The sequence below is a fragment of the Natrix helvetica genome (assembly GCF_964273705.1).
Source record: "Natrix helvetica genome assembly, chromosome: Z".
Lineage (NCBI taxonomy): Eukaryota > Metazoa > Chordata > Lepidosauria > Squamata > Natricidae > Natrix > Natrix helvetica.
In genome coordinates, this window is record NC_138554.1 from 39,309,213 (window position 1) to 39,370,160 (window position 60,948).

General features: G+C 41.8%; 1 protein-coding gene across 2 annotated transcripts; it reads left to right on the forward strand.

Moving 5' to 3' along the window:
- The first annotated feature begins 11,309 nt into the window (after positions 1-11,309).
- On the forward strand, positions 11,310-58,129 carry ETV4 (ETS variant transcription factor 4). Of its 2 annotated transcripts, XM_081933546.1 has the most exons (13): positions 11,313-11,560; positions 12,529-12,640; positions 12,760-12,856; positions 14,184-14,231; positions 31,453-31,506; positions 34,469-34,595; positions 38,434-38,508; positions 40,524-40,774; positions 46,344-46,418; positions 48,554-48,622; positions 49,528-49,691; positions 50,911-51,012; positions 56,149-58,129. In XM_081933546.1, the coding sequence occupies exons 2-13, from the start codon at positions 12,581-12,583 to the stop codon at positions 56,362-56,364; spliced, it is 1,338 nt and encodes a 445-aa protein (XP_081789672.1). In that variant the 5' UTR covers positions 11,313-11,560; positions 12,529-12,580; the 3' UTR covers positions 56,365-58,129. The 2 variants fall into 2 exon arrangements, with proteins under 2 accessions (XP_081789673.1, XP_081789672.1); XM_081933547.1 differs by lacking the exon at positions 38,434-38,508 and having other exon boundaries at positions 11,310-11,560.
- Positions 58,130-60,948: the final 2,819 nt, after the last annotated feature.

The window sequence follows — 60,948 nt, forward strand, 5'->3', positions numbered from 1 at the left end:
TTAATGAGGCTTCCTAGTCTAAATGGTGATGGTAGGAGAAGCAGTACTAGAGGGCAGGGCCTTCTTAAACTTGCCAGAGGTCTCTTTTCCAGTAGAAGGGCTCATATTTCATAGATGAAGATCCACTTTTCAAAACGTTTCTCTGCTGGTCTGCCCACTTTAAAGTTACAAAGCAAGGGAGAGTAGGAAGGCTTGGGAGCTGCTGGTTACTACTTGGGCAGCAGATTGATTGGGAATGCAGAACAACTGGTGAAAACCTTGCAATGACAGTGAGATCCAATTGCATTGCATGTGTGTCTGAATGATCTGTATTGGCAGCAGGACTCCACGTGACCCTTTGAAGGAATGTAGACCTGGTCTTGGTAATGTGGAAGGGATGAGGGAGCTATAAAAGGAGGACTTGCAGAAAATATTATTTAGTCCCAAGAAAGAGGCAAGTGTAAGAAAAAGAACCTTAAAATTACTCCACTGTGTTTTTGTTTGATATAAGATTTTATTTGGTATATGTTTGGTATAAGGGTAGACAGAAACTCTGGCAGGAATGACTTTGACATTCTATACCAGAGGTGTCAATCACAAGGGCATCCTGGAAAATGTAAGGGGCCGGCCCCATCGCTTCAGCTCAATCTACCCAAAGTGAAGAAAAAATATGCCAGCAGTTTGGGGAGTGGCGTCAAGCTGGCCACACCCACCCAGTTGGCCACGCCCAGCTGACTCCCAAGGTCAACCACAGCCCAGATGCAGCTCTCAATGAAATTGAGTTTGACACCCCTGTTCTATACAGACAACATTCCTACAGCAATAAAAAGCTTTTATTGAAATTCCTAGAGCGTCTGTACCTTGAAGGGGTGACAGTCCTCCATAAAGCATTGAGTACTTCCCCAGAATCTTCATAAAAGTGCATCTGAACAACTTATGATCAAAAGAGAACATTATTGCATCTGTGGGTTATAGTCATAACCTTAATGTGTTTAATATAATTCCACTTATTGTTTACACTCAAATTCAAATGAAACAATTTTAAATTTGTGTCTTGACCCTTGCTTCCATTTTATTTATGTATTTATTTTTTGGAGCAAAGCCCCAAATACAAAATTTGAATTGAATAATTTATTTATTTTATTTATTTATTTCTTAGATTTTTAGACCGCCCCCTCTCCCAAAAAGGGACTCGTGGACTAATGCTGGTATGATCTTGAACTCTATTTACATTATTTGCAAAAATCTACATAAATATCCATCTTTGACAGACTTGTGCATTGTATAAATGATAAGTACTGATCTGGATTTATAGAGGCAGGTTAGTAGGCAGAACCCATGCCAGATAAATCCTATTATATTTCAATCTATATATTATTTATAGTCAAAAGAGTTTAAAGAAGCAAGTTTGATGTAAATGAACTTTAGCATTTCATCTCTGCGGAAAATGTGCAATGTTTGACTATGTAAGAAATACTATTTTAAAAAATACTTGTTATTCAAATTAGTCATTTTTCTTAATGCAATTTAGTGTTTGGAGGAAGATGCAATTCGTGTATTATATACTGAATTGTGGTTTTTGAACCAATTTAATTATTTCTGCACTTAATACTATATGGAACATGTTTGAAAATATTGTATTGTAGATATACTTTTGACTGATTTAGCCGTTACAGTAAATTAGAATTTAGTTTTTAATTCTGGGAGAAACCTAGTTTAAAAACAGAATCTAAACATTGGTTTTGGGAAATACATCAGGCCTCTCGTATTATTTTAGATAAACTCAATTATAAAAAGGCCATTTCTGACACATTTGGAGAATCTAAACGAAGCACCAAAGATAAATTAGGTCTTGAAGTGACCTGGTTGCTGAGATTTTGATAACTAAATCTAAACTTTAGTTTGTAAAATCTAATTTCGCCTAAACTTTGACAAAGAAAATTCTGTTCAAATCTTGCTTTCTGTTTGATTGTGTACGAAGAGCCTGACGACAAAAAATCAATCAATATACATTTAGTACAAAAAACATGTCTTCTCTGTCCCAGTTTGCTGTTCCAGGAGTGGGTTCCTGTACCAGTTGACGTGCACTTTGTGTATTGCTCGTGCATGCAAAGTTCATTGTAAATTGTTCTGTACTTGTGCAGAAACATACTGGCAACAGCAGAAGAGACCAGGGAACCAGTTCGGGGGCCTGGCCAGCCTGGGTCATTGCCGGTTCTGTGACCCAGACCAGATTACCACTACCGATTCACCCGAACTGGTGCGAACTGACAGCAACCCACCTCTGGGCTGTTCCTAGGCCTTCGGGTCAGGATGTTAGATGAATTCTGTGGTTGATGATTGGGAGTTATTATTTATCTCAAGCATCATGGGGTGGGGTGGGGTGTATTGTTTGTAACTGTTGTTTTTATAACAACAAAAAGCAATAAATCAATATTAATAACAAGAACCCAAGATTTGCAGAAGTGGAACGCATTGTTAAAAATAATTCACATGTCCAGTTTAAAATAAATCATTAAAAACTCTTCAAAGTAGTGCCAAAACACATTTAAATACACTGCAGATGGGAGGAGAACTTGAGAGTACATTTGTGATGTACTGGATTTTTAAAATACATATATAGAGACTTTGGCATTACTTCATATGAACCACATATGGGGGAAAGGTTTGAATGTTACTTATTTGGATGTAAGTCTTTTAAAGATAAAGGAATTTGCTAAGGGAAGTTTTGACTTGTTTCTGCCTTGATCTACTTGAGATCACATGTTTTACTTTTTAAAGGTGTTCCAGCTCATCTGAAGCTGTAAATTATATTCTGAGCACTCTTTCCTACTGCAAGGATTCTGCACTTCCCTGTTTTAGTGCTTCCTGAGCTACTGCCCTTTAGTGCCCCCCAGCCAAAGCCCGCAGTTCTATCTTACAAGATAGCATCAATTAACAGCCTGATCTATCACAATAAAACTATCGCCCACCCTTAGATAAGTCTTTTTAATTGCTTTCCTGCGTTCTAACATTTTGCAGAGACTTCAGCCCTGTAAAGTTATGGCATTTAATTTCTCAAAGTGGTTGTGTTTAATGGCTTCCTTCCTGCATGCAAAGTGCCATTTGTATGATGTCACAATGATACTGCTGCACTACTAAGCAAGTAGACTGTTGGCTAAAATAATATTGAAAAAGTAGTCCAGCCCACAACTGCCAAAATTTCCAGGAGAAGGCAGGTACACTCGGGAAAACCCTTTGCCAGAATAGCTATTAGGACATTTTGAAACTGTATATTTTGAGATGGAAAAATAGGGTAACTTGCAGATGGATCTATGGGTTAATCTGAAAATGGATTTATGGGTTACCTGGATGGATGGATGGGTCTATGGATATAGTGATCTTAAGGGACAAGGTGAGAGATGCTGCCTAGATAAAAGATAAAATGGGGGAGAAGCCCACAATCACTTAAATTTCAGAGAAAAAAAAATTAGGAAGGATTCATCCAAAATTGACCAGATTGTAAAAAGAGATGATGTTTTCACACTTGCAATATTTTGTTAATGTAGTCTTATAACAAAGTAGAATTAACTCATCTAATCATCTGTCTACTTTACCTGAAAGAGCTGACAGTGGAGAAGACATGTTGCTCTGTTTATTAATAATCTACACCCTCTTTCCCAAATACGTGTCTTCCAGATATCCATGTTGTTTTAGGTCTGATGCAGGTTAAAGCTGAATTCACCTGGAGCAATTGTGAGAAGCACCTTGGAGCGTTAGTGGACAATCACTTCAATAGGAGCTAGCAGTGTGTGGCAGCCGCCAAAAAAAAACTAAGACAATCCTTGGTTGTCTTTGGTTGCATAAACAGAGGCATAGAATCAAAATCCCATGAAGTATTAGTACCACTTTATAAAGCCTTAGTAAGGCCACACCTGGAATACTGCACCCAGTTTGGGTCACCACATTACAAAAAAGGCGTTGTGACTTTAGAAAAAGTGCAGAGAAGAGCAACTAGCATGATTAAAGGCCTGAAGATTAAAACATAAAACACCAGTTGCAGGAACTGGGTATGACTACTAGCCTAGAGAAAAAACAAAAGGTCTTGGAGTTACATGATAGCAATATTCCCGTATTTGAGGGGCTGTCATAAAGAAGGGGTGGTGGTGGTGGTGTCAACTTATTTTTCAAAGCACTAGAAGGCAAGACAAGAAACAACGGATGGAAACTAATCAAGGAGAGAAGCAACATGGAATTAAAGAAAAACTTCCTAACAGTGAGGACAATTAAGAGGAACAGCTTGCCTTCGGAAGGTGTGGACCCTTCATCACTGGAGGTTTTTAAGAGGAGACTGGATAGCCAAGTTGAAAGCTATAGTCTCCTGCTTGAGCAGGGGGCTGGACTAGAAGACCTCCAAGGTCCCTCCCAGCTCTATTCTGATTGAAATTGATTGATACCAAGTTGGGAAAGATTGTGGGAATAAGCATTAGTGCTTGATGATTGCTGCAGAGTCACAACTGCCGCTGAATTAGCAGAGATTCTGATGGGAAGAGGCAGAAAATAGATGATCTTAGCAGTGACTCTATAATATGAACCATCTCCCATAGAGAGGTTGCTTAATCTCTGCCTCTGCTTTTTTTTTAAAAAAAAAGATGAATCCCTTGATTATTTCCTTGATTAAATAATGTTTTCCTTATTTTTAATGCCATTTTTGAGTAATACTCTTTTTTTCCCCTTGGGGTATAACCCTTTATTTGTGCATTTGGCATTTTGAACAAAATAAGTGGTCTTGCTACACTTCCTCCATTCCATACTAAAAAAGGTAAAGCAGCTTCTAAGTTGGACTGACTTCCTGATCCCTGAAGCTAACTTGGCAGCACTATAGAAGTGGTTTGCAATTGCCTTTATATGCACTTTTCTTTTCTTCCGGGGTCAGGCTACTCCACTGTCCTGGAATTCACAGGCAATCCTCCTTCTGGTCCTGAAACCAGGATCCATCTGGAATTTCTTTCTGAGATCAGCTACAGCCAAGGAGATTTTGCCACTCGCTGAGCCAATTCCACATCAAATTGGGGTGGGGTTGGGTGGGATGAGAGAAAGCTGTGATTTTACTCCTGTTTAAGAAAAAGGCTAGGGGCTTTTTTCTGCGCCATGAAGCCTGCCTATGATACCAAATATATTTTCTGAGTCATAATCATTTTTGTGGTCAGGAGGGCCCCACCATGCAGGGGAGGAGGTTCCGTGGGCATGAATGTTTACAAGATTCCCTCTAGCAAGGACTCCCGATTAGTATTTCACTTGGCAAGTTTCTTTCCTGCTGAGATCTGCTTCCAGATTAGAAAGCAGGAGAGCCCACTAGAGTCATCAGCAACTTCTACGCTAAGGCAAAACATGCCCTACAGGGAGTCCAGCTCTGGAATCCGCAGGAGTGGAAAGTTTTGGACAAACAAGCAGAACTCGTATTGTAGCACTGCGATGCTGCCTGCATCCCTCCGATTCCTCCTCTTCAACCCACCCCCTCAAAAACCTCCTGCATCTCATCTGCCCTGGGCGGCTAGAACAAAACAAAGCAAACCAGGGCACGAAAAACTACACCAACCAGTTAGATGACCGGATGCACTTAGTCAGGCTTAAAACTATCCCACCTAAATCAGCACAGTGAGAAAGTTAAGACCAATGTAATAAATTTAAAGAGTTTCTTTGAATGGCTAAGTATCTGAATCCAGGTAATTGGTCGTGTTATACCAGTGGTGAAATTCAATTTTTTTTACTACCGGTTCTGTGGGCGTGGCTTGATGGGCGTGGCAGGGGAAGGATTCTGCAAAATCTCCATCCCTACCTCACTCTGGGGCCAATACCAGAGGTGGTATTTGCCGGTTCTACGAACTACTCAGAATTTCTGCTACTGGTTCTCCAGAACCTGTCAGAACCTGCTGAATTTCACCCCTGTGTTATACCCTTACTTACCTTATACTTAATAAGCCATAATAACCATAACATAAAATAAGCAGTACAGTCTGGTTTTGCTCAAGTCCTACTATTTCTACTAATTTCCCCCCTACTACTAGGTATTGTAGGCCCTGGAGAGGGGTGGGAATAGAGATTTTGCAATATCTTTCCCCCAGGAGTGGGGAGGGAATGGGGATTTTGCAGTATCCTTCTCCCGCCACACCCACCAAGCCACGCCCACAGAACCAGTATTAGAAAAAAAGAATTTCACTACTGCTCCTATCTCCTATTATGTGTCCTGCCAAGGAAAACAAATGATCATCTGATGTACATGATCATCCCCTCTGCTGGTAAGATTACACCCCACTCCCAGAGTGACATGGGTAGCTTTAGTGCCAAATTCCATAGTGGCCCACTATGTGTTCAAAGCATTGCCATCCTTGCCAGTTTCACCATAGGGCTACTGGCGGTAGCTCTTCTGTGAGCAGCCGTGCTTCCTTGCAGTATGATGAGGTATGTTGGGGGAAAGTGGGTGGATAAATGTAGCTGAGGAGCTCAGGTTGAAATGGTCTTGGAAGGCAGCAACTAGTGATCAGAACAAGGGGAGACATCATTGCCTCTTCATCTATTAGTTAATTGCAGGAAAACACTGGCCTAAAATTAAATAGCAGAACAACAGACTTGGAAGGCATCTTGGAGCTCTTCTTGTCCAACCCCATCATAAGCAGGAGACTCTATACCAGGGGTGTCAAACTCAAGGCCCGGGGCCCAGATCTGGCTGATAGGGTGCTTAGATCTGGCCCATGGGGCTGCCCTGGAAACAGTGACTGGCCTGCGGTGCCTCTGGCAGCAAAAATGGAGCCTGGGAGGACTACATGCGGCCCTCCAGAGCTTCATCTTTGTTGGAAGAGGGTTGCAGGAGGTCGTCACAGCTGAAAACGGAGCTTGGGAGCCTGTTTTTGCTGGCAGAGTGCTCAGGCCGCCACAGGTGACCCGACATGAGTGATGTCGAGCTGACCACACTCACCCTGGCCACACCTACCCCAGCCCTCCGAAGTCAAACACAACCCTGATGCGGCCCTCAATGAAATCGAGTTTGACGCCCCTGCTCTATATCATTCTGGACAAATGACTGTCTAGCCCCAGGATAGCGAACCTACAGCACTTGTGCCACAGGTGGCATGCGGAGCCATTTGTAAGGGCGCACAAGGCATTGCCCTGTCAGCTGGCCAGCGCACATGTGGGTGCTGGGCAGCTGAGTTCAGCTTTTTTTAAAGCCATCTTTCTCCCTCTCCAGGCTCCAGAGGCTTTATAGGAGCCTGGGGATGGCAGCCCCCCACCCCACCCCCGAGGCCCTCCGGAAGCTTCAGGAGCTTCTCTGAAGCCTCTGGGGTGCAAAAAACGGCCCTATTGGCAAACCGGAAGTTCAAGAACAGACTTCTGGTTTGCTCGTAGGGTTGGTTTAAACCCTCCGGAGGCTTCAGGGAAACCTCCTGAAGGTCCCTAAAGCCTCCGGAGGGCCTCCAGGGGGGCGGGGGAGGCTGTTTTCGCCCTCCCCAGGCTCCTATAAAGCCTCTGCATGACACTCCCCCCTGCACTCCCCCCCTTATGGCACACGAGCCAAAAAAGGTTTGCCATCGCCGGTCTAGCCTCTTCTTAAAAACCTCCAATCATGGAGCATCTACAACTTCTAAAGGCAAGCTGTTCCACTGGTTAATTGTTCCCATTGACCGAACATTTATTAGTTCTAGGTTGCTTCACTTCTTGATAATTTTCCAAGCACTGCTTCTTCTCGTGCCTTCTGGTGCTTTGGGAAATAGGTGTACTATGACTACAACATTTCGCTTGTTAAATTTAGTCACTTTGTCAAAGAATGAAATAAAATTTGCTTTGTATCATCTGTTTTTGACAAATCTATGTTGGCTTCTGGTTATAACTTTTCTTGCTTTCTAGGTATTCACAGATCTGTTGTTTGATTATCTTTTCCAGGCTATTCCCAGGTGTTGATGTCAGGCTGATTGATCTATAGCTGTTGTGGCCCAACAGGATCCGGTTGAGCTGCTGATGGACTCGGATAGTGAGGGATCATTTGAGTCTGCCCTGGATGATGTGGAGGACCCTGTGCAGGGTTCAGATTCAGAGCAGGGACCAGAGGGGCTGGTTGGCCACCAGGAGGCACCTGAGGCATGGAGCAGTGGGGAGGATCAAAGGCAGTTTGTCCATGATGCTAGATTAAGAAGGGCTGAGAAACGGAAGCAGCAACTACGTAGGCAGACTCACAGAAAATGATTCAGCACAGATGGTTGTGGATTGGCCCCTCCCAAGAGAGCTTATAGGTGAGGCGTTGGGAGGGGACATGTGCAGGAAACAACCATTTGAATTAGCAATGAAGAAAATCCATGTATTCTAGCCGTGTCTGCTCTTGGGACTATCTGGGTTGTTTTTCTTGAACGTGAGTTGTCTGGGCCCTCAGCCAAAGGATTTGTTATCTCAGTAAATTAAATAGTGGCAAACAGCCAAGCCTGTGTTCTGGTCTATTCACAGGTGTGGAGAGGGGGTCAGAACAATAGCCATGATGGCGAAACTATGGCACGCATATCAGAGGTGGCACACAGTGCCCTCTCTGTGGGCATGTGAGCCATCACCCAAGTTCAGTTCTACTGCGCATGCATGTGTGCCTCCTGTCTGCCAGCTGGTTTTTGGGTCTCTGCTGCGCATGCAGAGGAGGCAGGGGGAGTGTGGGTGACTGTGTGCACATGTACAGGGGCCAGGGGCATGTGGGGAGGTGCACCCACCTGGGGGGGGCAGGGCACGTGTGCATGGATGGGGGTTTGGCGCATGCATGGAGGCCACATGCACATTGCATTTGGGGGGTTTGTGTGCAGGTGCGCACATTCAAGCACAGGAAAAGTTTAGCCATCACTGGTCTATAGTTTTCCACCATTTCTTTTTCTTTTTTGAAAATGGGAACCACCTCAGCTCTTTTCCCGTCCTCTGGCAGTTTCCTGGTGCTCCAGGATGTTTGAAAAATATGGTTCAATGGTTCTGGGATCACGCTTACCAGCTTCTTTGGAATTCTGGGTTGTAATCCCTCTGCTCCTGGTGATTTGGGTCAAGAGCAGTTGGATCTAAGGAGTGGGGTGGGGGAGGAAGGAGAAGAGGTCATGCTTGTGAGATATTGTCACAAGACGTAGGTAGTCCTCAACCATTCATTTAGCAACTGTTTGAAGTTCAACAGTACTGAAAAAAGTGACTTATGACTGGTCCTTGTTTGCATTTAAAACCATCACAGCATCCCCATTCAAAATTTGGATGCTTGGCAACCAGTATGCATCTACAACAGTTGCAGCATTTTGGGGTCATGTGATTGATGTTTGTGAGCTTTCCAGCTGCTTCTGAAAAACAGAGTCAATGGGAGAAGCTGGATTCACTAACAACTGAAGTGATTTGCCTAACAGCCGTGGCAAAAACAGTCAAAGTATTTCTAGCAGGAATACCAGATTCTGTAACAGCTTTGTCCCTATTCCATCCATCTGGTAAACTCACAAGGTTCTTGACATATATCGCTATATATCCGAACCAGACTGTATTGCTTTTCCGTGTCATATAATATTCTATATGCATAATTCTGTATTTATTTATTTGGTCATGTTTATGTAGTGTATATTGGAGGTGGGGACCCTTTGAGAGTTGTATGCATCAAAATTTCATTTTAATGTATGCCGGTTACTGTACATGAAAAGTGACAATAAATGTATTCTAAGTCATAAAATCAGATGTGATTTACTTAACATCTGTCTTGCTTAGCAACAGATATTCTGGTCCCAACTGTAGTCGTAAGTTGAAGATTACTTGTACCCCCTAGGTCTTATTAGATGCATTGTTCCAGGGAAGGGACCTAAAGATGCCCACTTGGTTGCAGTGTATGGGATAGGCAGAAATACCCAGCAGGAAAAGCTGGGTGGAAATTGTCTTTCTGGTGAGCTGGGCAGTTGATGATGTTGGAAGAAATGTCCTTCTGGGTTCGGCTCCAAGTGGGGAAAAAGACACTGGAGACATGGAGGCTGCTTGGAAAGATGGTTTTAATGGTGGACAGGACCGCATGGCTTGAGTCCTGAACAGAAAAGGTGATCACATGCTTCAGTGTTGGTGGAGAAGAAGAGAAGGCAAAGGAAAAAAAGGGAAAGGGAAGAGGCTTGCAGGGCTTTTTATAATCTGTTCTGTCCCACCTATGTTTCCTGTTCCTGTGTAATAAATGTATTCTGATTGGTTGCCAGACTCCCATGGGCCCATGCAAGGGCAACCCTCTAGGGTGAGTTTGAATCCAGGTTTGATTGAGTTCAGATGCCATGTGGTCAGTTGAGTAAAGGTTTATTATGCCTTAATCCCATCACTCTGGAGTTGAAGAGGAGAACTCTTTATTATGTAAAGTGGACTAGCTAGGCCTTCTTAATGGCCCATTGATAAAGTGAGGATGGACAGGAAGCTGCAGGAATTTACTTAGTTTTTAAAATGTGTTTCTCCCGTTTTCACATCCAGGAAAATATAATATTCTGCCTTTTCAATATTTCCTAGGATATTTCATTTTTCTGGGAGAGGGCTAGGTGATAACTTCCTACAATGACTTTGCCTGTTCTTACCCTCCAGAAAAACTGCATGGCCAAAAACAAGCACTCGGCCAAGTCTATGATGGATTCACTCCTTGGATTAAACTAATAAAATGCAGCTGAAGTACTGATAAGTCAATCACATCTGGAGTCAACCTAATATTTATGGCTCGGAATATGTAAGATAGACAGCTGTATCTTTTAAGCAAATAGGTGATTTCTTTTTTCCATGTTCATAAAATAAATAATGTTCTTTTTAATACATCTTTTAAAAAGCATAAATCCCTTTGAACCTATTACAAAAACTTATTTTCCACTTCTTCCATTTAGAAATTGAGTTCTAAATTCGGAGGGAGAAGGGAGAAACCCCCCCCCCCCAATTTATTGATATGTTCAAGCAAACTCAGTACAGAATGGTATATTGGTATATATGGAAATTAGCAACTTTAATTTTCTCTGGAGAGACCTTCCGTGCCCCCAGCGCCGATGGCGGCCTTAAAAACGGATGGTAAACAACTATACTTACACCCTTACTTACGTAACTCCATAACCAGTTTCAGGCCAATTAGAAAACGGATTCGATTTAAGCCAAGCCTTCGAATCTACAACCCGTGACACATTCCCTCCCTCGGCAGCCTTTTATGAATGAACTTTGGGCGCTCTTGTTTTTTTTTATGAATGAGAGTTCCAACACTGAATGAATCTTGGAATATCTCGAGCTGATTGGCTCAAAGCATTCAAACCACGCCTTATTCCAATCGGGTTGAGGGCCACGCTGAGCCTTGATTGGCTGGGCGTGTCCCAGCGAGCCTAGGGAATCCCCCCCTCCTTTCTTTCATTCACAAAGTCAATGAAACAAAGAGAAACAGAAAAGAGTCTGTTTCTGTGAAAGAGGAAACGACTGCGGGCTAGAGGCGGGAGCAACTCCACACGGCTCTGTTTTTTCGCGAAGCAGTATATTCTTCTTGCTTGAAATCAGCTGCCTTGAGGCGGGGGCCAGCAGGAAAGACCTGAACTGACCCTCCGCGTTTCCACTCTGAAGTGAGGTGAGGAAAAGATAGGTTTTTATAGAAACTCCTTTATTTCACATACTTTTTAAAAAGTTGGGGAGGGGGCGACGGATGAGGATTTTTTTTAAGAGCCATGGGGCCTAGTGGGTGCTGGCGAAGCAGGGCTGCTTTTGTAGAGAGAATCATATCGCAAACACGGGCAAATAAGAAGATCTAAAGGTCGAAGCCTTGGGGAAAAGGGCAGCCGAAACAAACAGAGGGGTATCTGAAGCTGGAGAGATTTAAACCTAATCTTATTCCATATTGCAACGAAGTCTCACTGAGGTCAATGGGGTTTATTCCCCAATACAAGATACATAGGGAGGTGAATAATGAAGATTGGCTTCTTGAACTTGCGAAGAGGAAAAAAAACTGGGCAGGAGTTGGTGGTAGGATTTAAACTCCTGTCCAGTGAGATGGGCAAAGCAGAGGCTGAGGGCGGGGTGGAGGAAATTATAGGGCTAAAGATGCAAAAAATAATAATAATATCCAAGCACCCAAAAAAGGAGGACGTGGAAGGACACTGCAGGAACACAGAAGGGTGAGAAAGTTTGCAGAGGATCTGAGTTTTGAAAGTAGACTTTCGGTTAAGGATTGCATCCATCCTTCACTAGGCATTTCGTTACGCCATCCCCTGCTGTGCATTGGATCCATCTTCAAGATAGCACATGGCTCATAAAGGCTGGAAATGTGGGGAGTTGTAATCCCAACAGATCTGAAAGCGTCAGATTAAAGGACTTTTCTTCTGAGGAGGGGAGCACCTTTTCAGTTTTGGCATTCCAGCAAGCAAGAGTAACGGGAGGGTCAGGGAAAAGGACCCGAGCCTTGGTAATCCACTTAAGAGACCCTTCTTTCAGATGCTGCTACAAATTGCATGCAATAAGGAACTTATCACAAGTAGCATTTTAAAAACTTCAATCTATTGATGCATTTATTTATTTATTTATTTATTTATTTCTTTACAGCTACCTGGTTGATCTTTCATTTGCCCTCCATGCCTTTGAGAAAGTTGCATCCATGACTGATGGGAGGATGAAAGGATATTTGGACCAACAAGTGCCTTACACTTCTGCACAGGTGAATGAGGGGCGGGAGTTTGCCCTTTAAGGCTTCTGTTTTTTTTCTGAGCAGTAGTTTGAGCGCCTGGTACAGTAGTCTGTCTTATATTAACTTTAGTGCTGTTTGTCTACTTACAGAAGCCAACAGGGAATGGAACTATGGACAGCAGAGCTCTGATGGCTTCACGGAGGAAATCTATGGACCCAGGCGTACCCCATGTCCCAGATTCAGAAGGTGTGTGTGTGGGGGGGCAGGGGCAGATATGGAGGGCATCAGAGGCGATCCTGTTCCAGAGGTATTCTAGCTTGAAGCTTCAACCTGATTTGGGAATGTAATGATATCCCAGTGCAATCATGCTTCCTTTTTTGCAAACAGGGAATAACACGGTTTTATCATGGACCCAGATTCCTTAAAGATTAATGTCCAGTACATGATCCGCTAAAGACCATTTTTGGTTCTTTGATTTTGGATAACTGAAACTGACTTGAATAATCAAAAATGATGTTTCAGAAGATGTACCTTCCTTCTTTGCATAATCTTAGTCTGCAGCCTGGATGAGAGCACGTCATAATTGCTGCAATGCTTACCTAATGAACAGGATAAGGAATGTTTGGAGATCATCTCTTTGTCTTGGGAGAGCTACACCTTGAGGATACAGATTTTTTTTTTACAGAACCCTCTTGGTGGGAAGCAACCGTGTTCTGCTTCCATACTACAAAGTCCTTGGACCACAATCTAAGAGAATTCTCTTAAGAACCTCTATCTTCCTGACTGTTAGCCACCATATATAAAATATTTAAAAGGTTAACATTCTCTTTTTAGCTTGAATATTGATAATTGGGATTTTTTTTTAATCAATGGGGACAGAAATGCCTTTTCTTTTTTTTCTTTTAATTCTGGAAAAAGTTTATTCTTAACAGCTTTGAAATGAATCTTTCATAATTCTGCAGTGGCTAAGGCATTGGATGATTGCAGGCTGCATAGCTGCTTTCTATTTTAGTGAGACAGTTCTGAAAACATAGATTAGTTTAGAAAAATCAATTTTACCTGACCAGCCTTTTTTTCCTGTGGGACTAGTGTAATTGTGAAGAAACAGCTGCTAGAGTTGAGGAAAGAGCTCTTTTTATTACCATTTCGGAGAGGACTTAAACAACATTATTACTCAGGTTAGAGTTGGATGTTTTAGGATTGTGAGCTTGGAATAAACTGCCCTGAATTTAAGAATGTAGTCTCTTAAGGATTGTTCCTGGTAGGGCTATTTTGGTCAAAGGTTTGAAACAAAACTGTTTTGTTTCATGACATCCTTAGATTATATTGGGCTTCTATAATGGATTTGGGCCTCCTTGCTATGTCCCTTTAACCCAGTGTTTCTCAACTTTGGTAGCTTCGAGATGGATGGACCTCAACTCCAGCTTGCTTGCTGGAGACTTCTGAAACTTGAAGGCCACCAGCTTCAAGCTGCCAAGATTGAGAAGTGCTGCCTTAACTGTTTCTTTCAAACATTCTCCACTGCTCCAGAACTACTGTTCAGTGATATCATACTCTGCTCCTTTCCTTGCAGATCTCTTCCTTGATCTAAACCAGTTCCAGGAAACTTGGCTGACTGAAGGTAAGGCTATCTTACCGGATCTTCCTTTGTTTGCTGCCTCTTTCCTTGTCATGCCCATTATCATCTTTTAAGTATCTTTCCTTTTGCTTCCATCTGCTCTCAGTGTAACTGAGCCTGAGTAAATTCAAGAATATGAATGGCATCATTGTGTTGGTATTTGCTTATGAAAGGAACTTGGCAAAGGGCCTGCAAACTTTCCAGCCCTCTGGAGTGATGACTGTTGACCAGTGGAGCTTCCCCCACTTGCAAAAACCCATAGAGCCCCTCCCTGCTTTAAAGCTTTTGAAGCACGGTGGTTTGAAAATGGGACTTGCCTTAGAACCTTGTTGGTTTTCATTACTTTCTGCTCTTTCTTCCATTTTTGTCAACGTTAACCTGGGATGAGAAACCTCAAAACTGCTCATTCCCTAAGTGCCCAATTAAGATACATAGTAGCTAATTGCAGTTTGGAAATGGATTTTGTATTTTGTTCTTGAAAGTGTGGATCTGGGGACATGGCATTTTGAAAAGGTTACAGAGGCTATCTGTGTGTTACTTTACATATATTGTTCCTCTGCTTCTCCGAAATTGGTGGAGCTGTCTGAAACCAGTGCAAAAATGGAGTAAAAGTGAGCAGTTGATCAGCAGTCAGATTTTTTTTTGAAAAAAGTATATAATATGGAAGAAAGAATTCCATATTCATGTAGATGTTCCTGTATAATTCTTTTTTTTAAAAAAGTTAAGTAAATACTGTACTTGTCAGCCCAACACAGTTTGGTGATGGCTAATCTAGAGTGTTGCTAACAACTTTTCTTTTTGCAGCTCTGCTGCCTAAAAATTGAGAATTTGCTATTGTGACAGAGAAAATGAATATCCTAAAACATTGCATTTATTTTTGATAGTAAACTTCATGGTTTTAATGAAAAACTTGGAAGATCTCTATAACTCCAAATTGAGCCAACTTAAGCAAGAACATGTAATTATAGAATTTTATTTCCTAATCTTAGTATAAAATACTAAGACCATACTAATGCTATTGACGGCAAGAGGTAGGATATAGAATTGAAAACATGCACTGGTAGTCCTTAAAATCACAACCATAATTGAATCTGGAATTATGGTCATAGGTCATGTTGGTCATTAAGCAAATCACCATATGACCATCCCTAATTTTAAAACTTTTTTTTGGGTGGCCATTAAACAAACCCATTGTCCACAGTCTGCTTTTTTTTTTGCCAGAAACTGGAATAAATGGCACTTTCTAGTAAAAAAAGTAGTAAATCATGGTCACATGACTGCAGGACACTGCAAACAGCTGTACATTTTGGATGGTTTTCTGAAATTCAAATTCAGGCTGTAAGTCTTTCATAACTTCAAACAATTCCTAAGCAACTGGTTATAGGTTGAGGACTTCACACACATAACAGTGAAGACTAAATGCTTGCTTTCCTCTCTCTTTTCCTTAAAGGAGCAAACAAACAAACAAAAAAAAACCTGAACATGCTTAGAATTGGATTTGAATTCTGAGATCTTAAGATTTGCCGTTTGCAGCAAATAATTTAGAACAGACAGGAAAAATGAATTGTTTTTGTGGTTTTGTGGTTAAGTTACAATAACTTTAATAAAAAATAAAAGATTTTTTTTCCAAATCAAGATTTTTCTTACATTTCATGGTGCATATTATTAAAAGTGGGAACAGTTTACTCTTTATTTTGATACTTTGCATATTAAGATTTGTTTATTTAAGTGATTTATATGGTTAAACAATCTAAACTAAGGTTCCTAGAAATGCTACCCCCTCACCAATATTCATCTTTTATGTTAAAAGAATCGAAACAGAATAATGTAAATTCTGAAACTCAGATGTGTGAGATTTAAACACTCCTCATTCCCTTCCAACACAGTTGGTACTGGATTATCCCTCATCTAGAAGGAGCCAAATTGATAACCAAGTTCTTTTATATCCTTTAATGAGGATATTAACACTTTGGAACAGCTCAGCAGTTTTAAAAAATCAATAAAATAAAATAAAAACCTGGACTAATCTTCCGCAGACTAAAACAGAAGTTGCCCCAAGCCATTATCTTGTTCATCGAGGCTTGCTGGAGAATTATCTACAAGTCACATGGTTTACAAATGTAGATAATCATGTGAGTTATATAGCCATGCATATGCAAAGTTTAGAGCCAGTGAAATGAAACAAGATATGTTGATATATCCCTGGATTTCAGAGCTAGATAAGTAAAAACTATTGCAAGTAAACAAGCAATTGCATGCATGCATAATTGCATTTTGAATATCAATCTAAGATTCTAATTGGATCTAGTGGAAGAGAGAAATTGCTCAAATCCAGTGTTTTTCAATCTCAACAATTTTAAGCACGCTGGCTGGAAAATTCTTGAGAGAGTTGAAGTCCACAAGTTTTAACATTGTTGAGATGGACAAACATTGCTCTACCCGTCTCTCCAAGGCCATTTAATATAAATCTTTGTTAAAAACTAACCTGTGAAGAAATGTTTGTCTGCATTTCTAAGTTACTTTCAGAGGAAGAAAGGTTCTCTACAGTTAGCATTAAAATACAAGTTACCATTTGCTTCATTTAAAAAAAAACACCCTTTAATGAAATGGACTAGCAGAGAAAGGCATGAATAATTTTCCTTTTTCATTAACCTATTCATTTTATTTTATTTTTTAATTTATTAAATCAATAAATTGATTTATGAGCCTATCTCATTATGGGGCTACTCTAAGCAGCTTACAACAATAAAAAGAAAGAAATGAAAAGAGTGAAAACAAAAGTAAGATAATAGAACAATAAAATAGTGAAAAAACCCACATTGAGAATACATATAGTCTTCGACTTACAACAATTCATTTAGTGACCATTCAAAGTTACCACAGCACTGAAAAAAGTGACTTATGGCTGTTTTTCACTCTTACAACCATTGCAACATCCCCATAGTCATGTGATCAAAATTCAGATGCCTGGCAACTGACTCACATTTATGACAGTTGCAGTGTCCAGGGGTCATGTGATCAGCTTTTGCTACCTGACAAAGTCAATGGGGAAGCCAGCTTCACTTAACAACCATGTTACTGAGTTAACAACTGAAGTGATTCACTTAACAACAGTGGCAAGAAAAGTTGTAAAATGGGGCAAAACTCACTTAACAAGAGTTTCACACGGGTGGTGGTGGAGGTAGAGTCTGCATTCAACACTCAAAGCAAGGCTTGCAAGGGGGGTTGGTGATTCTCTGTAGTACTCAGTTAAGATTGCCTTACAATTTGAATAATCTTGCAGAAATTATATTCTTGATCTGTTGGGAAAGAGGATGCAAACCTATTTAGGAATGATATGCCAGGGAGGCTACTGTAAGAGTAGAGATATGTGTTTGATGGGAGTGGTGGCCACAAGCCAAACCCACAGGGAGCAATGTCTATGCTGTGACTGCTACCTTTTGTCTTTATTCAGCAAAGTTGGAAACAGGTGGGGGTTTTTTATCTGTTTTTTTTAATTCTGCTCTGACAACATCAAAGGAAGAGAAGGCTGAGAGCTACTTTAGGGATGCAGTGACTTGAATAAGGGGTGCCATCTAGCCACTTCTGAAATATGTCTTATCCTATTTGCTTCCCAAACTGAGTCAAGTATGTTACTGAAGTTGATTGTGTGGTCCAGGATGGGTGGTAGAATGTGCCGGAGTTTTATCTGAGAGTATAATTGTTTATCCTCATAAAAGGCATTCATAGCAGAGATGAGATTCTTTACTTGAATTTAGATGGGTATGCTAAAGACTCTTAAATTATCTCTGTATGAGTTTGAAGCTTTATTTTATCTTTAAAAAAAGAAGTGTAAAATTACATTAAAACTGGTTGGAATAAAGAATTATCTAGCAAGACTTATCTAGCAAGGGTCAAGTTCTCTGAAAATTTACAGGGAGGACATGATGGATAGAAAGATTCTCCACTGCTTACTTACAGTTATTGACCAAAATCTGTATTTTATAATTGTATTTTCTTTAGCCTTTGGTAAAAGGGCTGGAACCATTGATATTTTCCATGAATTATTTCCACAAATAAATTGAACAGATAAAACATTTATTTATATCCCACCTGTATTATATTTATAAACATCTCAAAGTGGCAGACATGTCTAATAATCCTCTTTCCTCCTATTTTCCCACAACAGCCCTGTGAGGTGGGTTGGGTTGAGAGAGAGAGTGGCCCAAAATCACCGGGCTGACTTACATGGCTAAGATGGGACTGAAATCGACAATCTCCCATTTTCTAGCCTCGTGCCATAATCACTAAACCAAACTGGCTGATATCATCCCATGGGGATGATTAGTCTCATCCCTGTGCCTCAAACATAAATGTGGATTTTTCTAATGTTTTACCAATAGTTTATGCAGCTGTGATCATCTCATCTCTGAAAAAAATGTGTTTTGTTAACAAACTATGCATTTCGCTTTGTGTGAAAGGGTCTTGGCAGCCTTTTATCCCTTGCATGATGGCATTAACAGGAAGAGGATAACTGTGCACTGGAAAATAATTGAAGAAAGGAGGGGATATTTATTCTATGCAGTTTTTCTTTTCTCTCTCTCCCCTCCCTGCTTTTATCCTGCTGGTGTTTCCTACCCATTTATCTTGCAAAAATCATCTTGGGGACCAATGGGAGTAAAAACAGCTGTGCATGAAAGAACTATTAGCAATTAGGAATGAATTAAACATTACTTCTTTTCCTTAGAAAATCCAGCTTTTCTGTGAAGACTATGGCTTCTTTAATTAATTCTCTACTTTACGGTAGATTTCCTTAAATCTTGCCTTTTAAAAGTATGACTCCCATCAGCCCCAGCCAAGTGATTAACGATCTAGGGTGATGGGAGTTCAACATTTTGGGAGGTACAGATTTCCCTACAGCGGGTCAAGTGATATGTTCATGAATAGTGCTATATAAATAAAAATAATTCCCCTTTCTGCCAGAATATAATGCAAAAGAAGACAGGCTGTCTGGGATTCACTATAATACAATGGTAATTTTGTCCCTGGATCAGAAAGGGCTTAATTTTGAGATCATTTTAAAACTTGTTCTGCCACTTCTTCAGTACTTAACATTATATTTTGCTGTCTAGTAAGTGTGTTTCAGCATTGCAGTTTTAATTGGCTCCAATCCAGAGTCTCATTGAGGTTAGTAAACGATTTAACAATAAATCATTCAGTAGAATACATAATAAATACAATATGTCATTCACCAGGCTGACCACATTTTATTTTTCTATTGTTTTTTGACATAGAAAATGAAACTTAATGGATTATATTCCATAGAAATTATGACAGCATTATGAGAATATGTGCAGCAATAATGTACTGAAAGATTGGCTGGAGTCATACGTTACCCTAAAAACATGGGTTGTTTAAGCATGGTTTAATTAGTAAATAATAATGGATGCGATCACAGCTTGCTAAATCCAAGCCAAATAAACTATATTACAGCTTAGAATAATATGTGAATGCAGCAATTGTTTTAAGTCAGCTTTGTTAATTGCAAGTAAGATTCAAAAGCAATTAATGTAAGCTGGAGAGAAACTAGAAATGTAATGAGGTGGATGATGAAACTTAATTGGGAAAAGATTCAATTTATAAAATCATTGTTAGTGATTCCTCTACTTTCTCAGGGTTTTGTAGAAGTGGCTAGGGAATTCTGGAATAGTAGTCCTGATTGGTTACCAATCAATGGGTACTAAGTCATGATTTATTTATCCATGTTAATTGAATACACTGCATTTGGCTACTTTCAAAAAACATACTGTATAAAGCATATATCATGGTTTACAACTGAAACTGGTTTTATATAATACGCTAAACTAGGGGTCACCAACCTTTTGAATCTCAGGGACCACTCAATTCATAATTTTAAATTTTAAATCACTAATATGATTTTTTAAAAAAGATAAAAAGTTTTTAGTGCAATATAAAAAATGCAAATAATTTTTATGCAGACCACCAAAATCTTCTCATGGACCACCAGTTGGTGACCGCTGCACTAAACACAAATCAAGCCAATCATTTTATGGCCTACATGTAAATCTATAAAATACCCGTTATAAGAAGATTTTTTTTTTCAAGGAAGATCCTATGAGTTTTTCTTAGCCTATGTTGGAATGTTTTCCCCTAACCTATTGCAACAAAGCATAAATGTATTTTTCAATCTCTGCTAGAGATATTTCTTCCCCAAAATAAGAGCTTTAGTTACATTCACTTACTGCCACAAGTCAGAATTTTTAGGGTTAGTGGCCCACCATAACTGAGTCTGGAATTAATACGTTGTATTGGTCATTTTATGATCTTTTTTGGGTGTGGGTGGGTTGATCATAAAATAAACAGGGTGGTTGTTAAGCAAGCACAATGGTCATTACATATAAAACAATGCCCATTATACCCACTTGGCATCTTTTTCCAGAAACCAGAAGCAAACATTGGTTTCTTGCAATAAATATGATACATTGCAATCATGTGAATGTAGAATGCTACAAATATCTACAAATGCAGACCGATTACCAAGCGCCCAAAACGTGATCATAGGGATCTAGGCTGGCTGTGGCAACTTCAAAACTGGGTCGTAAATAGCTTTGGGAAGGTCCATCATAACATTGACTGGCTGTAATTCCAGGACTACCTGTACATTAATCTACTATGAGTACACCATGCCAACCCCAAAACAAACAGTCTGTTGTAGCTCAGCCCTCAGCCACTCTGTCTGGGGAAAAGGCTGACATTTGAAACTGCTATGATAAAAAACAATACCATGGAAAGACCTGAATTAGAAGTTTGTGTAGGATTCGTAAGCAATCACAGAAATATGCTATTATGAATATCTTCATGTCTCTGCTCTTAATTTTGGTATCTAGAGCAGATTTTGTCCACTATTTTCCCCTCTGCTCAGGACTTCTTCCAAAAGTAGATTCTGCACAAAAAAGATTGCATCTGGAGAAAAGTTTGGATTTAGTAAATCTTTTTCCTTTATTAAGAATAATGTTTCATTACAAAGTGTTACTAAAGAATCTTTTGCTGAGAGGCCACATCTGAGTAACAATTGGATGGTGTAATTTCAAAAGAGAGATTATCATTTTCTGCTTTAAACATTTTCTTAAACTGTTTTGTGGGCAGTCTTTTGTACAACCTGGACCATTTCCAGCAACTGTTAAAACCCAATTAGAATGTCTATTACCACCTCCATTGTTTCATTAAAGACTATAACAGACTGTGATGTGACTGTTGTTCAGGGTTTTTCTCTCTCCTTTTTGGTCCCCCCCTTCCCATTTTTAAACTTCCAAATAGATGAAAAATGCTAGCAAATTTGAAACTTTCCAAAAGACATTGGTATTATGATTAACCTAATAATATGGGCTTGGTCCACAATTGTGCTTCCTCACTCAGACTTGGGCAGTATTTCTATTTTCCCCTTCATTTTACTTAATTAAAACACTTATCTCATTCATCTTCTCCAAGCTATCAACAGTTTTTTTTTTTGACTGAGGCATTCATTTTTAACCATAGCTAGTTGAGTCACAGGAGCTCCCGTAGATTTGCACATAATGTTAAATTGGAAATAAACTTCCCGTGTTACTCATTTCAGTCCTCTCATTGTTCTGTGAGCCTTGAGGAATAGTTACAAGATCACAGCTATTTTCAGTAGGAAGTAACTGTGGCACTCCAGATGTTGCTAACTACTAGAATACTCCCAGCATCCATCACTATTGGCTGTACTTCCAACGGAATTGTAGGTGAGAACATCTGTCTCTGGTTGCTTAAATCTTACCCAAGATAAGATCATAAACTCAAGAATGGCATGATTTGAACCTTGTCTCAGTCCAGCACTTTCCCGCATCCATTTAGTTAAAAGTAGGGCAGCCATGTTTGTGTTAGAGGATCCTATAAAATCTGGTATGAAACTTATTGAGGAATTGACAGATATGGGAAATAGTAAAGAGTTTAAAGATAAATATGACAAAGACTAAAATGCTGGTTAAAAATATGACATCAAAATCGAAAGAGGAGTTAACGAAGAAATTGGGTATCCAAACTGCCAAAAAAGTCAAATATCTAGGTATACATTTATCTGCGAGGTGTGTGTCCATCAAAGAAGATAACTATACTAATTTGATCAATAAAACTAAGAAAGACTTAGAAATATGGAAAAACCTACAATTGTCCCTGATGGGTAGGATCGCAGTCATAAAAATGAATGTATTACCAACATTTCTTTTCCTATTTCAGAATATTCCCATTATATTAGAAAAAGGTTTTTCTTTGAAGGATTTGAATCAATTGGTTTCGAAATTTATTTGGCAGGGAAGAAAACCAAGACTAAAACTCAAGCTATGCAAGTCACTAAGGAAAAAGGAGGATTTGGCATGCCAGATTGGGAACTTTATTATACTGCAGACACTCTAACATGGTTAAAAGAATGGATAATGTTGAGAAATAAAAGATTACTCAAATTGTAAGATCATGACATCCAAGTAGGATGGCATGCCTTCCTTTGGTATGAAAAAGGATCTACACATAAATATTTCAATAGATACTACATCAGACAGTCTCTGTTATTAATATGGAACAAAATTAAAAACAACCACTATACCAAAATACCGATTTGGCTATCTATGATGGAAGCATATGTACACCCAAATTTAATTGATATGGAAGATATAGTTACATATAAAGAGTTATTGAACAGACAGGGGAAGATCAAAACTAGATTAAATTGGCTCACAAGGGGTACAAGTAGAATGGTGGTCCTACTTACAGATACAATCAAGGTTTGCACAAGATAGGAAGAAGGAAGGTATTGCCAAAGATTGCACAATATTAGATAAACTTTTGATACAGACAGAAAACAGGCTGATCAAAGTGTTGTCAAAGAAATTATGGTCGTCTGGGTGAAAAGTTTTCGTTATAATGTGGAATTGGCTAAGTGGTAAAAACTTTGGATACTTAATCAGAAACTAACAATGGCTACAGCGTATAAAGAAAATCTTTATAAGATGTTATACAGATGGCATTTCCCCCCCAGCACGGCTCTCCAAAATGTTTAAAAATCTGGCCCCAAATTGTTGGAAGTGTAAAAAAACACCAGGCACTTTTTATCATATGTGGTAGACGTGCAATGAAGCAAAAAAATATTGGAAAATGATTCAATCATGGTTAGAACAAATGGTGGGAGACCAAATCTTATTTAAACCAGAAATTTTTCTCCTAGGTATAATACTGGAGGGGTTTAAGAAAGATACACATTATCTAATTATACATGTACTAACTGCGGCACGCATAACTTATGCACAATATTGGAAAAAATAAAATACACCATCAGAGCTAGATATAATCAGAAAAGTGTTGGCCTGTGCGGAAGCAGATAGGCTCACTCTTGAACTTAAAAATAAAGGGGAATCAGAATATTTTGACGTCTGGAACAGATTTTATGATTGGTATAAGACAAGGTGACAAGACTGGAACAAACTGTATATATTGTGATTGGACAGAAGGAGAGACAATGTATCAAGTAGGCTAATTGTTAATGGTTGAGACTAGCTGTATATAATGTGAATGTATGGCCACTTCGACTTCGCGGTACTGCATTGTTTTAAATGTAAAAATAATAAAAATATACTTTAAAAAAAGTAGGGCAGCCATATCTTGACTCTAAAAATCAAGATAAGCACTAGTGTCAACAAATAGACAGAGGTAGGAGAGATTCCTGAGATGTTAGAGTAAGAAGTGCTTGGCTTTTCTCCTGTAATATTTCCTCAGCTTAATAGCTACCTAATGCTACTATGAATGAGATGTAGAGTTCAATTTAACCATCCCTGTGAGGGGAGGACATGAGGAAAAAAGATGATGCAGTGGTGTTGAATAAAATCTGAAGAGAAATACTCCCTGATGTTAACGGAATAAGGGCAAGATAGAAATGGAACAAAATGGCTATTTTGGGAAGGCTTACTTAATGGACACAATTTGGGATGTCACATCTGCTATGGCTTTTATACTTTCTGCTGCTTTAGTTTCTCGAAAACAATTTTTGCTCCACCAAATTCAGAGCCAGATTGAAATGGGCAAGTGTATCACTTTTAGCTTAGTGCCATGTGGAAGACATTAGCAAGTGCCAACATCTTGGAAAATTTGAGGGTTCTATTTATATTGTGCAGGCAGGAAATAAAGAGTAGACAGAGTCTGGGGGTGTAATGACTGGAGGAGGGAGACAGCCAGACAGAGACTATTGAGGATTTAAAGGGCAAGCAAACTTAGTGAGTGGTGATTCTTTCTTTTTTCTTTTTAAACACATTGTTTCAAATAATGTTACATACAGATTTACCCAACATCCATTATGGGTTAAATTATAACAAAGCATCAGGTTTTAGATTCACCTTGATTTCCAACTATCCTTCTGGGTCCCATATGGGCACCATTAAGTCCCCATCCTCATAGTGGAAGCCATTTTGTGATATGCCATGCTCACTTAATTCTCTGGAATCCTTGGTGCTCTCTGAGCTTTGTTTTCTTGCAAAAAAATTTCTTTGTGGAATTCAAAAATGTTCTGGAGGGTATAGCTGCCCAATATGTTACTAATTAATCATACATAGTCAAATATATTGTATATATTTTGTCATGACAATAATAATGAAATAATAACTAACTGGTAAAAACAATTTGGATATAAACTATAATATGAGAAAAAGATTTACTAATTTTATTATCTTTTTTGTTTAGATTTTGTTATAAAGATGTAATCTCCCCTGGGTACTTATACATTCTAGTAATACATTTTTGTCTAGATTGATTATAATATAAATATAAATGATTCTAGACAAAAGCACGTTTAAACAAATATAGTTAAATGAGAATGATGGTATATTAATGGTATAAAGGTTTTTGATTTAAAATGTACAATTCAATATGAATGAAATATAAAGAATGATTGTAGTAACGCACGAAATTTATTTGTAACCAATCAACATGCTTTCTGGAAGATGTAATGAAGAGTGTTTTTGTGTGTGTTTTTTGTTTAATTAAAACAATAAAATAAAATAAATTTTAAAAAAAGGAAGGATTGATGCAGTGAGGAAAACTCTGGAAATTGAGTTGCAGATCTGAGTTATTTCCAAATGTTTTATACTGCCATGGGGACGTAGGTGGTGGTGAGCTTTGGGAAATAATGAAGCTATACAAATAGTGAAATAATAAATAGCAATATTTAATTAATATTGAGTCAATGAATTTATCTTAATATTTTAGAAACCATATAGATAGATTTTCTCCATGATAACCTGCCCCTCACTTAATATTTCTTCCAATAATATAACCCTCACCACTGTAGCTGAGTTTATCCATCTGGTTTTTGGTTGTTCTCTTCTGTTTCCTTCCACCTTTTCTAATGCTAGAGCTTTCTCCAGAAGGCTCACACGTGCACCTCTCCATTTACTTGTAAAAAGAAGATTTCAGATTATGCTTTTCATAACATTTCTGTTATAGGAGACCAGAAAATTTAGCTCTTTTTGTGCCTTATTATATTATCTATTTTACACAAAAAAATGAAACTGCTCTTTGTAGGCTGTGTAGCACAGTCCTAATAATTTCCAATATATAAATGCTGGAATACACACACACACACACACACCACATACATACATACATGCATACACACTTTTAAAAACAATTATTTTTTCTGTAGCTAATACTGTTACTAGTATGCCAAAATATACAAAAATAAAAACCTTCATGAATCTGAAATCATTTGGAATGATGTATTTTAGACTTGTGCAACAGAAAGTGAATCTTTCGGTTACAAGCATGCAAGATATACTAGGAGAGAAAAGGGTGAAGCAGGTAAAATAAAGAATACCTTGCCAATTACTAAATGTGGGAGTTGCTTTGGGATTGGGTGGCAACCCAGTGGCACAGGAATCTTATAGGGATGGGAGAGTGGATTCAACTAAATGTCAATATATCATAAAAGCTAAGGATGCATAATGAATGAAGAAACACACCAAAAAACCCATAGGTTTGAACAACAGTGTCTTCCGGCAACATGATGATCTGAAATATACCTCCCTCAACTATAAGATACTTATGGGGAAAAATAATGGTTTTAGAATGATCATTGAAGTTGAATATTATTGAAGATCTATGCAGAGATCCCAGACATGCAGGAGACTTTAGATTTCTGAGCTAGAAGAGTTCTGCAATAAAAAATGGGAAATGTTCCGAGAAGCAAAAATAAAAAGAATTGTAGCTGATTAAAGAAAATGTTTGGAAAACATTATTTCTGCCAAAAGACATATAATATGTAGTGACTGGAAGGGTGTGCAAAGAATGTATTCATTCTTCATTTATTCTGAATATGCAAACAACTGCACATAAAAAAATAAGCATGTATCCACATTTGCAGAAAGATGCAGTGCTTAACTTTATATAGAGGCTGTGTCAGGTTCTGTTCACTTATAGATTTATTGGTACATGCAAATTGATGAAGTATGTATAAACGTTTGCATGCAACCATACATAACACCTTTTAAATAAGCCCTTAAAAACCTATTAAGGGGGAAAAGTCCATAGTCCTTGAGAGTTTTTTTTCCTAGGCCTACAGGAAGGAGACTGATACCTTGTGGAAGAATGTCACAAATGTGTGAGGGCTTGCTAACGTATCAATTTTACCCCAAAAATGCAGAGGGGTTAACTCTGGGGCTATGCTGACCTAAATTGGAGGATGGTTAGTATGGCAAGTCAACAGCTGCCGTTGATCTTAGTCCAAAAAGACCAAACAAAAAGTTATAAATCACAAATGCCCTGATAAGGAAAGGGAATTGCGTTTTATTTCAAGCAGAGGAAAAATGTTAGTATAGGAATAACATTCATTTTTTTGTTTGAAGATAATTGATATTTATGTCTTGGTACACTATGATTGATTTAATAAACAATGCAACTCTATGGTATTTATTGGGTTCTTGGCATTTTCTTGGCCAGTTTGTTTTTCCTGGCAGATATTTTATTATTGGGCAAGATAACGTAAGTGATGAGAACACTAGGAAACCAATAATCCTCTCTGAGCTACTTATATTTGCAATTATTGCCATTCTGGCATATTTAAATAATTCAGTAGAATTTTCTTTAAAATGTAAATATAGTACATGAAATTATTTTATAATTTTCCTTGATTGCCTTTCTAACAAATGTCTGTGCAGTCAACATTAAGTAAGTTTAGTTCCAACACATTTTCCAGTGGGGGAGAGGGAGTGGTCACGTGTGAGTATTCTCAAAGCCTGATTGGTCCAAAGACTGAGAGTAAACTTCTTAAATACTCCTTCCTTCCATTTCTGCCCAGTTTCCTCTCAGTCTTTTGGTCCAAGCACTTGAGAATTGTGTGTAGGTAGGAAATAATTTGGTAATATCTTTGTTCTCTTTATTCAATCTGGCTTCGGATTTGGCTAATTGAGCATTTTAAAAGATCTAAATTCTAAATTTGCAGCTGCGGCCCAGGGGACAGTTCTTCTGCCTTGGGGCGGTCAGGGAGGGCCCTGTGGGGCATCAATCCTGGCCTCCGTGGGCGCGGAGCCTTAGCCTGATCCCCGGGATCGCGGGGGTACCAGCTCCAGGGCAGCTGCAGGCTCGGCGATTGCTCCTGGAGGCTAGGAAAGGCAGCGTCGGCACCACGAGTTACGCACGAGCTGCTGGAGAAGCCGCCGCTGAATTCGGGTGGCGGCTGTGCGCCTCGTAAAGAGTTTTTGGAGCGCGAGTGAGCAACGCGAAGGGGGGAGTGCGCGCAGGCCTGCCGTGAGGCCCCCAATGTCACCAGGCTGTTTCCCGGTGCCGTAGGAGGCCAGGAGAGCCGGGACGCGTGATTACGGCCACCTTTGGCCTCGCGCGGGTCCCGGTGGCCATTTTGGATTGCGCCACTTGCGTGCGGCCTTGATCGGCCTGCGGGGCCGCTTGGGAGGCCCAGGCCCTGGTATTCGGCCTTGTTTTACCGGCCACCAGTACCAGCCCAAGCCCAGGTAGGGCCTACAGTAGCCTGTATTCTTCTACCTCCACGCGTCAGGACACGTGAGTGGGCGATGGAGGAGGGCTTGGTGATTCCCCAGGGCCAGGCAGAGGGCCTGGTGAGGGGGGAAGAGGACCTGGGGCAGGAGTTTTGACTTGGGGATCCCCCAGTAAGGTCAGTGGTGGCACAGTGTTCCTCTAGAGCCTCCACCAGGGAGGAGGCCAGGAGGCATAAGGCCTTGGAAAAGACTTTTGCCCAGGCCGAGAGGCAGGTCAGCTCTACTAGGCCTGATTCTGTGGCGCTCTGCACGGCCTCCAGCTCCCGCGGCTTTGCACATTCGGGATACCCCCTAGGTCAGTGCATGGAGCTCTGCCCGGCTGGAGAAGTGGGTTGCGCGAGCGCCTGTTCCGCCTGCAGCTTCACCAAGCACTTGCGCAGCTCTCCCAGGCCACCGCCGCTGGCTGCTGCTGCCCACCACCGCCCGCCGCCGCCCCGTTCCGCTCCGCACATAACTTCCAAATCTAAAAATCGGGGCCGAGTGTTCTAGCATCGGCCGCTCTAGGAGTGCTCTCTATGGTGGGCTGGCTGCCGGACAGAGAGTCTTCCGGACAGAGTCTTCCAGCAGCCGGCCCACCATAAAGAGCAGTCCTAGAGCGGCCGATGCTAGAACACTTGGCCCCGATTTTTGGATTTGGAAGTTATGTGCGGAGTGGAAAGGGGGCGGCGGGCAGTGGCGGGCAGCAGCAGCCAGCGGCAGTGGCCTGGGAGAGCTGCGCAAGTGCTTGGTGAAGCTGCGGGCGGAACAGGCGCTCGCGCAACCCACTTCTCCAGCCGGGCAGAGCTCCATGCACTGACCTAGGGGGTATCCCGAATGTGCAAAGCCGCGGGAGCTGGAGGGCAGGCAGAGCGCCACATGGCTTGGCACCTTAGGGATTACCCCCTAGGTCAGTGAATGGCGCTCTTTCCAGCTGGAGAGGGGATTTGCCGGGCGGCTGCTCGTGAGCATGGTTACCTCATGGCTGCTTCGCCGCTGAGGCTGTGCCCGGCTCTTCGGGAGCCAGTTCACAACGGAGCAGCCGCCCGGCAACTCTCCCCTTCGGCCAGGCAGAACGCCACTCCCCAACCTAGCGGTATCCCGAAGGCGGCAAGCAACGTGAGCGCTCCCCCCCCCCCCCCGGCTCCTGCGACTTGGCGCTTTCGGAATAACGCTAGGTCAGTGAGCGGTGCTCTGCCTGGCCGGAAGGGGGGGGTTATTTTCGGGGGTGGGCTTAGTTTCGGGACAGGTTGTATTTTCGGGGAAACACGGTACCTCCGATGGACCGCAGGGTTTCGTAGGTCGGAGGCGCTATTTGTCTCTTTCCAGCCCAGGATGTTGGGGGCCACGGTGTCATCGGCTACCATTGGCCGTTGGCTGCGACAGGCCATCGTGGAGGCCTATGGGGCGACGGGTCATCCTGTTCCCTCGGGGATAACAGCCCATTCCACTAGGAGTGCCGCGACCACGGCGGTGTGGGCCACTAGGGCTCCGTTTGAGGACATTTGTCGGGCAGCACCTTGGGCGTCTCCGACCCACTTCATCCGGCATTACACGCTAGATTCATTTGCCTCGGTAAAGGCATCGTTTGGTCGGAGGGTCCTGCAGAGTGTTGTAGCAGATTCTCCCCTTGGGCCGTAGTTCTTGTTTATTTCCCTCCCTAGGACCGAGCTTGGGTATGTCCCATACATGACCACTCCCTCTCCCCCACTGGAAAAAGAATGTTGGTCTTACCTGAACGTGTCTTTTCAGTGGGGGGAGAGAGAGTGGTCACGACCAACCCTGATCATGGTGAGGGGCCAAGGGGAGGGCCGGGAGTTTTCCCGGGGGATTTTGTTGTGTGTTTTTTTGTTTCAGTTGGAATGTTCGCCTTTGAGGAAACTGGGCAGGAATGGAAGGAAGGAGTATTTAAGAAGTTTACTCTCAGTCTTTGGACCAATCAGGCTTTGAGAATATCCACACGTGACCACTCCCACTCCCCCCCTGAAAAGACACGTTCAGGTAAGACCAACGTTCTTTCCATGCAGATATTTGTCTTGTTGCTGATCTGAAAAATGGCATATCTGAAAAAGTATCCAGAAGAGAGTTACAATGATGATAAATATTCTGGGTATACAAATTGGATATTTACAGATCATGCTAAATATAAGATGCTCAGTATGATTTTGATTGGCATGATGTGTAACGCATCACTGGGAGTTGTAAACTATGATTTATATAGTTATACTGAATGTTACTTTTGTGTCTTTGCCAGTAAACCACAATTAAACTACTTCACAGCTGGATGTATGGTCCTTTGGATGGATAAGAAAAATAAAACCTATACAGGTAGTCCTTGACTTACAAGCACAATGAAGCTCAAAATTTATGTTGTTAAGCGCGAAATTTGTTAAATGAGTGTTGTCCCATTTTACAACTTTTCTTGCCACATTTTGTTGAGTGAATAACTGCAGTTGTTAAGTAAGTAACATGGCTGTTAACTGAATCTGGCTTCCCCATTGACTTTGCTGGTCATAAAGTCACAAAAGGGAATCACATGACCCTTGGACACTGCAACCCTCATAAATATGAGTCAGTGGTCAAGCATCTGCATGTAAATCACATGACCATGGGAATGCTACAACGACCATAAATATGAAAAACGGTCATAAGTCCCTATTTTCAATGCCATTGTAACTTCAAACAGTCATTGTTGTAAATCAAGGACTACTTGTAGTTTTTAAATCTCTTTGGTATTGCTTAATCTGCCATCCTTGTTTGAGCTTCCTTTTTTAGGATTTTCATGGTGATCCAGGTCATTTGGTGTGATTTATGAGGACTAGAGAACTAGGGAATCTCTCTTAAGCTACGGTGTGCAGTAGATGTGCCTATTTTAACTAGGTCTTAAGTGTTAAGAGGCCGATATTGCAACATGAAAAGAGGAAAACACTCTTGAAATAAAGAGCTGGGTCTGCTCGTTTGCTAATGGCAATTCTACTGGGTGAGAGATTACGCAGACAAGGTTGCAATCCCAAGAGAGAAACTCCCTCCTGTTTCTTGGCGGTGATTTGTTCCCATCTCATACAAAGGCAGGTTTTTTTTTTCTTCCTCTGTTATTCTTTCTTTCATATGTGTATGTTTTAAATAAACCCTTTGCAGGATGCCAAATGTTACTTACCTTCCTCCATTACAATTTGCAGCACAGGTTCCGGACAGTGACGAGCAATTTGTACCTGACTTCCATTCAGAGAACTGTGAGTCTTGAAACTGGGGAGATGGAGAGGTGGGAAAGTCTTGCTTTGATGGGGAAGAAGGCGAAAAGTACCCAAGCATGATGCCAACGACTGAAATGCCTCCATCTGATCCTTCATGCTGAAAATGCCAGGGCTGAGTTTACTTCTCTAGATGCCAGATAGGATTGAAAAAACCATCCTGGCCACATGTTTTTGATTCTACCCATGACACTTCTTCTACTTAATCTGCTTCTTGGACCTAGTCCTTTTTGATATTCATACACTTGATTTGTTCCTAGTGAATATTTTATTTTAAAATTTTGTTTGTGGAAGCATATTTGTGATAGTTGGAAGTTTTGTAGACTGTCAAATAACTTGTTAATGTTTGACATTCACTTATTGCACATAGGGAGGGCCCTTAAGGCTTCTCTTCCCCTTGGGAGGGTAGATGTGGGGCCACACTCCTTAGCTAAACGGCCCCTGATTTCTGGTTTCTCATTGTTCCATTAATATATCTAGGAAGGGGATATTATGGCAATATTATGGAATCTGGGCACTGAAGTTTCTCTACATGTCCCAAACATGGGGCAAAAGCTATGCTGGCCCAGGAATTGGCATGATTTATTTTTCTTCTATTGTTTTCAATGGGAGTGAAATACAAGATAAATGTCATTTGTCCACTCTGACTTTTGCTAGATAACAAAATTTAGGTAGAGGCCATTCACTGCCGCCAATTTTTCCTTGCAAGATAGTTTTTATATCCTGAACACTGTTTGCTCGCAAACTCAATAATATAATCATTTTAATTGTTTTTTAAAATCTGGAGGACAGTTGGGGATAGTGTTTTATTCATCTGAGTATATTTACCTACAGGGGCCTCTTCTTGCCAAGACATCCCCTCCTATGCAATTATAAATCGAAATGACCATTTCTAGTCCTTTTAGTTTTGGAAATTTAAGATTATATTATGAACAACATTCATGAACAACAAAATTCTCTTAAGAGAACGTTTATTCCCAGGATCAGAAAAGATGGGATGTGACTAAAAAGATGACTCCTATTTTTCTTTGTTATTAATTTTCATTGTAAATTATCTGAATAGCTTCTGTGAAATTTGTCCCTTTAGATTTCCACGTACTTTGTTAATTCATCCTCACCTGCCTCTCTCACATACACTGGTATTCTGGCAATTGCCTGGACAAGTACCTGCAGTTGTCTTGGCAAGATTTAAAAGTGGTTTGCCTTTCTTGGACTGAGAGAGAATGACTGGCTCAAGATCCCCACACTGGCTTCATGATTCATGGCAGGCCTAGAATTTATGGTTGGGTGCTAAACCACTACACCAAACTGACTCTCCCTTACCTCTCTAGCCTATCATATTTTCACTGCAAACCCTTTCTGACAACCCTAGGCCTGCCTTCCATATTAGGCTGTTCTCTTCTGTTGTTGTGTCTGTAGTATTGTTGTTACTAGTAATGTCATAATGCCCAATTTTGTTTAAAAGGCTTTCTTACATATACAGATTAGGTTGTATCCAGATTTGGGAATATGTGACCAATGAGATATGACTGACGACCTGTAAATTATGCTTCAGTTCAATGAGTATGGTCTAAGGCAGGGGTGTCCAAATTAGGGATTTTTAAGACTTGTGGACTTCAACTCCCAGAATTCCCCAGCCAGGCTGGCTGGGGAATTCTGGGAGTTGAAGTCTACAAGTCTTAAAAATCCCTAATTTGGACACCCCTGGTCTAAGGGTTTCATTTACATAGGAGACCAAGCAGAAATTTTAACTATCAAATCGCAGTGATCCAAATCTGAACAAATATAAACTAAACACGTTATGGCAGCACTTAATCACTTTTGTAGGCCTTTAGATACCATTACATAACCTGGCTTGAAAGGCCAACCACACTCACAAAATCATCCATATCTTATGAAATTTAAGGCTACCTCAATCCAAGACCTGGGCAGATTCTGCCATTTGTTTTTATTGAGCTAAAGAAATGTTTTAATTTTGAGGAGATGTAGATACATGTAAGGCAAGGGCATTTGTGAGGAGGAAGAAAAATAATCAAGATGAAGACCATGAGCCCATAATTAACCCACCCCTCTTTTTTATTTAACATGGTTGATGCGCTAAAACAAGAATTGAATTTCTATTGTATGATGGTTCTTCCTTGATTAAAATGTTCTTTATAGGAAGTAAATGACAAAAATACCTAAAACTCATAGAAAAGAATACTCTTCCCATAGTTTCTCATAGAAACTCCTAGAACTTTGTAGAGATTCATGGAAGAGAACCTAAAGCTCATGGCTTTATGACTGACTCAATACATCCAACCAAAGTGAGCATTAGAAGAAAGAAGCATGAACATTTGTTGGATAATTCTGGGTCAGTCAGCATCTCTTAACCTATCCTTTAAAGGGTTAATAGTGCGGGCGAAAATTGGAGGACAAACAGCTGTGTGAAGCTCCTTTTGAAAGGTCAGGTTGTAAATCTAAATTTAATGAACAAACACAACATTCCAAGGAATTTCTCAGATAGAACTGAGATGATCTAATCTAAATTGTTGAAACAGAGGGATGGAGCTGCATGAAATACAGAAACTGCCTTATTTAATGTAGGACAATTTTAACAAACTATTGCCTACTTGGACTGGAACCAGACTCATAGGCCATTTTCATAATCAATTTATGTATTCTTAACCAAGTTTAAATCTGGGAGTTTTGAATATAAGAATGTCCTCTTGTACAAAGTCCTATCTCAGAATCCTTTGTAGCTAGGCTCTGCAAATACAATTCCGATGCAGGTTAAAGCACCTCTCTCCCATCCGTCTTCAAATCAGAGGGAACATCTAGTTCTCAATTTCTTCTTCGGGGTTGAGAGGGGAGGGAAGTCCTTGCCCCCTTGTTGTGCTTGGTTGATGCAAACTCAGACTGATGAGTATCCTGATGTCCTTACTCTCCTTTTTTCCCCACCCAGTGGCCCTTCACAGTCCTCCAGCTAAGATAAAAAAGGAACCACAAAGCCCATGTGTGGATGCTTCCAGTTCCTGCAGACACACACAGCCTTTTCATTACCAACCCAGGGAGCAATGCTTATATGCCAGGTAATGCTGCTACGGAACAAATGCTGATCACTTTGTGTTCCTGCAGTCATGAGGATTTGTCCTCTGTTAGGAATTGCCAAGAATGCTAAGTAGAGGTTCCCTTCAGATTTTGCTGGTGCAGGCAAGTTTGAGAAAAAGGCCAAGACATGCATGTTAACTATAGCCAAGCCTCTTAACACTGTATTGTCCAATAACTCACCACTATCCTGCATATTTTGAAGCTAAGAAAACTTGGTGCCCATATTGGTTGGCAACTTAATATGCTGGTAGTGCTGATTGATTGATAAATCAATCCAAGTCTATTCCACCCTCCCACTAGAGAGTATCAGTATCACCCTGATGTAGGAATTTATCCACTAACCATCAAGTTGAGTCTGATCATATAAATGCAGTTATTGAAAAGGGATGGAGGAGAACTGAATTTCACAGATCAGGGGTGCAAATGCAACAAATTGGATGTTTGGCAATTCAAAAAAGTGAAATAAGACTATTAAATTGTGTTTGGCAGCTGAAACAAGAGAAGTGTCAAAGGGACTTTGTTGTTATTTGCAAAGTTCTGTCCAACCCATCGTGACCCCATGGACAATGTTCCTCCAGTACTTCCTGTCCTGTACTATCCTCTGGAGTCCATTTAAACTCACACCTACTGCTTCAATGACTCCATCCAGCCGCCTCATTTTCTGTCGTCCCCTTCTTCTTTGCTCTCAATCATTCCCAGCATTAGGCTCTTCTCCAGTGAGTCCTTCCTTCTCATTAGGTGCCAAAGTATTTGAGTTTCATCCTCAGGATCTGGCCTTCTAAAGAGCAGGAACTGGCCTTCTAAAGAGCAAGGTTGATCTCCTCCAGGACTGACCGGTTTGACCTCCTTGCAGTCCAAGGCACTCACAGAGTCTTCTCCAGCACCTTAGTTCAAAGGCCTCAATTCTTTGGCGCTCACCCTTTCTTATGGTCCAACTTTCACAGCCATACATTGCAACTGGGAAAACCACAGCCTTGACTATATGCACTTTTGTTAGCTTCTGTTGTAAAAATTAATGAAGGGCTCTTGGACATGTTGTAAGTAGGATTAGCTATCAGTTCTTGGCTAAACAATACACAGTCTTTTTATTGTTCTGTTCTCAGTTTGATTAGAGTAGAATGCATGAAGACTGCAAGTTTTAGAACCAAGTGAAGTGCTTTGGGCCTCACAAAAGTACAGCATTTCTTGACTAATAATTAAAGCATCCTGAATTTTCTCAAGCATCTGCATGAACCTAAAAAAATGCGACTGATTGTAAGGAATCAGGAGATTTGTGATTCTTAAATTCTTTTTTTTCTGGATTGTATGAAATTTTTGAAAAGAATCAGCATGTAGTGATGTATAGCAAAGAGGCCTTGGAGTTTATGCAAGGTCTGAAACCCTTCGTCATTTTCATAGCCTGCACAGTTTTAATTTGCATCCTTATTCTAAACTGGGCAGGCTGCCTCTGGAGTATTATGCTCAATTCGGAACACTACCTTTTAAAAAATCACATCCAAAACCTATGCAGGTGGGGAGTTACTGCTGAAATTATTCAGTAAATTTAATTTGGAAATATGATTGAAAAAGACATGTGATGATGATTCATTTTACCCTGAGAGTTTTAAATGATAGAGCAAATTTATCTGCTGCCAGAAGGGGTGCAGGGGATGGGAAACAGGGACCTTGACATACTGTTGGAAGAAGCATGAGCTAGTCAGTAGAGAAAACAAAGCTGCCTATGGGAGGTGATAAGCATTCTTCTGCTTGGAAGTATTGAAGCGGAGGTCAAATGTCCATCTGGAGTGATGTTGCATTGGGCAAAGGAGATGGCTAGATGAACTCCAAGACGCATTCCAATGTTATGATTCTATGAAGATAATCAGAAGTAGCTCCTTATTGAATATGCAAATAATGCTAGTTGCCTTCATTCAGCAAGAAAACCAGAGGGGGTTAATATATGATAATATCAGGCTGGAAGAATGGAGAGACCCTGATTAATTGTGGCCTAAGAATCCTCAACACCAACTGTTCTGTTGTCCACTGTGACAAATTCTCCAGGATCTGCATTTCCAGGATTCACACTTTGGTTTATCTACTGCAAAGCCTTTTTCTTGGTTTGTTCTCTCTTTTTGATCCAGCTGGATCCAAACTTTGGACCTTTCCAGATTCCAGGAGTATATATGAGAACTCATAGACAAAAATGAGCAAGCCTCATCCTTACAACTCCCCTTTTCCACCTCTGAATTTAGCTGTAGGGGCAGCTGAGTTGGTTGGCTGGCATATTCTGGTTGTTTTCATCCAACGTGCTTAACCTATTTAATTTACTTTCCTAAATTAACCCATTTTCTAAATATGTTTGCCATGTTGAATCATAAATTATCAAGTGGATTCGGAAGCACAATAAGCCACCAAAATACATTGACAAAACCCTTTTAAAAAGTATGACCATGATGTCAAGCCTAGCTTAAAATACAGTTGTTGGGGAATTAATTTAATTTGGTTAAACATTTATCTTCTGTGTAATAATGCAAAAGGAGCAGATATGGGGGTGAATCTTCAAAGGACATACTCTTATGTACCAGGCAGTATCACACAGTGTTGTATATGATAGTGTAGGTGTCTAAAATAAATAAATAAAATTTGAAAAACAGCACCAAATGTTGGTGTTCCTGTCCAATCAGGTGTTTCCTCTTTGAAATACTACTGTGGATGATCTCTTATGTTTGTGTTAAGATGCTGGTGGGTGGAGATGATTGTTTCAGTCGGTCACTCTCCAATCTTAAATTTCTTGTTGATTCTTTGTTTCATTGACAAAGAATATCGGCCCTTTTGGCAGGTATGCAGTTTTAACGTAGATTCTTCCATTTCCTATGAACCAGGGAACAATCTGTCACTGAGTCATGCTATATTTCTTCATGCGTGGCATTGTAAAAAAAAAAAATGCCACGCATAAAAAATATTTCTGCCTCACCATTCATAAATTCTCCTTAATGGTTCTGACATTCCTTGAGCTGCTTTTTGCAACTTTCTGTTTTCTAGCCTTTGTTTGCCACATTTCAGTATCTCCTCTTCCCTCATTTTCCTCCCTTACACTCTCCACTTCCACATGCAGCGTCTTGGATTTGAATGCCATCTCCAAGCCCTTGTTTACCCCTCAAGTTCTCCTAGGTCCCTTTCAATTGTTTTCTTACCCCTGTTCCTTGTTATGTTTTTACCTATAGAGCTCTTTTCACTTCTCTCCCTCAGATATTCCCCCTCCTGAAGTCCGCATCGCATTTAAATTGTGCCATCCAATCTCTCTGCTCTCTTTTCTGTTTCACCTCCTTTAAAGCAGGAGCACCCAAGAATTTGTTCTTTTGATGAGTTGCCAATTAGAAGCCTATTTCTAAAAAAAAATAGGCCAGATCAGAAGATATCAAAAGGCAATTTTGGTTTAATTTACAATTTCATAGAATGAATATGATTCCTTCCCCTGTGGTTGTGTCCACATCCAAAGCTTTCAGTAGTCACACAAGTGCAGCTCTGCTTTAAAATCATCAGCACGGCTGGCTGTGGCTTAAGAATCATGTGGAGTCCTCAAATTTAGTATGTCTGACAAGAAAAGAAAGAAAAGTAGGAGACCAGAAAGAAAACCCTGCTCCCTCTCAAAAATATAGGTCATCAGTGCTTTTGTCTGACTGAAAAATAAAAGTCAAGTCTGAGTCGAGTTCTGAATAAATAACCTCTTCAGAGCCTACCTATTATGACACATCAGGGTTTTGCTGGGGAAAATGGGAAATACCAGCAGGAGGGAGAGGGATATATCTTGCTGCACCTGATGCTTGCACTTTTCTCTAGGCAAGATTCAAACAATGTGAGCCACCACGGCCCACTCCAGACAGCGCCTAGCCAGGCATACTGTATGGAACAAAGGTAAGTCAATGGACTGGGTGGATAAAATTTCTAATATCTCTCACTCTATCTGAAAGGTTTTAGGGCAGCTTAATACTCAGTTTGCTCTCTCAAAAAATGGCCTTGCAAGCAGAATAGAATAGAATCACAGAGTTGGAAGGGACCTTGGAGATCTTCTATTCCCACCCTCTGTTCAAGCAGGAAACCCTATACCCGGGATGGTGAACCTATGGCATGCGGAGCCATTTGTCAGGGCGTGCGAGGCGTTTTTTTTTTATTTATTTATTTTCAGTATTTCTAGACCGCCCCCTCTCCCCGAAGGGACTCGGGGCAGTGTACAGGTGTGTCATTAAAACGAATACAAAAAACGAATATCCCATACCCTTAAAAACAAATTAAACCTCATACAACTGTACAATAAGTAAAAATTAAAAATTAAATTAAAAACAACTAAAAGTATACCCCTAGAAAATTTTAAAAAATGCAGGCTTGAGGAACTAAAATTGGGAATTAGGAATTAGGCCAGGCCGGCTAGATTGACAGGTGTTGCCCTGTCAGCTGGTCAGCGTGCATGTGCATACTGGCCAGCTGAGGTCAGCCATTTTCAAAGTCATTTTTCGCCCTCCCCAAACTCCAGAGGCTTTATAGGAGCCTGGGGAGGGCGAAAACAGCCTCCCTCATGCCCCCCCCTGGAGCCCCGCTGGAGGCTTCAGGAGCTTACTTGAAGCCTCCGGAGCACAAAAAACCCGGCCCTAAGGGCAAACCGGAAGTTCAAGAATGGACTTCCGATTTGTTCGTATGGCCGGTTTAAGCCCACTGGAGCCTTCAGAGGCCTTCCGGAGGCTTCCCTGAAGGCTCCAGAGGACGAAAAAGAACCCAACGGACAAACTGGAAGCAGAAAAGGGGGGGGGGAGTATCTGTCATGCATGCTCTCTCTCTCTCTCTCTCTCTCTGTGTGTGTGTCATGCATTGCATTATGGGTGCAGCACACACGCGCACTACCCTCCTGTGCTCCCCCCCTTATGGCACGCGAGCCAAAAAAGGTTCGCCATCGCTGCCCTATATCATTTCAGACAAGTGGATGTCCAATATCTTCTTAAAAACTTCCATTGTTGGAGCTTCACAACTTCTGGAGGCAAGTTGTTTCACTGGTTAATTGTTCTAATTGTCAGGAAATGTCTTGGTTCTAGGTTGCATCTCTCCTTGATTAGTTTCCACCCATTGCTTCTCGCCCTGCTTTCAGATGCTTGAGAAAATAGCTTGACTCCCTCTTCTTTGTGAACAACTACTGAAATATTAGAACATCCCTAGTCCTTCTTTTCATTGAACAGCATTATGTTCAGCTGGTGCCTGGTTTTACATCATGGGTTAGGCTAAAATATGATTGCTTTTTTGAAGACTTGATGCTTGTTGGGCACAACAGGGTTGGTTGAATCAGTCAGCACCCATTGTAAATACTCATTCCCATGGCTCGGTAAAATAGGAGTTCAAGCTACTACAGAGTTGGTTCGGAGACCATCACTGCAATTTTTTAAACTTTACGAAATACACAGTGATCCAAGTGAGGAGTTGGTTTTACCACAGATGGAGACATTTTCCACTCTTCCTATCCTGGTTCTATCTTTGCTTCAAATATCATACATGGTGATGGTGAAGCAAAATAGAGACCACTCTTTACCCAATTAAACATCCAGTGGAGGGTACCACTCTTTATCCAATTAAACATCCAGTAGAGGGTATCACTCTTTACCCAATTAAACATCCAGTGGAGGGTACTAAATAAGCTACTGTGGTTAATAGTTCAACAGGATCCCATCATTTCAAGTGGCGTGTTGAAAGGGGATGATGGGAATTGTTTGGCTCAAACACCCGAAGTGTACTTTGCTTTGGTAAACTTGAGCATAACTTGATCCTGGACTCTTTTCAAAGGAATGTTGGGTCCCCCATACACTTCATGTACTGTAAGGGATGATTAAATGCCTGTTCTTTATTTGTCTGCCTGTACAACTGTATGACTTCTTCTGCATTCCTTCTAGTTCCTTGTACCAGCTACATGCTGAGACCAGCCAGTCCTTCTCTGCCCCCCATGCCTTGGTATCAGACAGCCCTTCCATTTATCAACGTCCATGGTCTGCCCCATGTTTGCCGTATCCCCCTCAGGGCTTCAAGCAGGAATTCCACGACCCCATGTATGAGCAAGTGAACATACTGGGAGACGTAGACAGTTCCCGGTATGCAACTGGCGTGGTGATAAAACAGGAGCGGATGGACTATGCTTTTGACACAGGTATAGTGCAAGAAAGTGGGAATGTAGTATGCATATATGTGTGTGCATGTTTAGGACTAGCATTAGTTCTTTGGACCAGGTTTATCTTTTTCCTGCTACAGAAATTTGCTTGGTCCAGCTATGCTGATCAACAATCAAAGCATTTGGGCTTACTTGGCATTACTCTTAATACTACCCCCCCCCCCAAAAGTGAAAAAGAAGAGTGGAGGCCTCAATACTGGTCCTGCCAAAATCTTGGATCCTTGCTGCTATTGAAAGATGCCATTTGTTGACTTCACTTATGGACATACCAAAACTGGGCACATAGAACAATACAATAATATAATACAATAGCAGAGTTGAAAGGGACCTTGGAGGTCTTCTAGTCCAACCCCCTGCCTAGGCAGGAAACCCTATACCATTTCAGACAAATGGCTATCCAATATCTTCTCAAAGACTTCCAGTGTTGGGGCATTCACAACTTCTGAAGGCAAGCTGTTCCACTGATTAATTGTTCTAACTGTCAGAAAATTTCTCCTCAGTTGCTTCTCTCCTTGATTAGTTTCCATCCATTGCTTCTTGTTCTACCCTCAGGTGCCTTGGAGAATAGTTTGACTCCCTCTTCTTTGTGGCAACCCCTGAGATATTGGAACACTGCTATCATGTCTCCCCTAGTCCTTCTTTCTATTAAACAAGACATACCCAGTTCCTGCAACCATTCTTCATATGTTTTAGTCTCCAGTCCCCTAATCATCTTTGTTGCTCTTCTCTGCACTCTTTCTAGAGTCTCCACATCTTTCCTACATCGTGGTGACCAAAACTGAATGCAGTATTCCAAGTGTGGCCTTACCAAGGCATTATAAAGTAGTATTAACACTTCATGTGATCTTGATTCTATCCCTCTGTTGATGCAGCCTAGAACTGTGTTGGCTTTTTTGGCAGCTGCTGCACACTGCTGGCTCATATTTAAATGGTTATCCACTAGGACTCCAAGATCCCTTTCACAGTTACTACTGTTGAGCAAGGTACCACCTATACTGTACCTGTGCATTTCGTTTTTGTTGCCTAAATGTAGAACCTTACTCTTTTCACCATTGCATTTCATTTTATTAGATAGTGCCCAATGTTCAAGTTTCTCAAGATCCTTCTGTATCTTTAGCCTATCTTCTGGAGTGTTGGCTATTCCTGCCAGCTTGGTGTCATTGGCAAATTTGATAAGTTCCCCATTTATTCCCTCATCCAAATCATTGATGAAGATGTTGAAGAGTAGTGGGCCCAAAACAGAGCCTTCCCTCCATGAAGATGCAGTTCCATTGAGGACTATACATTGAGTGCGGTTAGTCAGCTCTTTTCCAGTCCTCTGGTAGTTCCCCGGTGCTCCAGGATCTCTGAAAGATATAGTTCAGTGGTTCTGAGATCTCGTCTGCCAGTTCCTTCAGAACCCTGGGGTGCAATCCATCCGGTCCTGGTGATTTGAACTTGTCTAGGATAGACAGGTGCTCACTTACCATTTTCTTCCCTATTTCAACTTGTGTTCCTAATCTGATTTTTGTGGTGCTGTTTTTGATAGGTTGGACTGTTTTATCCCTTTGTGTAAAGACAGATGCAAAACATGAGTTAAATAGTTCTGCTTTCTCCCTGTTGCTTGTCACCTTCTTGCCACTTTCTCCCAGCAATGGACCAATTGTTTCCTTAACCTTTTTCTTGTTTTTAATATATTGGAAGAAGCTTTTTTGTTATTTTTTATTTTTGTGGCAAGCCTTTCTTCATTGTGAGCCTTAGCTTTCCTCACTTCATCTTTACAGGCTCGGACTATTTGCTTATATTCTGCCTTTCCACTTTTTATACTTAATCTTTTTTGTCTTTCAATTTGTCAGAGAGTTCTTTATGCAGCCATGTTGGTTTCTTTTGGAAGCTGTTATTTTTCTCCTTCATTGGTATTGTGCTAGACTGGGCTTTTGTAATCTCATTTTTCAAAATTTCCCAAGCTCCTTGAGGATTTTCATCCATGGAATTTTTCCCAAGCTCTCTCTAGGCTTATTGAAATTAGCTCTCTTAAAGTCCAAGACTCTAGTTTCACTTTGTTCTACTACTTGTGTTTGCATAATGTTCCAATATTGCACGGTTACATGTCCCCAGGGTTCCTGTGGCTTCAACACCTTCTATCATTTCCTCTCTGTTAGTGAGATTTAAGTCCAATATGGCTGATCCCCTTGTTCCCTTCTCTACTTTTTGGGAAACAAAGTTGTCTGCTAGGTTTGTTAGGAACCTGTTGGATCTTCCACTTGGTGCAGAGTTTGTTTCCCAGTTGATATCAGGGTAGTTAAAATCCCCCACTACTATTGTGGTGTGCTTCCTACATACTTTAGTTAGCTGACTAGCAAAAAGTTCATCTACTTCCTCTGCTTGGTTGGGTGGCCTGTAGTATAGACCTATGGCAATGTCATTCCCCCCCCCCCAACCTTTAATATTGACCCAAATATATTCAAGATAGTTCTCATCATTATTGTGCTCTATTTCTGTAGAGAGGTAATTATTTCTTATATATAGTGCAACTCCACCTCCTCTTTTATTTGGTCTATTTCTTTTAAATAATTTAAATCCTTCTAGCTGTATGTTTTATTTGTGGGTTTCATCCCACCAAGTTTCTGTAATGGCAACAATATTGCATCTGCCCTCTTTTACTTGAATTTCTTTTTTTTTTTTTGCATTTTTTCCCTTCAATTTTATTAACAAACATGTAAAATACACACACACACAAATCTTAGACATACACCATATTTACACAATGCAATACAAACAGGAGCTTCCTGTTGTTTCTAATAGCAATTATCAATCAATACCGCTCACTTTATATTATTTCCCCTTCTATTGTATTTCATTTGGATTTCACCATTCTTAATTCTCTTATTTTACTCATAACTATTATTTTTGAGTTTTGTTATATTCCTTTATTGATTCTTGTTTCTTTCCTCCATCCACCTATACCATTTATCCCATATCTGGTAGAATTCTGATTCTTCTTTTCCCTGAATTTCTTTAGTTAGTTTGTCCATTTCAGCACAATCCATAACCTTTCTTATTATTTCATCTTCGCTTGGAGTTAATTTGTTTTTCCATTTCTGGGCAAAGGCAATCCTTGCCGCCGTTATTATATGTAGTATTAAGTACTGGATTTCTTTTTTGTATTTTGCAGACATTATTCCTAATAAAAAAATTTCAGGTTTCCATTCTATTTTAACCCCTGTTATTGCCTCCAGCCAATTTTTGATCTTTTTCCAAAAAATTTTAGCCTCCTCACAGGTCCACCATAAATGGTAATATGTTCCGTGTATTGATTCGCATTTCCAACATTTTGGGGAGGTATTTGTTAAGATTTTAGCTAACCTTGTTGGTGCCAGGTGCCATCTATAAAACATTTTGTATTGGTCTTTTTACTTGAATTTCTAATTCGCCCTGTTTATTCCTCATACTCTGTGCATTGGTGTATAGACATTTAAGTCCATTTTGATTGACCCTGTGTTTACTGTCTACATAACCTGTGTTATGCCTGACTGCCAGATTTATATCTGTATGTAACAGTATTTCCCAATGATACATCCATCCAGAAACTCTGGGATTTAAACCAGCTTCCGCCAACCTCATGCATGCTAGAGGTGGGGGTCTACAATTCTTACCATCCCCATATTTTGGTAGGGAATGAGGACAATCATAATCCAGTGTATCTGGGAAGTGATCTGGACCTTTTTCTTCCATACAGTATTACTATTTTTGTGTATTCCCAATATATTCTATGTTACGTTCAGATTCTCTTTCATACACACTTAATTTTGTTATGAAAGTTTTATACCTAAATAAAAGAACAAAAATCATGCAGAGGGATGTTTGCTTCTGGTGTTATGTTCCCTTGCCATTGTGGTACAGCGGTCAGAACATTAATTCCATTGGCTGATCTTCGGCCTTAATTCAACTGGCTGATCTTGAAACCTCAGTAGGGTTCAATTGGTTTATATTTGGTTGGGGAAACCACCAGCTGTATAGCATAACTGACCAGTTTAACCAAAAAAAAAACCATGCAAAAGATTACAATGGGAAATCTCTTCCATAAGGCTGACAAGAAAACTGTATGGAGTTGAGCTTGATTCATGGGCAATCGCCCAATCCATTTAACTAACTTGCTGCGGCTTGGCAGGGGGGAAAAGTGCCAACATTTCTCCAGCTCGTGAGAAATTCTGTACGTTAAAATGTTTTAAGTTGCTTTCTTCCCCCTACACCCATTAAACTTCAAGTATGTCCCTTTTTCTTTTCTTTTACTACCACCCTTGCCTATATAAGAGAGATTTTTTTAATGGATTCCCTGACCTTTAAATGTTTGGAGAGAAAGAGGAAAAACTACTCTGTTCCCCAGGGCTGGCAAGGCGTTGCATAACCTTGAGTCTCTACCTTCCTGCTGGTTTGGCCCAGAGCCTGTCTCTGTGGCTGGCTGGAATGGAAAGGAATTTCATTCACAAAATGGATGCACAGGAACTGGACTCCGGCTGAGGAGTGTTGGGTTTCACTGCTCGTGCTCTCCTAGTGGTGCAACTGAAATCAGCCGGCAGGCTGGTAACGCAAGCCAAAGCTTGGCTCACTGCCCAGAGAAAGTGGGAGCATGTGCAGAAAATGACACCTGAAAACCTGGGAGGGAAGCATCCAACTGGCATTTGAAGTAGGAAAGCCTCTGGCTATCCAGGAGAAATGCACATCCTTCCTGACCCTTTTTATAGCTCCACATTTCCCCAGGGGCTGCCATTGGTGCCTTTCCTCATTTGCTTTTTCTCCTGCTGTAAACTTCTTAAAGTGTCAGCGATTAGGAAAAGAATAAGATTGCATTATCCCTGAGAACTGTCTTTTCAGGATTTAACCCATTAATACTGAATAAATGTTTACTTGCTTTTTTTTCCCTGCTGGGTAGATAAAATGGGTAGATAAAACTGTTAGGTGGAAATAAAAGTGTCCAGTGAATCATAGATTTGGCTATTGAAAGGTGTTTCTGTAAGTATGGATAATCCAAGACCCTCCAGATGTTGATAAACTACAATTCCCAGCATCCCTTATAGCAGGCTAGTTTAGGTGGAGTTTTTTAGAATAATGGTTCAGCGGCAATTGAAAGATCAGAAGATCTCCAGACCTTATAAGAAAGGCATGGTGTATTTCTCACATATACTGTAATTTATTTTAATCATTTTTATGTTTCGCTTTTTCCTTTAAAAACTCTTCTTCACTTAAACTAATAATATTCATTCATTCAAATCAGACAAATGTCAAATAAATTCTGAAAAATAAAAAGCTAGAGCAAAAAAAAAGCCTTCTAAAGAAAAACCATATCAAAATTGATCCTAAATATCTTAATGAGTATAAAGATGAGGATGAAAGTGGGCTCCAACAAGAGCATTCCTCAAATTAATTCATTTTGAATCTAATTCATATCCCATTTGTTTCCCAAAAATGGTATCCAATAATAGCATTGGCACCATCAGTAGTTATACATCTGAAACAAGGCCAACAAATCATATTTATTCCATGTTCGCTTTTTTTGTTTGAGTTACAGATGTGGCAGGTTGCCATTCAATGTATATGAATGCAGAAGGATTACCAAGTTGTTCCAGTTCTGAAGGTGTCTTAGGTGAGAAAAATAATCTTGGGATTCCTGGTAGATTTCATACAATTTTCTCTTTAAGGTGGTATTATTACTACTACTACTACTACTAGTAGTACTACTACTACTACTACTACTACTAATAATAATAATAATAAATAAATAAATAAATAAATGCCATTAAGGGCAAAATCGAAAAATCCTCTGATGACGCCAAATGCAGACTCTGCAAAGAAGTTGATGAAACTGTTGACCACATACTCAGCTGCTGTAAAAAAATTGTGCAGACTGATTATAAATTGCGGCACAATTCAGTAGCACAAATGATCCACTGGAATTTGTGCAAAAATTATAATATTAAAACAACAACAAACTGGTGGGAACATAGGCCTGAAAAAGTCACCGAAAATCAGATGGTCAAGATCCTATGGGATTTTCGTATACAAACAGACAAAATAATGGCGCATAACACACCACTGGTTGAGAAAAATAAGGTTACAATCATAGACATCGCAATACCAAGGGAAAGCAGGGTCCACGAGAAGGAACATGAAAAAATCGCGAAATACGAGGACCTAAAAATTGAAATTCAACGATTATGGCACAAACCAGCAGTGGTAACTCCAGTGGTAATTGGCACACTGGGTGCTATTCCAAAAGCACTGGAATTGCATTTAAAACAGATAAAACTTGACAAAATCACCATCAGTCGAATGCAAAAAGCTGCACTGCTTGGATCCGCAGGTATATTACGAAAATACATTACGACGTCCTAGGCCCCTGGGTGGGGCCCGACTAATAATCAATGCCAAATCCGGCGAAACAACTGGCCACTGTGATACAATTGTATAATAATAATAATAAACAATAGCTGCCTATTCCAGATCCTAAGGAAGGACCTGATAAGTGGATAAAATGCCAAATCCAATATAAACATCTGGCTGACTATGTGACCAATTATAATTTGCTGTGAATTGTTCTGGGAGTAGATATGGCTGCATGACTGGAGAGTGGGGACAATTTCCAGCTTCTATTATTTCTCAGAAAAAACTCCAGCACTTTTCACAGGAAAAATGTGAACTTATAAGATTCTTGTAAGAATTCTTAGTAGATACTGCTTTGATTGTTTGCATAGAAAAATCTGGAGTGCAGGAAGAAGCTATTTTGTAGGCTTAAGCTTTCCATTTATTTATTTATTTATTTATTATTTATTTATTTTTATATTTTTATTTTGACAACAAGTACAAGGAAACAAGTATGAAAACACATGAAAAAATGGCACAAATAAATGGATATAAATAAGCAGAACATAGCCATAAACACATAAAAAGAGTACATATAAATGGGGACAGTAGGACAGGGACGGTAGGCATGCTGGTGCACTTTTATCCTACAACAAGCAAGTAGAAGGTACAGCAGAGGCAAGTCAGTCTGAAAGAGTGCCACCCTGAAGGGTTCATAAAAGGGCTTGAATTTGCATCTGATTCTCAGACTCAGTCCTAGGATGCAAGGCAAGCACCTAAACAATCAGTTGCAAGAGCACATGGACCACATTATTCTTAGCATGGGGTTTCCTTCAGACTTTAAGAAGGAGCAAATATTCACACAAGAGGGTTGCATCAATAATATTCAAGTGTATTCAACACCAATGCTGACTTGTAGGTAGACATTCATTTTGAAGAGATACTGATTGGTTTTTGCTTATTGACTTACTGCTAGTTAGAATGAACAATCAATGGACTTGGGATGTGTGTTATAAGAAGCAGATTTGTACTTTTAGGAAAGAGACAATTCTCCCCAGTCTGGTTTCAGCCATAGTATCTATAAAGCATCACCTCCCCATCTCCCCACTCACAACTAAACAAGGAAAAAACAAGCACACCTACTGAATATACAGCCGTCTTAACGTCCGGGTGAATAATTCGTAGAATTAACACCATTAACAATGGAAGGTTTTTTAATGATAAGAAAGTCTCACATGGTTAAGTCTAGCTAATCGAAAGCCTAAGGAGTCACAGTAATTGTGTGATTAGTCGTATTAATCCTTGGAAGAATTTTGGTACTTAATCTCTGAATGTCAATGACTTACATGTATCTAGAAGAAATGCAGATCAGATTCTTGATATTTACCTGTTGTTCTTTGGTTGTTGTTTTTTTGGCAGGCTATGGTTATGAGAGACAAATGCGACCATTTGCAGAAGATGTTTGTGTTGTTCCTGAGAGGTTTGAAGGTCAGAAACAATAGAATTTGGCTTTAGTTCCCTTAATAGCCAAGCTACCCAATCTTCCAGTTGAATATTTGAACTAAGAGTACACCTTTAATAAATGTAGCATTCCCTTAAGCCAGTGGTTCTCAACGTGTGCTCCACAGACCCCTGGGGTCAGCAATGTCATCGCAGGAGATCTGCGAAGGCTTCAAGAAATATTATGATTTAAATCTTGTCTTGGGAGTCCGTGGTCATGGTCTGTGACTACAAAAGATATTTAAACGGGGTCCGTGGTGAAAAAAAGGTTGAGAACCAACGGCCTAACCAAGTATACACCCCGCTGTGTCTCCAACCCACAGGCTGACACTACATTTGTTTTTGTATCTTTGAAAATTTGGGGGTTCACTTGCTGACATTTCTATATCACGGATGTCAAACTCTGCGTCATGTTTCCATCACGTGATATTTTACGAAGTCCATTCGCGGAGCTGGGGTGGGCGTGGTCTGCGCATGATGCATCCAGCCCGCAGCCTGCCAGTTAGACACCCCTGCTCAACATGCCTTTTTGTAATTCCACTTAAGTTTCCTCATAGATGGTGTGATAATAAAGGAGAAATACTTTGAAATATAGCAGCTTCCCCAAATTAATGGGATTGTAATTTCCATATTTCTAACTATTCTCTGGCCAGTTTGTTAGGAACACTGGGAATTGTCATCTCAGTATTCCTGGAGAGCAAAAGGCTGGAGAAAGCTGGTAGGTACAATAGAGTCCAATTGTTTTTTTGCCTGTAGAGGAAGCAAAATGTAGAAGTTTGATTTCAGGATATGACATTGGTCCTCCCTGTGAATTTTCGCCAGAAAATGCAAGGGTTTTTAAAAATCAATTTCTTTCTTCCCTTTTATTGTACTGTATATGTTGCACTTAATAGGGGATATTAAGCAAGAAGGATACCGTGAGGGCCCACCTTATCAACGGCGTGGGTCGCTGCAGCTTTGGCAGTTCCTGGTGGCTTTGCTGGATGATCCAAGCAATTCCCATTTTATTGCCTGGACGGGTCGAGGAATGGAATTCAAACTCATTGAACCAGAAGAGGTCAGATTTTCTGTTACTTTTTTTTAAATTGAAAAGTATTTTATATCACACTTCATTGATTGTGGATTACAGGGACCTAGTTAAAACCATATCTGACCTTGGAATATTAAGCGTGGCAGGCACTGACCTTCTAAAATTGTCAAACTATACTGTGATGGAAAAAGAGTACAGGTTTATTTGCTAATTGCATTATCAGCTCAATGGCCACATATGGGCTATAGGCTCAGAAAAAGTTGCACATATCTAACTTTCTAATTGAACAAAACCAACTTCGGAACCCCACAAAAATGCAGTTGTTAGAAAGAGGAGGGTATTCTGAACTAAAAAGTAGATTTGTGTACTTAACTCTTTAATGCAAATGTTCTGCGCAAACTTATATATAAACATGAAGCCAGTTATAAACTAATGTTAAGTTTCTCAAGTTACTACTTCAGTCGCAATTCAAGCCTATACAGCAGTGATGGCAAACCTTTTTCTTACCTCCCACCCTCGCGAATGTGCGCACAACCCCTCCCTGGGCTCTGGAGGCTTTCCTGAAGGAGAAATTTTCATCCTTCCCAGCTTCAGGAAAGCCTACAGAGGCTGGGAAGAGTGAAAAATGGCCCCAACAGCCCAACCAGAAGTTCGGAAATGATGCATTTCCGGCTTCCGCAGGGCCTCCAGGGAGCTGGCCTCCCTCCAGCCCTCCTGAAGGGCGAAAAATCAGCTGGCCAGCATGCGCCAGTAAATATGGTTCCTCGTGCCACCTGTGGCACACGTGCCATAGGTTCGCCATCACAGCTATACAGTATATAAGTTCAAAGTATAGAGCAAAAAAATCATTATATTGGAGAAGTTTATTTATAAAAACTGCTAATTCCGAAGTTTTTTTTTCTCTAAAAGGCTACTGGACTTTCTTTGAAAACCTTTTGCTTCTAGAAGCTTCTTGGGTGAGAAGTGAAATGTTTTCAAAGAAAATACCAAGGAAATCCAGCTGCCTTTGGGACAACCATGACCTGGATAATTGAGAATCTCCACAGACAAAAGTGCTAATATTGGGGAATGTATATAAAAGTGGATATACTGGAAGAAATGTGCGCAGAATTGTCTTATCAATTGTCATTTGAATTTTTAAGAGAAATTGCCTGAATGTGAATATAAATTTTTGGTTTGTCTCTCTAAGACTTGGTCCCAGTTTCTTTGCATGTAAATGTGACCTCACTCTGAATTGGCCCTGCAGGTGGCACGACTTTGGGGCATTCAGAAGAATCGTCCGGCTATGAATTATGACAAGTTGAGTCGTTCCCTTCGTTACTATTATGAAAAAGGCATTATGCAAAAGGTTGGTCTGGAGCTTGCACGCTTGGCACATGCCATTTAAATTTGGGAAGGTGGGCACTCATCTGTCAATGAACTGCCAGAATTGTTCATTGTTCAATTGTTAATCTCTCATTAACAATTTCTAGTTGGGGCATTATGAACACAGATGATCTTCATTTAAATATCTATTTATTGTTTTTATTCAATACTTTGGGTACGGCTGCATATTTTCCAGTAGAGTAGAGGGAGGGGTCACATGAGGGTTTTGTCACAGCCTGATTTGTCCAGTAGAGTGAGGGAAATTCTTCAATCTTCCTCCTTTCCCATTGGCTCCCAGTTTCCTCTCAGTCTTTTGGTCCAAGCACTGTGTATTTTTGGCTCCTAGGTAGAAAAAGTTGTTTTTTAAAAATTTAATCTGATCTTACTAACGCAATTCGGTTGTAATCGGATATTTTAAATTCTAAATTCAGAGGCTGCGGCCCAGGAGACAGTCTCCCTGTCCGGGCGGTTGGGGACGGCCCTGGGGGGGCAATCCTCCCCCCCCCTCCGTGGGCCCAGAGTCCAAACCGGTCCCCGGGTGTGTGGGGGTGTCGGCCTCTAAAAGGCAGCCTTGGGGCCTGCAGGGCCACGTCTAAAATAGCCTGCAGGCGCCGCGGAAGCGCGCGAAGAGCCCATTCTTGCCGCTCGAATTGAAATAACTGCTGAGTCAGCCGCGCTGCTCCCGGCTGTTACAGGACCACAGCAGCAAGTTGGAAGCCTACAGGGGCTCGGAGAGATCAGCAGAAGCCCCTGCAGATTTATAGGAGCCGCGGCGCTTTAAATTCAAGGCGCGGCGTCCTAAGCAAGCTGCGGCAACACAGTTAATTCCGGTGGCCATTTTTGAAGAGCGCCTTGATGCAGAAAGAGCTTCAGCAGTTGGAAATCAGAACGGAGCCTCAGCTTTCTGCAAAGTAATTTGGACACGTGAGTGGGGCGATGGCGGCTCAGCCTGCAGCAGGCTCTTCGCAGGCTCCAGAGGAGGCCCTTATGGAGGGTGGAGAGGCCCAGTTGACCAGGACCAGAACCAGGACTGTTACATCCAGGCCTCAGGCTACCCAGCGTCCTTCTAGAGCAACAACTAGAGATGAGTTGAGGAGACAAAAGGCCTTAGACAAGGCTGTGGCCAGGGCAGAGAAGCAGGCACAGGCTTCCAGGCCCAGATCTAGATCCAGATCCCCAATCAGGCTCTTCCCCTAGGGGGTTCAGTCCATCTTCTCCTTCGGTCTCCCTGGTTAGGTCACCTAGGGGTCCCAGGATGGCAGTATCTCCTTCCCCCCCAGCCTCCCCAGATCCAGCTGGAAGGGAGGAGGTGGATCCACTAGAGGGTTCTTCCAGATCCTTTCATCGTACAACCAGATTAGCTCCTCAGGATCCTGGTCCCTTCCAGGAGGACCTTGACGATCTAGAACGTTTGCCTGAAAACATTAAGAGGCTTATTTTGGCTGCCATTTCTCGGGGCATCGCACAGAGGGATAGGGCCCCCCGTCCCAGGGCTTCGGGGCTACTCAGACACCACCTCTCCAGAGCCTCGTCCCCGTCAGTTGTGAGCGAGGGCTCCACCCGAGGGGAAGATAATTACAATGACATGGGGTTTTCTGAGGATGAGGATTCCGCACTCCCTGGATCCTCCCTCATCCTCGGCCTTGCTTCCATCAGCAATGTTTAAACCTCTCTTGCACAAAGCAAGGAAGACAACTAAGCTGGGGACTGGGGACCCCACAGTTCCCCCCCCCCCAGGGATCCCGACATGGTGATGTTCTCTCATACAGCCATACAGCCTCTCCCTTGTTCTTGGAGTTTGTCAAAAACCAGTGGGCACGCCCCTCTAATTTTTCTAACCCAGGCAGTAACGATCGCCGCTTCTACAATGTAGAACAGGCCTTCGCCCAGGCGCTCCAACTTCCCAATATTGACACCCCTATAGCAACCCCCTATTCAGAGCCGAACCTCTTTGGGGAGGCCCTGGATCCAATATTAATTGAAAACAAGACAAAAAGAAGGTCCTTCCTTCCAATGCCAAGAAAGTGCCCGGCCTCTTACCGCAGATCATCCTTCAGGGCTCCCGAGCAGGACCATCAGCAGAGATACAATTCCTATAGATCGGATAGGCAGTACTTTCGTCCCTTTTATCAGGACTGCAACAGGTTCCAAGGTCAGTCCCGATGGCCTTTTCATGGAGGGGGCAGCCGCCCCTTCCGCAGGGGGAAGTGACTCAAACCGGTCTCTTGCCATAGGCGGCCGTCTGGCAAGTTATGCAGATCAGTGGGATGGGATCACCTCTGATGCATGGGTCAGGGCCACCGTTTGACATGGCCTTCGGCTAGAGTTCCTCTCCACCCCCACCCCCCCGAGGCTCTTCAGAACGTTCTCTCCCTCCCGGGATCCGGAACGCCGGCGCCTGATGGATCTCACCATAACACATCTTCTAGAGATCCAGGCGATAGAACCCGTACCACCCACGGAGCGCGGGTGAGGCCACTACTCCAACTTGTTCGTGGTCCCGAAGAGTTCGGGGAGCTGGAGGGCGATTCTGGACCTCAAGCACCTAAACCAGTACCTGGTTACAGACAGTTCAAAATGTCTTCCCTGAAGTCCATCCTCCAGGGCATCCACCGGGGAGACTATCTGGCATCAATAGACCTGACCGAGGCCTATCTCCATATTCCCATCCTTCCGTCACATCGCAGGTATCTGAGCTTCTTCACGGGGACCTCCACTTCCAGTACCGGGCCCTCCCGTTTGGGTCGGCCTCGGCGCCCCGCACATTCACAAAGGTCCTGGTGCCGTTGGTGGCTCACCTGCACACAGTACCGGTGAGACTCCAATGCTACCTAGATGACGTCCTAGTCCAGGCCAGTTCCCGTCCTCTAGCGTTAGCCAACCTCCAGCCCACCATCCAATGCCTACAGTCCCTGGAGTTCTCTGTGAATTTCACCAAAAGTCACCTTTCCCCATCCACGCGAATCCTTCACCTAGGGACAGTGATAGATTCAGTGTCAGGCATCGTCCAGCTCTCCCCAGATCGGTTGGCCAGCCTCCGACGTCTGGCGGCCACGGTCAGAAGAAATCGGTTAGTTTCCATCCTGACCTTGTCTCAGCTACTTGGCAAGATGGTGTCATGCATCGGGATAGTTCCGTGGGCCCATCTCCACCTGCGAGCTCTCCAGTGGTCCTTGATCCCCATCCAGAAGAAGAGGATGAGAAACTCCCCCCAGTCCATCCGTCTTCCAGCAGAGGTCCGGATGTCCATCCAGTAGTGGCTGTCACCGGCGCTACAACAAGGTTGCTCGTTCTGGGAGCTGGACAGAGTGACCGTAATGACGGACTCCAGCCTTTTCGGTTGGGAGCCCTCATGGGTTCCAGGATGGCACAGGGCCGTTGGTCCGCCTCAGATCTCAGGCACAACATCAACTGGCTGGAGCTGAGGGCGGCGCATTTGGCCCTCCGACAGTTCAAGGACCTGATCCAAGGGTGACATGTACTACTGCTGACGGACAATGTCACCGCGAAGGCACACATCAATCGCCAGGGGGGCACTCACTCCCGGGCTCTCCGGCTGGAGCTCTGAGGATAGGCTCCTGGGCAGAGAAACATCTCGCTTCCCTGGTCTCGGAACACATCTCGGGGGAGTCCAACCACCAGGCGGACTGGTTGAGCTGAGCGACCCTCGACAATGGCGAATGGCAGCTGTTACCCGAACTGTTCCAGAAGATTTGCCAGAGGTTCGTTACTCCACAAGTAGACTTGTTTGCCATGCCTGCCAACACGCAGCTGCCGAGGTTCTTCTCCCGGTTCCAGATACGCACAGCAGAGGGCACGGGTCCCTGGGTTTTCTTGTTTTTGACTACAGATGCGGAACTTCGACATCGAGGAAACTGGGAGCCAATGGGAAAGGAGGAAGATTGAAGAATTTCCCTCAGTCTACTGGACCAATCAGGCTGTGACAAAACCCTCATGTGACCCCTCCCTCTACTCTACTTAAAAGACACGTTCAGGTAAGACCAACGTTTTTTTTTTGTGCCAAGAGAATAACATTGGTTATTGGATTAAAAATACAAGAGAAAGTGGGAATGGAACATTTTACAATCTAAGTGGGCTTAAATTTGAAGGGAAGGGCCACCAGCAATGCAAAATTCTAACACTTTAGTAATAAGGCTAGGACTAGGTCTTCGTGTGTAGGAAGGTCAAGAGATCTGTCTCATATAGCACCATGAACTGGGGCTCAATCAAAACAGAATAATTGTCTCAAGGGTACAGGAAGATATAATGAAGCATTGTCCTTTTTTATATTGGAGTGTTTGTTTTAATAAATTTGTTGATCCTCTTGGATTTTATTCCATTAAAAAAAAACTTTTTCATGAGGGTTATAAACCTACATTTAAAAAAAACCTGTTTGAGCATCTTTCCATCTTGATTGTTTCTTTAATTGTTACAAATGCTGACAGCAAAGCTATGATCTCCATATTATATTGCATTTTGTGTGTGCATGCGTGCATGCATGCATGCACACACCTTTGAATCAATGTTGATTCTTAAAACTGCCTGCATAAGTTGCTACAGTTTTCCTGGTGAGATTTCAGAACTGGTTTGCCATTGCTTTCTTCCTAGGGCTGGGAAAGTGTGATTGGACTGTATTTCAACATACTAGGCATAAAGCCAACTTGGATTACCAACCTCCTATACACGCATATTTTGATTTTGATTGAATTGACTGTGTTCACAGTCTTTATATGTTATTTTAGGAACATAAATAGTTTATATGCTTTTCTTCTGCTTTAATCAGAGTATCAGAATTCGGAAAAACATTGACTAGAATGGCTTATAGGCCATGTAAAATTAATTTTAAAATGCAGACATAAAGTTAAAGTTAAAAAATACATAATTTAAATGTGCATTTCCAGTATTTTCTTCCCGGGACTTATGCCACATTTTTGGAAAACACCTGGTTTGCTATGAAGCCAAATTAAGCTTCTGAGAAATGGCAGCATAGAGGTTGAATGAAGAAGCAACCTAAGACACTTGTCACTTCTGGGGACATCTATGTGTGATGGGGGGGGGGATTTGCCAAAAACCGAACAGCTGCTGTAGTGCTTGTGTTTTTCTCCTTTCTGTGACATAGGTGGCTGGTGAGCGTTATGTGTACAAGTTTGTCTGTGAGCCTGAAGTGCTGTTCTCCCTTGCTTTTCCTGACAATCAGCGTCCATCTCTGAAGGCTGAATTGGAGTGGCATGTCAGTGAGGAAGACACAGTGCCTTTGTCACACTTGGATGAAAATGCTGCCTACCTGCCAGATCTGGGAGGTGCCCAGCCTTATGGGAAAAGCTGCACATACTAGCCAACAGTAGAATGGACTAATCACATCTGGGAGAGTTGTGTGTGTATGTATCTGTATATATTTATACATAAATAAATAAATAAATATATATATATATATATAAATATATTTCTCAAAGTTTGAGAGTTCAATCCTAGGGAGCCGCAGATATTTCTCTCCTAGGGCGTAAAGAAAAAAATATCTGCTGTGAACTCTGCATGGCATCAAAAAGAGCGTCCGGCCAGTAAATGCTCAGATCAATCCAGTTGCCCTGACTCTATCCCGAATTAAGGGATTACAGGGTCGATAAAAGGGAGGTGTTTTTTCCCCCTCAGTTATCAATATAGAATGTGTCCTTGGAAGCAAAATCAGAAGCCTTGGAAGAAAAGCAGCAGGGTCTGCCACTTTGAGAGCAAAGTTGGGATTTGGGTTCAAATCCTGCCTTAATCATAGACTCCTTGAATGAATGTGAGGCAATTCTCAAGGAGGGGCAACCTACCTCACAGGGATGTTGTGAGAACAAATAAGATAAAGATTGTAAAATGCTTTGTATATTTGCCTTTTTATTTTAAGGGATATCTTGGTTTAACAATAACTAAATGAAACCTAAGGGAAAGACAAGGTCTCTCTGGTTTTAAATGGAAGATTTTCCTTGCTCGGGGCAGATGGAATATGTACACTCCAAACTCAAAATGATTTCTTGGCAGCTGGATGATGGATTGTAGACTTCTTTGCAGGGGATAAATGATATCAGAAAGAGTAAGCTTACCCATCATGATGCCAAGTGCTCAAGAGAGAAAAGTTGGCAAAGAATTACCCTTTTAATGTCCTGCAAGAACAATAAAACAATTGCTGCAGCTTAACCTGTACCTAGGCCCTAGGTCAGTGATGGCGAACCTATGGCACCATTTGTCAGGGCACGTGAGGCGCTGGCCAGCTGAGTTCACCCTTTTTTAAAGCCCTCCGTAGGTTCCAGAGGCTTTATAGAAGCCTGGGGGAGGGGGAAGAGCCTCCCCCCTCCCCGAGAGGCCCTCCGGAGGCTTCATGAGCTTCCCTGAAGCCTCCGGAGCGCAAAAACCCGGCCCTACGGGCAAATCGGAAATTTGGGAACGTACTTCCTGTTTGCTCGGAGGGTCGTTTTGATTGCTTTGGAGGCTTCAAGGAAGCCTCTTGAAGGTCCCTGAAGCCTCCAGAGGGGAGGGCGGGGGAGGCTGTTTTCGCCCTCCCCATGCTCCTATAAAGCCTCTGGAGCCTGGGGAGGGCGAAAAAAGCATGCAAAAATATGGGGGGGTGTCGCCTGTAGTGCGCGCATGTGCACTGGGGGTTGCACATTGCATTATGCGTGCGGCACACCTGCACACGACCCCACTGCGCTCCCCCCACTTATGGCACATGAGCCAAAAGGTTCGCCACCGCTGCCCTAGGTACTGTGCCTTATTGTGCCTAATGATTAATTCATGCAGAGTATCCACTGAGAAGTATGTAAGCCTTACGTGCAACTAGGTTTTCTTGAGCCCTTCCTGCACATTTATTTTCTTGCATTTGCTTTACATTTCAATCCTGGCACTTCCATCTTTGTGTGATGGCTTCCAACACATGTTAATATTGATGCCTCTTGCTCATTTGATGCTTGGTGTTATGTATCATACTTTCCCCTCTGGTCCATTTCGCTCGACGCTGATTGGTTGACTGTTTGACAGCCAGCATATATAAAGGGCTGTCAAAAAGGGCTCAGCTGTTGCCAGTTAGCTGAGACGCGCGAAATGTGAAGTGCCACATTTGGCAACCTGTTAGCAATAAACTGTTAGCATTTGTTAAGTCATGGCTCGCCTCCGTTTGTCCCCCGTATTCTAACAGCTAGAACATTGGTGACGAGGGTGGGATCAACAGGCGGAGCCCAGGCAGAGCTGTGAAAAGTCACTAACCTACGAGCTAAGTCACTGAGAGCTGAATTCCCTCAGGGAATCACTTGACGAGAGGTCGAGTAAGTCACTTGCCTACGAAGACTGCCTCTGGTTAATCCACGAAGAAAGAAGTTACCTCAGAGATGGCCTCAATGAACACACTAGCCACTTTTAACGCGACCACAGAGACTTGGGGCTCCTATATTTCCTGTTTTGAGTGTTTTTTAGAAGCCAATGGCTTTACAGACCTAACTGAACAGCGGAAAAAGGCATGTTTTTTAAATTTATGTAGTACGGAGATGTTTAATCTTGTGGAGACCCTGGTTGCCCCGCACTCCATCCACAATGTGACCTGGGATGTTTTAATGTCCAAGTTAAAAAATCATTACGCCTCAGCGCTGTCCCGCACAACGCGCAGATTTGCCTTTTATACAAGGGTTCAGCTTGAGGGAGAGTCAATAAAGACTATGTGGCTGCTTTACAAGCCGCAGCTGTTCATTGTAGATTCAAAGATTTAGATGAAGCCCTGACAGACCAGATTGGGGGGCGGGGTTTGAGACTTCCGCATACAACGCCGCCTGCTGGCCAAACCTGAACTCGACTTACAGACACCCTGGATGAAGCCAGAGCAGTAGAGCTGTCAATGAAATCTACAGAGGAAATCCAGAGATTCGTGAGACCACAACCCGCAGATAAGACTACCAAGGTACACTATGATGACGTTATCGAGGACGCTGGGCCCACCGGGAATGACAAAGTACATCGCCTAAGGGGTGAGCAATCCAAAGGTCGGCAGGGTAAAGCCATGTCCCGAACAAATTGCCCAGGGTGTGGGGGTAGGAATGATAGAGCGGACTGCCGTTTTAAAAATGCGTCCTGCCTCCGTTGTAGAAAAAAGGGCCATTTAGCGAGGGTTTGTAGGGCAGCTGCGCCTTGCGCAAGTGCTTTAGAAGGGAACTCTCCCAGCACCAGCCAGGGTTTCAAAAAACCCTCCAATTTTGGTAGGAACGCAGGGTTCAGGAAGCAGGATTCCTGTTTTGCAGTCAATGAAGACAGAGATGAATCTGAAGTAGATCAGATTGTCCATACCCCGAGAGGAAAAATATTCCTCACCGTTAGACTGGAGGGCAAACCCTGTCAGATGGAGGTAGACACTGGCTCAGCCGTGTCTATTATATCGTGGGCAGGCATTAAGAGACTTGTGCCTGACATCTCCCAAGCGAGATTGAAATTGTGCCCATTAAAGTTGAGGGATATTCAGGGAAATCCCATTCCAGTGCTGGGAAAGTTTTTCTGTAGGGAGTCCTTTAAACAATATCATAAGAGGCTTCCTCTTATTGTAGTCAAGGGTCCCAGGCCCAGCTTGTTAGGTTTGGAATGGTTTGAAGCCCTGGGTCTGGCCATAACGGGAATAGATCAGGTTCAGACCACTCCATACCTTGACATGCTGATCAAAGAATTTCCCCAAGTTTTCGGGAAAGGATTGGGAAAATACACAGGCACCCCCATCTCTTTTAGCCTAGACCCCCAGGTACCACCACGGCGTTTGAAGCCGTGTGGGGTACCATTTGCATTAAAACCCAAAGTAGACGCAGAAATAGACAGGTTATTGGCCCAAGGGGTGTTTGAGCCTATTGACCATGCCCGTTGGAAAACTCCCATTGTCACACCAGTTAAGCATGATGGCTCTGTGCGCATCTGCGCTGACTTTAAGTGCACTTTGAACCATGCTTTGCAGCAGAGCGTGTACCCCATGCCCGTGGTGCAGCATTTGCTGCACTCCCTGGGTCAGGGAACCATATTTGCGAAGCTTGACCTAGCTCAGGCATATCAGCAGTTGCCTGTGGATGAGGTGACTGCTGAAGCCCAGACTATAGTTACACATAGGGGCGCGTTTAAGTGCAACTGTTTACAATTTGCGGTTAGCGTAGCGCCTGGACTTTTTCAGAATTTAATGGAACGGCTGCTACAGGGGATACCAGGCGTCATTCCCTATTTTGACAACGTCCTGGTATCAGCCCGCTCCCTATCCAACCTCCTGTCCCAATTGCGAACTGTACTTCGGCGTTTCCGTGGTGCTGGATTAAAACTTAAAATGACCAAGTGCCAGATTGCAGTTCCCCAAGTTGAATTTTTGGGTTTCTTAGTAGACAAGAAAGGCATTCATCTGACCCCTGAGAAAGTGCGGGCTATTAGTCAGGCTCCCCCGCCTACCACCAAAGCCGAGCTTCAGACTTTCCAGGGTCTGCTCAATTTTTATAATATTTTCCTGCCTCACAAGGCGTCTGTTGTGGAACCCCTGCACAGACTACTAGACCGCTCAGCGAAGTGGGTTTGGGGCAAGAAGGAAGCCACAGCTTTTGACAATGTAAATTTTTTTTTAACATCTGAGAGTGTCCTGCACCAATACGATGAATCGCTCCCTGTGATTCTGACTTGTGACGCGTCTCCTTATGGCGTTGGTGCAGTCTTGAGCCACTGTCTGCAGTCAGGACTAGAAGCCCCTGTGGCATTTTTCTCTCGCACTCTGTCCTCGCCCAAAAGGAACCATAGCCAGCTTGATCGGGAAGCCTTGGCTATAGTAGCCGGGGTGAAGCGTTTCCATTCTTATCTCTATCGCCGTCATTTTCATATAGTGACAGACCATAAGCCCCTCCTGGGCATCATCGCTGGAGACAGGCAAACGCCCCAAATTCTATCT

Excerpts from the sequence above, each read along its gene's own strand:
- ETV4 (XM_081933546.1), top strand. The coding sequence starts at position 12,581 with ATGACTGATGGGAGGATGAAAGGATATTTGGACCAACAAGTGCCTTAC. Across the intron at positions 12,857-14,183 it reads CCATGTCCCAGATTCAGAAG|ATCTCTTCCTTGATCTAAAC; the intron begins GTGTGTGTGTGG and ends CTTTCCTTGCAG. Across the intron at positions 51,013-56,148 it reads AAAAAGGCATTATGCAAAAG|GTGGCTGGTGAGCGTTATGT; the intron begins GTTGGTCTGGAG and ends TCTGTGACATAG.